Genomic DNA, 72,089 nt, shown 5'->3' with positions numbered 1-72,089 from the left:
AACTAGTTTCTGATAATTTTTTAATCAGTTTTTTAATCAGTATCTATCCAGTTTCTCTCAATCTTTGACCATTTTGTAAGTAGTTTTTAAGCAGCTTATGATCAGTTTCTAAGCAGTTTTCTGAGCAGTTTCTGAACAATTTTTAATCAATTTATAACCAATTTTTTTACCGCTTTCTAACCAGTTTTTGCTTAGTTCTAATTAATTTTCTAAGTTCTAATTAATTTTCAATAATTTATATTAAAATTACAATCTTTAACCTTTTTATTTTATTTTATTTTTATTTTTATTTTGCTTTTTAGTATATAATATTTAAACATAATAAAATTAATATTTTGCTGTCTACCGACATTATATGATCGCGTTTTTTGACGTGTAACAAAAATATTAAATAAGAAATTAATTAATTAATATTTCTTATCCCTTTGAATTAAATATTAAATATTAAATATTAAATTCAAAGAGTTAAGAAAATATTAGATACATAGACATTTTGGTTATTGGTGTGATATCTTTTACAGACAACATTTTGTTTGTAATATGCCTGTATTTTACCTGTTTTTGCAGGTGTTTTTTTCTTTTCTAAATAATACGAATGTATTTATCTGTTTGAATTTTATAATTAATATTCTTCGGCATGTGTAATAATGCTGAAGCATAAAATTCTATGCTTTCTTTGTCACCTTCTTTATGAAGTAGTGGAATTATAACAATTTTGTCATAAATGTCATTCAAATTGCAAGAAATTATAGTAGAAGATACATTTGTTGCTACCCATACAGCACACAAAGATTGCATACACATTGCAGCAATCTTTCACCGTAATATTGCAACGTTGCAAATTCACTGCAAAATGTTGCTGCACCATTGTTGTGGGATTGCAGCAACGTTAAAATGTCCGCTTTCAGGAATATTGCAATGTAAGATTGTAGCAATGTTACGGTACAACGTATTTGTAATATTAAAACGCGTTTTGCTACAAATGCAGACACCGTTTTAAATTTAATAAATAAACTTTGAAAATATAAAAAAATGTTTAAGAAAGATAGGAAAAAAATGCCTTTAAAAAAACATCTATTAGTGTCTTTTATTAGATGTTTCTTAAATATTTATCTCAATAATATACATACAATTATTTTACATACATTCGACACCAGAATATTTTAATACGTGCAAATGAATTATTTTCTATTTACCCATTCAATTGAGAAAAATCTGTTTAATATTCTGAAACCCAAAAACAAATTATTTGTTTAATAATCTAGATCCCTCATTAGGATTCAGAATATTAAATAAACTAAGCCAGTTTATCAGAAATTAAACTGACATAAGACAAGAAATATAATTACTACATTAGTCCTTTGTAGACCTTATATCCATTCTAGATGAATTCGAATACGAGTTAGTTAAATTTGGTGTCGCCGCGTAGCGGCAAGTAAAGAAACACATATTATACATTTTCGCTATGTTAAAACGTTGCTGCAACATTGCCAAAGTAATATTACAAAATAATGTCTCTGCATTATTTTTGCAACATTGCACGGCAGTGAGCAATGTTGTAACATTGCAGCAATGTTGATGCAAGTTTCTGTGCTGTATGGGTAATTTCCATTCTTGTAAATTATTTGATAACAATGGATATGTGTACATACATTTCACTTTTTTCCAAACGTATCCTTTAATTGTGTAAAAATCATTTTATAACGAATCACACAGAATGTCAATTATTTGTACTATAAAATCATTTTTTAATAATACAATATTATTAGGTTTCCTGGTACTTAATGTAAATCCTTTATAATATATTTTAAGTATAATAGGTTTATCATTACAATCATTTTTCTGTTTTAAAATTGAGGTTTGTGTGAAAGTTGGACATGGTTTTTGAATTTTATTACTTTCATAAAGACGTCGGCACACTTGTGGTAAAGGCTGATTACCTGTTCGGATCAGTTTTCTTATTTTACTTAACATATTTTCATAAGAAAAGGCTGATATATTATCTAGTGTGCAATTAAAATATTCAACATCATCAACAATATGAATTAAATTATGTACATTAATGCTGAGAGACGTATTATCATAAATAAGTGGCATTATGTCAAAAAAGCTATCTAAATATTTTCGAGCTTCATTAATAAATAAATGAAGAAAATGTGAGCTGCACAGTATTCTGAAAGCAGCATGTAATAAACAATAATGTTTATATATCTGATTATTGAAAATTTTCTTGAATAAGACGGGGCCAATATATAACAAAATAAATCTTAATTCGGATGCTTTTAATTGTGCAATTGGTTTACGAGGCTTGCGTTGGAATTCACATGGTGTCCATTGTTTTATACAATTCTTTCATCTATTACACGACGATAAGATGGTTTGAATTTTGTATCTGTGTGACCAAAGTACCAAGTATGCAAATATAATTTTTTCATGATTCCTAAGCAAGCTAAATGCAAGCGGAAAGAATTTTATCATGTCTATTGGTAGATCAATGTTTAGTAATGGTGACTGTCATGTATGATGACATGATTGACGTTGGTTACGAAATGATACATCTGTTCTTTTCTTACGATATTTATCGCGTGGATATATCACCTTTTTAGAATTCTTTTTTTTTCCAGAAACAGTAATATACCATATATTTCGCATCGTTCACAAGCACTGTATCCATTATGGCCTATAATAGTGTTCGCGAGCGGGTCCGACAGTGCGATGATAGGAACGGAAGGTCTTTAAGCGAAAAAAGTGCGCCTCGTTCACACAAAGGACTGACGTTTATTGGAGTCAAGAATAAAAAACAATAGTGTTTAGTGCAGTGATTTCGATTAGCGAAACAGCGGTGTAACAAAGTGAGCGCGGTTTTCGCGAGCGGTATCGCGAGCGGTGTAGCGAAACAAGAGCGAGATAAATGCGTTTTCCAAAGTTGTAAGCGGTCGTATAATGCGGTTAATCAGCGGTTTAATACAGAGATTGCGAAAGTCCAAGAGAATAAGCGGTCGTTATAAGCGGTTTTACTATGCGGAGCGGTTTTAACAAAGCGGTTTGACGAAAAGTGCGAGACTTCGACTTGCTCGCGTGCGGTGCCCGTTATAAGGCGAGCGGAATTTTGGGCCCGTTGCGACGTGGCCCAATAATTTTAATTGATGAGGTCTGACGTTGGCTTTTTCGCGGTTGCCATGCGCGCAGTCTTTTTGGAACAGCTGATTGGCAATCAGCTGATCGTGACGTATGGGCGCGCATGCCCGTACGTCACGCTGATTTTGGTCGACGGTTGAGATTATTATTGTCAATGTTTATGACACGCGTTTCTTATGTCCCAAAAAAATTGAAGATAACTCGAACGATCGAGTTTTTCTGGCGATTAGAGGTCTCGAGAAATTTCTCGACGCCCGTTGATTTTGAACTCTCGAGTCGTAAAACATTATTCGAAATATATATAATATATTTAAGAAATTTAATTCGGAATGAATTTTATGATTTTCGAACAAATAGATTTCACAAACTTTCATGCTGGTGTATCACAGATAAAACTGAATTTTTAATTTAAATTTTTTTTCACTAATTATTAATTCTTCTGATATTAATACATTAATTTCTTGTATGAATTCTTTAAAAAAATCGTGACTACTTGCAGGCTTGCTATTGCCACTATAAATTGCTACGCAGAATGGACTGTACATATTGGATTTACAAATTACTTTACACAGAATAGGCCAAAATTGTTCAGAACTAGAATTATACAATGTCATTCCATCAACATTAAATTGTACGAAAATATCTGATGAAGAATGAAAGTCAGAAAGAAAATATTCACGAAGCCATTTTTCTAATCCGAAATAAACAAATTCACCGACTGTATCATTTATTCCATTCATTGTTCGTATGTTGTAAGACGCTTCATTAGTAAATAAAAACGTCTTTGCACATTTGAACAAATTAGGATAACTATTACGACGTAAAATATTTAAAAGTTCTTCTAAATTATTTTGATTTATGTTACATTTTACAGCCTACTTACGTATGTTGTTAATATTTTTTACCTTATAGTCTTCATTATTTTTTACTTTTTCCACTTTATGATATTCATTTTCGTCTTTTTGTTGTACATGCAGATAATTTATGTCAATGTTCGAATCAGAAATATCTATTTTGTCAAGTTCTTCATTTAAATTAATACTGTTGTCTGGAACATAATTGCGTTTCATAAATTTCTTGAGGCTGAGAGATAATATTGCAATCCTCATTGTGTATTAATAATTGATGACTGTCCTGTTCTCTATTTCCTAATATCCTCCTTTTTCTATATTCTTTATACCGTATTGGTTTCCATTACATTTTGAATGTTTGCTTTGTAGTAGAAAAGGAAGAAATATCATAATGAATTATAATGTGCAGAAATATTTTAATTATAGTTTAGTATGGTAACTCATATATAAAAAATTATTAATTGTTAATGCGACTGTTTTGTTTATTAAACGTTTTTTAATTTTTAATTTTATTCAAAGTAATTTTCAATATAAATATTACAAACAAACACTTACTATACCGTAGAATTATTTAACCTTACTTAATCGTAGAATTTCTGTTTTATTTTATTTCATTTTTTTTATCTCTGATTGATCTTTTCATATAAATGTTACAAATTAAAAATTAAATGTTAAAATATGCTTATATATACTGTATAAGATATGCATATCTTTTTTGACAGTTGCTTTTATACGTTTGTACTTTCTTTTTCATTCTCATGTTGCTACTACACGCTCCATGTTTTTCAATTTTTTTAAATATTTATATAATAACGCTGTAAATATATTTACTGCAAGAAACTGATGTGCGTCTGACTGATTTTCGAGTAATTCGCATTCATTTTCTAGTTCTGACATCACTATTCTTTTTTACTAAGCGTTACTTAGTTACTTGGTTACTTATTTAATCAAGTAATACGTAACCTCACGCGTCAATGTAATTGACATTTTCATTTGTTTAAATGAAAAATTATACAATAATTGAGTTTATTAGTGATTCGAGTGATAAAAGTGATAAAAGTGATAAAAAAGAAAAATCTGTTGATTGTGTTCCAAGTAATTGGATATATTATGATACAGAAGAAAAGGCATTAAAAACTCCTTTCTTACCACCATACACGACCAAAAAATGTCAACAATTTCATGAAATTGTAAAAGCAAAAAAAGATCCAGACAGTAAATGGTTCACATGTACCATTACAATTAAAAGACAAGCAAGTAAGAATGTTTTTATTATTTTATTATTTTAATAATATTATATGCATATTATATGCAATAATATTATATACATACATACATACATACATACATACATACATACATACATGTGCGTGTGCGTGCATGCGTGCGTGCGTGCGTGCGTGCGTGCGTGCGTGCGTGCGTGCGTGCGTGCGTGTGTGTGTGTGTGTGTTTATGTATATACATATATATATATATATACATATATATGTATATGTATATATATGTATATATATGTGTATATATATATTATATATATATATATATATATAAAAATTTATAAATGAACAATGGTCCGTATGATAAAATCAAATCGAAAAATAGTAAAAGGCTTTATGGACCAAGCAATAGGTGTAAAGTATGTGAAAATATAAATTATTTAAAAATCATATAATGGAACAAGTGTAATCATTTATTTAACAAACGCTGCGTTTCGATCCACATCGGATCCTTTTCAATGTTTGATAACGAAGTAATAACGATCGACATGAAATACAAGTCAAAAAATAAAAACACAATAATAATATATACATAAGTTTCGGAAACGCAAAAACACGAGGATTGCGCTGTTTACAAAGTCACGAGAGTCGAAAGCAGATACGCAACATAACGGACAATTCAAAATTTTAATTAAATAAAAGCGCAACATAATAATCATGATAAAGTAACATAAAGAAAAGCCGAAAAGAAAAATCATTAATTATAAATTATTAAATCCGTAATGTAGCCAAAGAAATGCGCTGCTCACCTCAAAAGCAGAAAAACGGAGAAATATTCGGGAACGCATGTGTCCAATGTTCCTATCTCAAGTAAAAACATAATCCAATACTCCGTTAGTAAATGAAAGTTAATAATCCTGGTGGTCCAATCCTTGAAAATGATGGAGAATTGTAAAATAAAGCTTTAAGAGGTGATGGCCTGTAAAAGAAACCGAACAGAGCAACACATTCCAAGGATACACCACGGAAACAGAAATAAAAGAAATAAATGGTTAAAGAAGAATATCTCCTAAAATCGGAATCAAGTGTAAGAAGTGCAAGAAAAATACATACGAGTCAATGAAAATGAAAGCAGTCTAAAAATCATTATGCAATCTCACAAACAGTGCGGAAATGCTAAGCACATCCTTGCGATATGTCGAAATACGCAGGACTGAGGCGTGCGACCGTGTATTACCGAAAGCGTGAAGAGACAGAAGAGGGGGTAGAGTAGACGTCACAAACAGAAAGAGATAGAAACAAAAGAACCGGGATCTATGAGTTAACTAAGAGAATCTATGTATAATTGGCTGATATAATTTATCCAAAAAATCCGTATCACTCTGAATGTTAATACTGTGAATTTGTTTAGAAATGTGTAACATTTCGGTAATTAATCTCTTTCTATAACTGGGCTCCTCGTCTAAGATGGAAACATTGTTCCAGTCAAATTCATGGCCTTCTAATCTATGAAGGGACACCACAGAAAGCGGGACAGTAATTTTATTAATGTCCGCCCGATGTTCTTTAATCCTAGTGAGAATACACAATAGAATCATACAGAATCATAGTGAAAATACACAAAAAAGATTGTCCATTACGTATCATTATCTCGTCTATCAATAGTCCTCTTTATTCTCTTGCGGCATTCCTCCATGACATTTTATTTAAAAATTTACCTTATTCTAGTAGTCATATTGAAAACAGTTTTGCTTTAATCAAAAAACTCAACAATATGTTTTTGGATTATTATTATGATTTAATCTCGTTAGACGTGGTGAGCCTTTTCACTAACGTCCCATTAGATTTAGTTATTGGAGGGATAGCTAAACGTTGGCATTTAATCAAAAATAAGACCAGTATTCCTTATAATGAATTTTTGATTTCTTTAAAATTAATTATGGACTCCACTTACTTCCAATTTGATAATATTATTTATAGACAGATTTTTGGCACTCCGATGGGATCTCCGCTCTCCCCGATTTTAGCGAATATTATAATGTCCGATCTCGAGGATAGAGCAATTTCTTCTCTCCCTGTTTCCCTTCCCTTTTATGTCCGTTATGTAGATGATATTGTTCTTGCTGCTCCTAGGCAACACATCCCGCTCATTTTGAATGTCTTTAACTCGTTCCATAGTAGATTACGCTTCACTATTGAATATTCTAATAACAACAGTATAAACTTTTTTGATACTACCATCATAATTAATAATAATTACATTGAATTTAATTGGTATAGGAAGCCGACTTTTTCAGGTAGATTCTTATCGTTTTTCTCACACCATCCTCTGTCACATAAAAAGGGAGTCATCATCGGTCTTACTGATAGAGTGTTTAAACTTTCACACCCTCGGTTCCATAATGAGAATCTTTCTTTTATTGTTTCAACTCTATTAAAGAATGGTTATCCTATTAAATTCATTTTTCATACCATTTCTCAAAGATTAAAGTTTCTGGTTTCTAATACTAATAATAATTCTTGTGTTCTCCCCCCTCCCCCTTTCCTACTCCTTTCTTTACCATTCCTTTTTCTATGAGTCTCCCTAAAGAATTTGTTTATAACATTAAAAATTGCAATATATTGATAGAAGATTGGCTTTCACAGTTAGTAATAAATTGAACTCTCTTATTAGATTATATAAAGATCCGTTGCCTAAAACTCATCATTCAAATGTTATTTATAAAATCAGCTGTTTCAATTGCGAGGCCTCGTACGTGGGACAAACTAAAAGAAAACTGCTCACTAGGATTAAAGAACATCGGGCGGACATTAATAAAATTACTGTCCCGCTTTCTGTGGTGTCCCTTCATAGATTAGAAGGCCATGAATTTGACTGGAACAATGTTTCCATCTTAGACGAGGAGCCCAGTTATAGAAAGAGATTAATTACCGAAATGTTACACATTTCTAAACAAATTCACAGTATTAACATTCAGAGTGATACGGATTTTTTGGATAAATTATATCAGCCAATTATACATAGATTCTCTTAGTTAACTCATAGATCCCGGTTCTTTTGTTTCTATCTCTTTCTGTTTGTGACGTCTACTCTACCCCCTCTTCTGTCTCTTCACGCTTTCGGTAATACACGGTCGCACGCCTCAGTCCTGCGTATTTCGACATATCGCAAGGATGTGCTTAGCATTTCCGCACTGTTTGTGAGATTGCATAATGATTTTTAGACTGCTTTCATTTTCATTGACTCGTATGTATTTTTCTTGCACTTCTTACACTTGATTCCGATTTTAGGAGATATTCTTCTTTAACCATTTATTTCTTTTATTTCTGTTTCCGTGGTGTATCCTTGGAATGTGTTGCTCTGTTCGGTTTCTTTTACAGGCCATCACCTCTTAAAGCTTTATTTTACAATTCTCCATCATTTTCAAGGATTGGACCACCAGGATTATTAACTTTCATTTACTAACGGAGTATTGGATTATGTTTTTACTTGAGATAGGAACATTGGACACATGCGTTCCCGAATATTTCTCCGTTTTTCTGCTTTTGAGGTGAGCAGCGCATTTCTTTGGCTACATTACGGATTTAATAATTTATAATTAATGATTTTTCTTTTCGGCTTTTCTTTATGTTACTTTATCATGATTATTATGTTGCGCTTTTATTTAATTAAAATTTTGAATTGTCCGTTATGTTGCGTATCTGCTTTCGACTCTCGTGACTTTGTAAACAGCGCAATCCTCGTGTTTTTGCGTTTCCGAAACTTATGTATATATTATTATTGTGTTTTTATTTTTTGACTTGTATTTCATGTCGATCGTTATTACTTTGTTATCAGACATTGAAAAGGATCCGATGTGGATCGAAACGCAGCGTTTGTCACATTAAATAAATGATTACACTTGTGCCATCATATGATTTTTAAATAATTTATATTTTCGCATACTTTACACCTATTGCTTGGTCCATAAAGCCTTTTACTATTTTTCGATTTGATATATATATATATATATATATATATATATAATATATTATTATATATATTATATATTATATACATATATAATAATCAGAGTTGGGAAGTAACGCGTTACTTGTAACGTTGTTACCGTTACTTTTTTTCGGTAACGATCGTTACTTTTTTCTGTCTGTAACGATAACGGTAACGTCGTTACATTTTTACAGTAACGGTAACGAATTTAACCTTTACTTTTATCGTTACTTTAATTCTGTAATCGTGGCGTAATAGTATCCCCTTAGTAATTGAAAAATCTATTCCTATTACAAAACAGTTTGCAAATATTTTGGAAAATTATATACATGCATGATGTTTTTCTCTGTATTCATAAATCTAAAATTTCTAAATTACAATAAATGAAAAATTGAATATGAAGAACATCAATGATGAAATAATTTATAATTATCGAATATATAAAAGTAATAATTATATTTTAAAATCAATTGTAATAAATACTATAAAATAATAATTATATTTTAAAATAAATTAATTTAATTTTTGTATTATAAAAAGTAATGAAAAAGTAACAAATCGTTACTTTCTTAGTAACGGTAACAGTAACGAGTTACTTTTCAAAATTAGTAACGAGTAACGGTAATGAGTTACTTTTCACGAAAAGTAACGGTAACGGTAACGCGTTACTTTTTTGAAGTAACGTTCCCAACTCTGATAATAATATATCAATATAAATATTTTGTTATATATTTATCTTCAGGTAAAATCAATCAATATCTTAATCAACAATAATTTAGGCATATCGAGGAATGTCGTAATTATATTACGAAAATATTTCACAAAAGATGTAATAATGCAATTTATGGCTGTGAAAAAGGCCAAAGACAAACATATTTTTATTGAAACATATATCTGCAAAGAATTATTTGGTAAATAATCAACATTAATGATTTTATAGATTAATATTTAATTCCTAAATATATATATTGCATTTTCAATTTTATTCAATTCTATTTTTAGATATACTTATTAACCGCGCAGACATTAATATAACAGAAAACTCTTTTCACAAAGCTCTCGCAAATGTTATTAGCAATGCTAAAGATTGGAATTTAGGAAGAAAAGCAAAATTAAAAGTACCTGATATGGTACATGAAGAAAACGATAAAGAAAGTAATGAAGAAAATGATAATACGGATCACATAGAAGAAGTAATGGAAAGTGAAGAAACTTAATCAAAATTATCAAGAAATAAAAAAAAATACTCAAGAAATATATTTTTGTTGTTATGTAATGTTTAAAAAATAAAAATTAATAATCTAAAATCATTATCAAGTACATTTTTATTTAGAGTATTGGTATTGTTGTTAATATTGCATTGAATTTGTTATTTCCTTATTATATTTCTATAATGCAATATTCTAAGTTGTATAATTTTTTTTTTAAATTAATGTGTTATATCTATAATTAAAAAACATTATTAATTTTATATTTAATGTTTCTATTTTACATTTCCTCTATAGAACTTCAACTTTTATGTTCCAAGTTTTTCTGACAAAGAATGAGTTAAGAAACCATAGTCAGTATTTTCAGAATTTTCGCTGAACAGAAACTGCCCAGTATTTACTTACCATTTTTTTTACTAGTTTTTAATCAAGAATGAATTAAGAAACCATAGCCAGTATTTTCAGAGTTTTCGATGAACAAAAACTGCCCAATTTACTTTTTATTTTTTCTGACTAGTTTCTGACCAAGAATGAATCAAGAAACCATGGCCAGTATTTTCAAAGTTTTCGCTGAACAAAAACTGTTCAGCATTTACTTGCAATTTTTTCTTGCCCAGTTACAGACCAAGAATGAGTCAAGAAACCATAGCCAGTATTTTCAGAGTTTTCGATAAACAGAAACTGCCCAATATTTACTTATCATTTTTTCTGACTAGTTTCTGAACAAGAATGAGTCAAAAAATTATAGCCAGTATTTTCAGAGATTTCGCTGAACAGAAACTATCCAGTATTTACTTAATATTACATTGTTTCTTGCCTAGTTTTAGGACAGTAACTGGCTATGAAACAATAGATATTTCTGGCTAGTTTTTGAACAGATACTATCTAATTAATCTTAGCCAGTAAAAACTGGTCAATTTCTGGATAATGACAAGTTTTTCCCAGAAATTTTTCTACTCGGGTAGTATATCATAGTATGTATGTCGAATGTTCTGAAAATATATACATATATACTTTTGCGATATTCTTCGAACATTCTCAGTATCTACATGTGCTGTTAGGATATCTAGATTAAAAAATATATATAATTAAATTAAAATTTTTTTTTAATAAGAAAATCCTATATAATATTAGACAGATGATATAACTTTTTTACTTCCTAATAAATTTTTAATCACTTTATTCATCGAGTTTGCTGGAAATACATAAAATAGTGACCGTCAAAGATTAAAAAATTTTTAATTGATTAATTTTTACTCAAATTTTTTCAAAATTTTCTTCTAACTTTAAATTCTCGTCTATTTTTCTCAATAGATGAGAAATTGTATGTATGATTGTTCACAATAAATTCCTTTTATATGATTAATTGGATATGATTTCTAGATTTAACTTTCAGAGATATCTGGATACAAAAATGCGGATAAAAATGATGATAATAGTACACAACGTCTTAACAGTGAGATTCGCACATAACTACTAACTGCTCGATGAATAATAACAGTGGAACAAATGTTATTTCTCCTATTTCGGCATAGTGGAGGAGTTATTTTTTGTCCATTGATTATCAATATCAGAATATCAGTCGGTTGAAGCGTGCTATACAGATCCTCTGTTTTGCTGATAAAAGAATACATATATGTGTGTATATATATATATATATATATATATATATATATATATATACGAATTGTACGTGAAAAAATAAGAAACTTTTGTATTAAACGTTTTTTCTGAAAGTACCTCTGTCAATCTTAAAATTGAAGTTCATTATTTCATCACAGTTACTTTCAAGGTCAATTTTAAGATTGACAGAGACACTTTTAGAAAAAATGTTTGATACAAAAGTTTCTTATTTTTTCACGTAAAATTTGAATCTGTAATAAAAAGTGCCATGTTTCCCTAAAAAAATTCAACTTCCGATCCGGATGGCGTATTTCCCGTCGGAATCAAAAGTTGAAAATATCACCATTCGATAGAGTGTACCCGATTTACTTAAAAATTGTTCGCGATTTTTGATAAAAGCCAATTATTTTCATTTTAAAAGGGATGTATGGATGGTATCGTAATATCGAGATATTTGACTGACAAAAATAAAAAAATTACACCCTGTATATATATATATATATATATATATATATATATATATATATATACAGGGTGTCCCTGAGCATGTGCTCACGCACTTGTGAGGAGGTAGAGCGCAGTAAATTAAATAAAGAAATGGTGATATTTTCAACTTTTGATTCCGACCGGAAATACGCCATCTGGATCGGAAGTTGAATTTTTTAAGGGGAATATGATACTTTTTAGTACAGATTCGAATTGTACGTGAAAAAATAAGAAACTTTTGTATCAAACGTTTTTTCTGAAAGTGCCTCTGTCAATCTTAAAATTGACCTTGAAAGTAATTATGATGAACTTTCAATAATTAATATTTCTATTATTATTATAAAAATCGTAACATGGAATAGGATTTCTTTATTTAATTTACTGCGCTCTACCTCCTCACAAGTGCGTGAGCACATGCTCAGGGACACCCTGTATATTATGACGTTGCCGTCCCGACACGCGTCCATCCGCCCCGAATATTTTGACGGGGCGCGAGCCGAGCGGCCGCGCCAGAAAAAGATAGCCGTAGCGAGATCTCCGGAGAGACGAGCAATTATTGATATTTCGCGTTAATAATAATTATTTTTTTGTATTATTTTGTACATCGGGCAATCCGCCGGAGAACAACGGGAAGAAAAAGAAGAGGAATCTTTTTGCGACAACCGACACGGCGCTTCCAGCCTCGTGAATTGTGAGCCACGTACGTGATTCGAGAGCGGAGATAGCGCCAGAGGACAGCGCAGAGTCGCGGGTGGAATTCGCCCAAGCGAAAAGAGGATGAACATCTGAAAAAGAGAACAGCTGTCTTGGACCGGGATTGCAGGGCCCGATCGGCGCTACCCTCCGAGGACAGAGGACGAACGATCGGCGTAGGAAGCAGGGTCGCCGAAATTAAGATTTTTGAATTATCGGGGCCGTTACGGCCCCCGATACGGCGTTGTCGCGAGGCGCAGTAATATCTCGCGTGTCGCGGTGCTATTGGCCGCGAATCCGCGCACTCCTGCGCGCAGGATTGACGCCGTTATCGACCCTGGATCAGTGATGCCAGAAATGAGCTGCGCACGGTCTCGCACACAAAGAAAGAGCTGTGTACGTGAGGCGCTCGGCTATCTTCGGGCAGTGGAAGAGCGCCGACGTATAATCTACTGTCTCCTTCTTTCTCGAGCGCTGTAGCTATAGCTAATGCCTCGAGAATCGTATGTTAGCGGTTCGATCTATTTATTAGGTCTCGCGTAAAAACATGTAAAATTTATGCATAAAATTAAATAAATCTTTAATCCTTTAAAAAATTTAATTAATTAATTAAATAAATCTCCTAATTACAATTTATTTTGCATATAAAAGATATAACTAATTTGAAAAATAAAGGATAGAAAGAGAATAAATGATAAAAATCCACTCTTGGCCAACATGCACGTTTTTTCTTTCAAGAAATCACACAATAATAAATTTAATAATATTTTCTAATAAATAATATAATATTCTAATAACATTTATAATGTTTTATCAATTTGTAAATAAACAACGTACATGTTGTTGCTCAACGGAAACCGCGAGAAGGTGGTGGTCTCTTCCGTCAAGAGGAAATGTAAAAAAAATGTTTTCTTAAAATATATATTAAATATTACTATTAAATTAAATACTATATTAAATATATTAAATATTATATATTATAAATATTATATACTAAATATTATATATTAAATGTTATATATTAAATAAAAATTATATATAATGAACTAATATTATATACATATATACATATATATAAATAGAAAATTATTTAAATATAATATAAAAAAAAAGAATTTTTTGTACATTTCCAAAGAATATGATGGATAGAACAGAGGATAGTTATAGAAAGGATAGTTATAGAAAGATAAACATAAAATAAATATAAGAAGATAGATATAAAATATAAAAGAATATAAAGAATAGAACATAGAGAAAGAACAAAATCGAAAAAAGCGCACATGTTTTACTTAATATAATATCGAGAAAATTGTGTGCGTGCGTGCGTGCGTGCGTGCGTGCGTGCGTGCGCGCGCGCGCGCGCGTACATATACATATATATATATTTTTTTTTCCCGATAAAAATATTTCTGAAAATATGTAGTTGAACTATCACGGTATACTATTATACAGTTGATTACTGAATTTATAGCAGAGCACATATATTTCATAAAACTATAAATAAACAGAGTAGAGATTAATATATTATTATAATTTCATATATCACGGATTACATGATAAAAATATGTAATCACATGATAAAAATAATATGTCTTTCACACACATATTTTACATACAATGAGCATTTAAAACAATAAGGAAATACTTTCCGATTTTCGAAAAATATCTTTCTTCGTATTTAAAAGGAATGTCTTATTTAAAATAACAATTTTATAATTTCAAATTACAATTTTAATTACAATTGTATTAATACATATTTTTAAAGTTATATTTTGTATTTTTGTAATAAAACAATTTTAAAGTTAACTCTTTTGTTACTTTATATTTTTATTTTTTATTATTCTTGTTTGTTTTTATTATTTTTTATTCTTAATGAAATATTATTTTTTATTTTATTTTTAATAAGAAATGAGTACCGCCGATCTAATATACACCAGGGGAAAGTCGATCGAATTTTGCAAGTCATGTATATATATATATATTGCGACGCTTTTTATTTTTAATTTTTCAATCCTCCTCGGGTGTTGGAGGGGAGGATGTGAGAGGGGGAACGAAAACGCCGTCAAAAAAAAAACACAAGGCGGATAGAGATACTCGCGCTCGGAGGAACTAAGATGGAGGGCGTTCTCGCGCAAGCCGCGGCGAAGCGAAGGCCGTCTCGAAATCTCGAAGATGGGCGCCAGATACGGTCTTTCACGTATCAATTCGCAAAATCGTCAGAATAACGCGAAGAACATTAGCCTGTTTCGCCACGGGCCGACTAGCTCACCTAACGGTAGAGGGGCAGGGTCCGTTGAAAAGGATATTGAATTATTTTATGCGAGGCGGTCGGTGATTACGAAAATTGACGAACACAACGGGATTTAACGCTCACGACAAACGAACACTCAAATAAGTTACGCGAATTTAATAGAAGAGAGAATGTAACAAATTTATTTAAATAAAAGAAATATAATAGAAAAGAATATAAAGGGAAAGAAATAACAAGTTCTAGAAAGAAATAGTAATAATGACATAAATTAGCGAGACTGAATTAACGAAATATAACTGAGTTTAACATAAATGCGAAAATTTGAAATAACGTACAACAGATCGACAGCGGTGATAACAATAGCAATACGAAATCGAGATCATAAGACAGCGGAGATATTTATCGTCCTCCCGGCCCGTTTTTATGGCCGGACTTTGCGAAACCGAACGGCGTTTCGAGAGCGTAACGGAAATTTCGACAATCTCCTCGAGGACGCATTTAACAGATCTATTCCCTTTGTTACTCGCTCTTTTAATCGACAGCACTATGCTTGAAATGAGGCTTAATAATTGAGCGATAGTAATCAAGCGATTTGCGAAGACGAAAAATCTCGCTTGCTACGAGCAAGATCGATTCGCTCGGAATTCGATAGCCGTCGGACGCCGCTTCGCCTCGTTTCGGCGTAACGCTTTCTATCTACGCGAAACCCTCGAATTTCGACACTTTCTTAATCTATTATGCACCGCGACATACTCCAACGTACGACAAATACCGCGCAATAAACGCAATTCGTACAAGAGCGACAAGGACAGCACGACATTTGCCACGTCGTCACACGCACACGGTTACACGCTCACATACACGCTAATTGCAGACGAAAATTGCCCGGAGATCGATTGCGGGGAGGTCTTACGCGGTTTCGACAGCTCTTTTCGACAGCACAGATAGCGAACGCATTCCCCGCGATTTACCGCGCACGTGGTCGATATACGAGAGCCGGTCACTACGCGTTTTACGACACCCCGAATCCCGGAGAGAGACGAACGGTTCCTTATCAGCTACGACCGACGTTACGATCGTCCTTGATGCCTCGGTCGCTTGTCTCCGGTCGCCCGAAATACACGAAAATCGCGAGCTCGGTACAATGCCCGAGCGACAACGAGACACGAAAATGGCGACGGCGACAAAACGGTCGGTCCGCGGACGGAATCGCGTACGTGGCGTACAAAATAGCGATGGGCAACCTCACCGATACTCGCTCCCGTTGACAGGGGATGATCCTCGGTCTCGTCCTCTCGACAACCTCGGCTGCGACACACAAAACGACAACGACAATATACGTTTCGCAAAACGACTACAAGCTGAGAGCGCCCGCACTAGAGTGATTCCCTGGATCTCGCGATCCAGGGTCGATAGCGGCGTCAATTCTGCGCGCAGGGGTGCGCGGATTAGCGGCCAATAGCGCCGCGACACGCGAGGTATTACTGCGCCCCGCGACAACACCGTATCGGGGGTCGTAACGGCCCCGATAATTTAATGCTGACTTTCGGCGATCCTGTTATCCATGATCGTCCGTAGGTAGATTTTCCGTCCTCCCTCCTCTGAGAGTGGCGCCGATCCGGCCCGGTTATTTCGGCCCACAAGACAGCTGATTTCCTTCCTTTATTTGAAGGGGGCGATCTCCACCCGAGACTCTGTTCCTCCGGCGTTGTCGTATCGGCTGTCGTAATGATTCCTCTTGGGCCTCTTCTGGTTTCCCTCCGGCGGGTTGCCCGACGTACAAAAATGATACAAAAAAATAATTAATACTAGCGCGAAAAAGGATAATGGCTCGTCTCTCCGGAGATTTCGACACGGCTCTCGCAATCTTTTTCTGGCGCGGCCGCTCGGCTCGCGCCCCGTGAAGATTTCCGGGGCGGATGGACGCGCGTCGGGACGGCAACGTCACAATATATATATATATATATACATATATATTGTATGTATATATGCCTGCGTATGAATATTTTAATTTCATTTTTATTCAGTTGAATAAAAAAGTCTTGAATTTGATTTAATGCATCTTGTCCAATGATGATTAAACGTCGATTTTCCAAAATAATAATGCAGACCGGTTTCTTTCCCAAATACGATTTCTTGAAATACATAAGAAGTACTGATGAAGATAAAATCTGCTTGTCTCCTTCTTCTTTTTCTTTTCTTTTAATTCTTTATAAGAGCACATAGAAACATGATAATCTTCTATAGCATCTGTAGCATCAACTTCGATCATTTATGTCTTCTTAATAAAATCGTCGCTAATAATTTTATTTTCAGTGTGCAGGTAATTAGTTTCCTTTCCAGTCCACAGCTCTCGAGTTAGTCACAAAAATTGTGTTTTGAGATGGCTTATTCCGGTTTTATTATGGAGCCTTCTCTCTTAGACAAGTTGTTTTATTAAACTTGTAAGATTTATTTTCCCATCCTTTTTTTTAATTCTGGAAGTGAGATGCCTCTTCCGAAAGCGCTAAGACTGATATTAAAAATCTATTCCACCTTCGTCGCTGTTGTGGATCTCATTTCCGGAATAGCTAGGAGAATGGATAATCGGATAACAGAATTATTTTTTACAGCATTGGATCCTCGTGGAACTTATTCAAAAAGTTATTTATTAAATCGAATCTCACGTCGTAGACGTGGCAGGATGGACACAGAAAATGATTGTTGCTTCCGCCAGCTAGGTTACAGAGTGTGTATAAATCCAGAGTTAAAATCAGAAGAATACGAAGATCAGAAGATGAGAAATTTTACAATTTTTGCAAATCCGTTCATCCATGTTATTCTTCTTTCTTCGTACAGATGAGAAACTTTTACAATTTTTGCAAACCGTCCAATCCATATTATTCTTCTTTCTTCGTAATGCACGAAATTAATATATCGATGACTGCTCTATTTTTTTCATTATTCCCCAAATATTAGATGATAATTTTTTATGGACAAATTGCTGATAGTGCAAAATTAGCAAATCGGAGAGTTACTTTTGCAAAAATGCAGGCTAATATTATAATTCAAAATTTATACATACAAATATATATATATATATATATATATATATATATACAGTGTGTCCGATTCGTGAGGGACCAAACGAAAAGTGATGATAGATTGGGTCAAACTAAGAAGAAAAGTCCTCTACCATTTTGCAAAATTCGCAATAATTATTAAGTAATAAACAAAAATGTCACATGAAGGTTTAATTTTTTAAATGGAACCCTATTTTTTATTATGTATTTTTATAGCTTATCTCGAGAGCTTTCCAAAACACTATAATAAAGTATTTCTTCATTGAGTACTTTTCGAGTTATGAGGCTTGAAATAATTTCTTAATTTTATATAAACCATAAAATATCTAGTAAAATATTCATTTTTCGATTATCTTACCTTAATACTTTTATATGCAAAATAATGAGAGGAATCAATTGGTGTAAAAAAAAACAGTTGTTTTTAAGAAAAAATATGTAATTGTTAATTGCAAATTTTCAAACTTTTTTTAAATTTTGTTTCTATAATATTAAATATTCAAATCTTAAAATATTATTAGAATTTCCGCGAGAGATGGAGGAGGAGCGCGAGAGAGTGGAGATTAATGAAGAAGAGACAGAGGAGACCGGGGAAGCAGAAGAAGTGCAGGAAGAGGAAGAAGTGATAGTGGTAGAAGAAGAAGAAGAAGAAGAAGAGACAGAGAGAGAGGAAGAAGAGGGGTATGAAGAAGAAGAGGAAAATGTATACGCTCCCTCCAGAGAAGGTAACTTTATTAATTTATTTCTCGGTATATTTTTATGCTCGAATTTAATCTAACAAATTCTTAATTTTTCTTTAGAAACTCGTCGCAGGGGGATTAGCTATTCCCCGGAATATTAGTAACGGAATAAAAAACAACGAATATTGCTAAAAAGGTGAGTTATTTCGTTGTATTAACATTCATAGTACGGATTATATTCGAGTATAAAAATATTAAAATAGTAAAAATAATAAAAATAGTATTTTATAATTTATACGGTTTTTTATTTTTAACAGTGCAATACGGAGGTGGTGTTGACGGCGAACAAAATTCAGCGCTCTCCCGCAGCAATGAGGAAGAAGAAGAAGAAGCGGTGGAGGAGGAGACTGAGGGCGAGGTAGCCGAGTTACCCCGCTCGGAAAATATTTCATCCGAGACTGAGGAGGGTGAAGAGGACGCGGAGGAGGAGGAGCATGAGTACCAGCAGCAACAACAACATCAACAACAGCAACAACAGCAGCAACAACAGCAGCAACAACTTCACCATCAGGTCGGAAATAATAATTTTAATTTTGTATATTTAATATCGGAAAATGCGCGCCAATTTAGAAGATTCCGGATAATCGGCAGAGAAGCGAGTTTTACGATACGACCGTTGACTGAAGGCGTCGATATATATCACTCGTTAGAAAACGCGTTTCGCGAAATTCACGCGTATGCGTTAAATTCATGCGAATCGGGCGATTACGTAGGATTATCGTTTGATTCGCCGAATTTATCGCGTGGTCCTGCGGGGATATCTTTTCGTCCGGCTCGCGATTTGAGTTATGAGGATATTTGGAGACTCGTGAGTTCGTTAGCACAGAGCGCCGGTGGTCTCGATATCGCCGACCAATTTAACATTCGGGTTTATAATGTCTCGATGACTTCAGGTCGCGGTCGCGTCGCGTTAACACGTGGGGATGTCGCGAAACGTTCGATAGTCGAAATTAATAATTCGGATAACCTGTGCTTCCCTCGAGCCCTCGTAGTAGCTCAAACTTATAGCGAGCGCGGTAATATCCGTACAGGCGAGCTGCATGAGAAATGGAACGCGATAAGATATCCGCATTCTTCGTTACAACGCAAATGTGCATTGCAATTAACAAAAAATGCCGGTGTCGTAATACCGGAAGAGGGTTGTGGAATTCGCGAAATCGAACATTTCCAACGTTATTTCGTCGCAGACAATATCGCGATTGTTGTGTATAATTTTAATACTTTCGGTCGTGGCGAAAAACCGTTGTATGACGGAACTGAAATACTCACTTCTCTCGGACGCGAGTCCTCACGGCGATTAAATATCGCATATTGCGAGGATTCGCAACATTATAATCCTATTTTAAATTTAAAAGCCGCCGGTGGTACTCGCGATTATTGTGTAGCGTGTAATGTAGGCTTTCGAAATGATAGGCCTAATAGTCACCGGTGTTTAAATAAATGCCCGCGATGTTTATCCGTACCGCCGTGCGATTCCACTTACACCGAAATAAAATGCGACGCGTGCAATCGGTTATTTTACGGTGTAGGGTGTTTTGAGCGTCATCGTAGCGACAAATCGTACGACGGTAGAACATGCGTTAATGTTTGTAGCATCGTGCGATTTTGCGACAGTTGCGGTCGTATCGTTAAATCGAATTTAAAACACGAATGCGGCGTTTCTTATTGCAAATTATGCCGTTCACAACAACCGCGCAATCATATGTGTTATATGCAACCTCTTCGACAACGTGTCGATATTTCCTCTGCCGGGCCATCTTCATCAGCGATGGTACCGGATGAGGTAGATATATCTAGCACGAGAGAAGAAGAGTAGTTAGCACTAGGAGAGTTCTAACGCAGGGATCTCAGGGGGGTGAGGGGCGAGGGGATCTCAGCGGCGCGGGGGAATGACGTCACGCAGGATGGAAGGGGGATGACGTCACGCGGGTTCTAACTCAGGTCCTATCAGGGATGACGTCACGCGGGTTCTAACTCAGGTCCTATCAGGGATGACGTCACGCGGGATTTCGGTGGCGCGGGGGATGACGACACGCGGGATTTCGGCGGCGCGGGGGCTGCGGGGCGGGGGACGCTTGGGGACGTGTTGGATGTTTTATGACAAGTATAAACAATAAAAAAATATAAACAGCGATATTCCTTTGAAGGATTGGATCTTGGAACCTTCTTTTTCTTTTTTCTTTCTTCTTTATTTATTTATTTTTTATTTCTGATGTTCGGCTGCTTTGTACCCTTGCCGCGCGTGTAAGAGAGAACGATAAGAGTGCGAAAAGAACGCGTACGAGAGAGAACGATAGCGAGACTTATAATTAGTGCGAGAGAGAGCGCAAGATAAAGGCGTATAAATAATTGCAATTTTTTGTTACAATTAAAAATATATATAATTTATTTAAATGTGTGAGTTTAATAAAAGTATACAATATAAAAGAAAAATAATAATATATAAAATAGACCGCCGGGCTATGTTGGGGAAGCCGTTTCTGAAAACAGAAGAAAACATATGCATTTCATTAGTTTAAATTATTTAATAATTTATTTTAAAATACTTTTGATTATAAATTGTAAGTTACTTACAATGTTATCCATGATCCATTTATTTAATTTGTGCAAATAGGGCACATGTTGCAGGCCAATATTTGATTCAAAGATTTGTTACATTCTTTGCAAGACATATTAGATAAATGTTCATAATATGTGCATCTATGTTCCCGAACAAAACCAGCTTCTAAGAATAGGAATGATAATCTATAGAAGCACTCGGTACAATATTTTGATCCATTTTCCATGTAGTAATAGGAAATGCAACATATCTTCGTGTGATCCAATGCCATTATTTCAATCAAGTTTAAATTTCGATGTTTAGTGTGTATTAGTTCATCACTACTATCACTCTCATAATCACTGTCTGCTATAGGTTCTATTTCTATTTCCTCGTCTGATGATTCATGGAGATTATCATCTTCCATCTCTCTCCTCTCTCTCTCTCCTCTCTCTCTATCTCCATCCTCTCCGCCACAACTGGATCCATCCAATAATCGTAATCATCATCCGTATCGTCGTCGATGATAATTACGTTTTCTTCAGCCATTGCACAAGACAACCGAAACACAGAAGAGCAACGAAAGAAATGATGCTCTAGTGCAGCAGACTACCGAAACACAGAAGAGCAACGAAAGAAATGATACTCTAGTGCAGCAGAGAGTCCTCTTCATTTGAGATATTTCGGGGTCCGACCTTTTCGAGCAATCTGTGAATCATAGCGAGATAACAACACATTTTTGAGATATTTCAGGGTCCGACCTTTTCGAGCAATCTGTGAATCATAGCGAGATAACACATTTTCAACCCTAGGTTCAGTTACAAAAAAATTTTTTCTTTTGTGCTCCCAACAATCTCTGAATATCCCTCTCTCTTTATCCCTTTTATCTCTCTCTCTGTCATCTCTGTATTATCGCAAGTATACAATATTACCAGTTAATAAACAATATAAATAGAAGTATTCTTTGAAGGATTGGGTGGATGGAAATGCGTGCGAAGAAATTACGTCATGATTTAGAGACTTAAAACTCTTTATTTATGTTTTATATATTTTTCTTACGTACTATGGACTAAAAACTAAAGCTGCCAGTTCGCAATCGACGAGTTGATGCTTGTTGAAAGAGTCACTCGCGCGTATTACATTTGATATTTCTTTCGGATTTATTACAGTGGACGCGATATTGGAGAATTGCGTAAATTTGACATCAACTGTTTGGATAATTTTATCCAATCGATCAAAAGTTACATCTATGCAGTGATCGAGATCGAACATGCGATGTAACGTCGATTCGACCATCATCAAGTATACGTTTGAAGATTCGAGACTTATGAGTTTGACGTCGTTAATCGTACGAACTCTCACTGTTAGCGGTCCAACGCTTATGAAATTGTAGTCATCTTTAGAGTCGTTCCGAAGGAAATTTTGAATATTGCGACGTTGCTCGTAGAGTCCCTTCCACGTTTCGAGAGATAATATCAGTTCCTTTCCTCGATGATCTCCTATGACAATCTCCACGTAACTCGGTGGACTCACGTTGATACCAATTTCGAGGAATTTGAATTCCGTAGCTGTCAATGCATATCGTCTACCTAGTATACGAACCGCACGACGCTCCAACGAAATGCTACAGAAAAATTAAAATTAAATAATAGTAATAATACAATTTGTAAAAATCGAAAAATAGAAAAATATAAAAAAGTTAAACGAAACTTACTCGTCACATTTGTTCTCAAACGATGAAGTTTTATTACGACTCGGCACGTAATTATTCACGCGTCTTCCGATGCCGCTGCTGCTGTTTCTTTCGACGTAGTACATTTCTCTGGGAGTTATGAAAAGTGAACCACGAGAGCGGTGTTAACGCGACACTGATCGTATAAGAAATAATCGAGTATACATGACGCTCATCTTCCAAAAGTATAATGTGGTGGGGGGATCAATGCTTCTAACGCTCTGAAATTTAGGAGAAGGGGAGACGGCGCTCAGATAAAAATTCTTAGAAACGCAAGGAAAAAATTAGGGAGGGGAAAGAATTAGGGAGGGGAAATAAGAGATAAAACATATTAATGTTTACATTTTTTTATTTTTCTTGCAATTCTTTCTGGCGTTGCGACCACCAGTTAAATATTTTGAATACATTTTGTAATGCACAATTCTTAACATGTTTTCCACATCGCATACTATTGGTAATATCTAATTTATTTAGAGCATCGATATCTTCATAGTCAGCATCCAAAGTTTCAATAATATAGCCGTTTCCCACATCGCCTAGTATATCGGTCAGCCATTTTCGCTTTTCAAGTCCTTTAACGTACACGACAGATGATTCTTTTTCATGTATCGTACCAACAACTGCTGTTGTAATTACACGCTGAGCCAAGCCATATGGAACGTTTCCGTCTTCCCATTGTAATCCGTGGTGATTTCTAATCACCCATAAAACTTGACGTTGCTCAGATTTTGTTAGCACGCTCCACGGTACAGGACTTGCGAAAAAATAATGCGAGAGAACATATCCCTTCCTCAGGGCTGCCGCTTCTTTCACGAAGAATAGTTTGTCGATGATAAATCCTTGCAGATCCACAAACGTTGGTATAGACATGACGAGATCTCTCTCTCTCTCTCCCCGATGCATCAGTCGAGAGGAATGGCAAACTCTAAAATCATCTCGCAGCACTATGATTTATATCCTCCTCCCCTCTCTCTTGTGTCGATGTTATCGCTTAGGTGATTTTGCGTACAACGTTGGTCAACGGATTGTACTGGATCACACGATCGTGTATGATGAGACAGTACGCAGTGGTATTCGTCGGCATGTTCTCCTTACATTCGAATTCCAATCTCACATCCACGGTTGCGCTCTTGACTGATTCGTTTTGTCGAGAACAATCGATAATCACGAACGGACCCTGACGTTGAAACTCATAGTCGGAGAGACTCGGCTCGAGATACTCATATCCGTAATAGTTCTTGCAGAAGCGCGCGTACGTGTCGTACAGAATGGCACATCTGCCTTTATTGAAATCCAGATTCATATCGTCGTACGGATAACATTCCGAATTCAGATAGAGTTTCACATTGATTAATTTGCAGTGGTCGAATTGAGTCGCATTCTTAGTCAAGGAATTCTTCCGGTCTATTTGCATAGCGAAGATAACATATCGTGGTTTCTCCAGTTGAGTCGCGGTCTTAATGGCCCACGAATGCTTGGTTGTAAGCTGCAATAGCGGATACTCGTACAGATCCCACGAGCGAAAACCCATGCTGAGATATCGTCCGCTTTCCAGAGCACGCAGCATCGACAGTTTTTCGATCTCGCTCAACAGCACGTGAGGCATTCGCCATTGTATCTTGAATATGTCTATTACAGGCTCCAGCGTTTTAGAATTCATAAACAGACAATTATTATCGTTGCGCGATCGTATTAAGATCAATTCGTGACGAGCGTTAATCACCACTCGTTTATAATCCTCGCAAAATCCCAATAACATGTGGAGCGGTATGCAAAAATTGAAATGTCCATTCTCATAGGTCAACCGATCCCAGCCGGCGTTTTTCATAATCACGTTTCTAGCGGATGATGCCGTTACAAAGTTTTTGAGCGTAGTAGTTATTCCTACGTTTCTATTGCGATCAATCTCAACACCATCGAGTTTGTATCGAATCTCATCGAACATGAATGCGACGCAATTATTTGCCAGTACCGCATCACTTTCTCCTTCAACTGTTGCTCTGTTTTTCGTTAATTGTCCCTCGATGTATAGGAAACTCTCGTACGGCAGGGTATACAGATCCTGTTGTTGTATGGGTATTCTTATCTCGTCACTGTGTCCGAACGTTGTATTGGCGAACGGGTTGTACGTGTGAGTCTCGATCTTGATGATACGATTGTCAAAGATCGGTTCATCACCGATGTTGAGAATGTCGGTCATCGTTCAGCTGTTTCGCACCGCATATCCCAAAGATTGTAAAAACGCAACGTTCGATGCGCTGAGTTTCTTTTTTTTGGATGATTTGATATTAGCGAACGTCGATGTTGTTGTAGTTGTTGTTGTTGGTGGTGTTGCTGGTCTCGTAAAGATTGCGTTATCTCTCACGTCTTTCGATCCGTTCAATACGAGCATCTCATACGTCGCATACGTACGTGCAATCTTACGGTGATCTCTTCTCCTCGAAAATCGAGCAATCGTCCGTTCTGGTCGACAACGCGTAACGTTAAATCCGTAATGTTCCGCGCGATGATCGGCAGGTAAATGATCTGTGCAGGCGTTTCCGATATCTTATATCCCGGTGATACCCTCGAAAATTCATGTATCGTATGAACGAGTATGCCGTTGTTGTACGTACCCGCGGTTACGTTACACTCTATACGGATAATATTCACGTGGAGAATGTTAATCGGCATGTTTGATTCGTACCATTTTCGCGGCTCGAGAATACGATTCGAGAATCCTAGCAGCGATCCAATGTTGTCAGATTTGGTAAAGTTTATTCTGTAGGCACATTTGATCTCGCTCCTCATTGTATTGTAATCAGCGCGGAGCACTATCGGATATTCGCCATCTTCATAGTCACCGCCGTCAATGTGTTTCTCATCGCGATGTTTCCGTGAAATTGCATGTTTCAAAAATTCATGTATATTTTGCAACTCATACGATCCCTCGGGAATCGTAATTTCCTCGTCGTCTTCGCCAAAGTAAAATTTATTATTCGAGGAATTCACATTCGGTATCGTGTGATAAGTCTCAAAATCCGTTAGACCGAGATCGTATTCGCCGTCGCTCAAATCTACGATGGGAAAGAAGTTTGTTTAACGAATACTGAGTTAAATAGCGCAATATATGTCTTTAAATTCACATGCATCGACCGTTCGAAGAAACTGCAAGCACAATTGTTCGCAGATACTCTGATCGTAAGCTTGAACAGGTGTGTAATTGTACTGTATCTTCGTTACGTTTCGTCCGAGATATCGCACCAATTCATTCGGTGGTCGAAGATTGCTGAAATTGTCGAAATATATAGCGCGATTCCCCCTCTTTGCATACGCTGCCCAATGAGTACCTGGTCCTTCGACGCTATACAAATTTACGATGCCGCTCTCGTTTTGATATATACCACCGATCGGTAACGAGTTGCGCATGAAAACACCTCTAAAATATGGAATGTGCATACGTTTTGCCAGTTGTAGCAATTGTATGTTGGTAGTTGCGCCCTGCGGCATTTTTAGCGTCTCTTTGACGTTTTTTTTTCTTTCTCGTTGAGGCTCCTCGTCCGTATTTGTAAGGAGCGAGATATAATCCGTGACCTTCCATGGCGCGATTGTGACGTAGCATCTCTTGCAACTGACGTTGCGCGGCTTTTCCGTCGTTCACCACTTTCGCTACACCAGCCGCTCCACCGATCAGGGATCCGAGCGCACCCAACATTGGTAGAATCGGCAATAGACCGCCGCATTTCGCTACCGGAAGTATCCGTTTCTTCACCGTTTCTTTCTTCGTCTTCGTCTTCAGACCCATACCGAGCTTCGTCTTGGCTTTCATCGCTGCCCAGACAGTTGTGGCGGCGGCTCTCTCACCGAGAGTCGAATCTTTCGCAACGATGCGATTCCGCGCTTTCTCAGCGAGTATCCTATTCGCCGCGTGTCTCTCGGTGAGATCGTTGCTCCGAGAGTATGCTATATCGTGTTCGCGACACGCCGCGTCCAATGGATTTATACCTCGATCGCCTCTGACTAATCGCTTTTGCAACCGCGTGCCTGGTCCGCAAAACTGATAGCCGGGAATATGGAATTCGATCGGAAGTGCGTTTATCGCGTGATTTAATAGGCCTCTACCTATTTTCGTTGACATTCGCCGCAATTCTTTATCAGCGGCGCCGGACCGTCGATGTGCGTTTCCTGCCACGGCTGATTGTAATGTTCGTAACAGCGACGATACGTCTGAACCTCCGGATCCGCTTTTATGTGTTCCGGAAGTTTGTCCCACACGTAGTGGACGTAATCACCGCACGTTCTCAATAGAACTGCTTTCGGCACAAATTGTAGCTGTTCGATGCTTAAATCGCGAATATCGGAAGGATTTGTTAGCAGGGTGAACATTTTTTCTCTACTGAGCGACTCGTGATTTCGCGCACCTATAAATAGGCAGGCGTTCGATCCAATCAGCAGTGTTGAAAAAATGAGATTCGTACGACAACCTTTGACGATATGCGTGACAAATTGCGACGACAGATTACGATCAATGGAGGACAACGCGGAGATACGCAGGCACGGTACGATGCTACCAACTACTATACGCGCGATCGTTTGCGGCCCTTCGAATTGTGGTAAAACCAACGTTCTGATAAATCTACTGGAAAGCCCGCACGGTGTACGTTTCGAGAACGTGTACATGTACTCGAAGTCGCTGCAACAGCCGAAATATCGATATCTGGAGAATTTGTTGACGCCGATAGATGAAATCGGCTATTTTACGTTCTCCAATAACAATGATGTCATTCCACCGAGCGAGGCACGTCCAAATTCGATTTTCGTCTTCGATGACGTGGCGTGCGACAAGCAAAATACGATAAGAGAGTACTTCTCAATGGGTCGTCACTCGAATGTCGACTGCTTCTATCTCTGTCAGACGTACGCGAGAATACCAAAACATCTTATACGCCACAACGCGAACCTGCTGATCTTGTTTAAACAGGACGGTACCAACTTGAAACACGTGTACAACGATCACGTGAATACCGACATGTCGTACGGGGATTTCAATGAATTATGTCGTACTTGTTGGCAACAAAAGTATGGATTCCTAGTGATAGATAAGGACAGCTCATTTACGAACGGGCGATACAGAAGAGGATTTAACGTGTTCGCGATACCGCAAAACGATTAGTCGCTGCCGACACACTCTGTCGACATGGCTGAAAGCGATAATATTCGCGAGCGTGAAAAGATTGCGAGGGAGATTGAGAAAACGAGCGAATCGATCCGCAAGAAACATCGCGCTTTGAAGACCGGTAAGATCGACGACGATATCGCGGTCAAGACCCATTTTAGGCCTATTATCGAGCCACTACAAAAAATCGTCGACAACTCTAGCTTAATCGCGGTGAAAAACGAGCCGGAGAGTAACGCTGACGCTATAATTAAAACGTTACCCATCAAGCGGTACAAGGAGGAAGAGGAAGAGGAAGAGGAGGAGGAGGAGGAGGATACGACACCGAAAAAGAGACAACGATTGAAGGCGAATCGTTTATCGACACCGCATACATCGGATGAACCGCTGACAACCTCCACACCGTCCGCGACAACGAGAATCGTACAACCCACGATACCCGAATCACTCGCAATCGAAAATGTTTTCGAAACCACGGGCAACCCGCTCGAATCACCATCTGTTCGAAACATGTTACAAACGTTGGAAGGTCAAAAAATGTTACGAGAGCACTTCGGGCCACTGGCACAAAAGTACATGGGCGCTCTCCTTAGTGGTGACAAAAAAAACCAGATCGATCACGTGTACGGTGTCTATTTCGACGAGAATGAAATGTGGCTCGGTAACAAACGATTCGACATCGGCGCAGATGACTCTATAATCATAGACAAAGTGAGGTACATTGGTACACCTGGATTATACGAGTTGATCTACAAGAGAATTCCCGATGATGACATATACACTGAGGACGATATGCAAAAATATAAGAGCATATTAATGGCGACGAGTGCGCATAAACGCCAATATGATGCGCAAGGTCAATTAAAGAGCAACAGGGGATACAAGTATAAACACATAATTGCACCGTTGATGTCGATCGAATCGAAAAAGAAAAAATGCGGTACGGGAGTATTCATGCCTCGCGCGATGACGCTAACCGACAATAAGATCGATTACGTGCACTGGGACGATCCCAACGAGCTAGTGGATCGTCTACGATTGCTCGACGCTTCGCGCCGAGCTGGCCACAACGCTCATGACAACGAGATCCTGTCGATCATCGATGAACTTCGCGAAGTTGGTCTTGTTATAAATTAAACGGTGTCTCGACAAAACTGATCACTCGCATCGAGAAAAAAAAAATGCCCATCAACAAATTTGGATTATTCGAACGGAGAAATGAAGCAATTAGAACAAGCGATCATTGGGATAAATCGGACAAGTTACTTGCGTCAAAACACTCTGTGTCGCGTCGCTACGTACTATGACGCGAGGTCGCGCAAGATTCGCCGTGTAGCTCATCCTGAGGCTGATACCGATGCAGTCAACAAACTGTACGTGGAACAATGCGTTAAAACGTTGAAGAATCAGCAGAAAGAATCAGACGAGAAGCTGACTGCGTTCGAGAGGGACGTGCGAGCTTTGCAGACTGCGATAAACGAGCTTCGGCGTGCGATTAACACTAATTCAGAAACGGCTATCAACCTGTAATGAGCAGCTGTAGTGAACGGTTTAGGAGCGGCTATTGTACAATTATTAAACATCTGCAAAGGTTTATCAAACGGGTTGGGAACGGCTATCGAACAGCTATAAACGGCTATCGATCGGCTATCGAACGGTTATCGAACAGCTATGAACAGCTACGAACGGCTATCGAACGGCTATCGAACGGCTATCGAACACCTATGAACGGATATCGAACGGCTATCGAACAGCTATGAACGGCTATCGAACGGGCCAGAAACGTCTAGCAACGAATGATAAAACGCACGGTGATACTCGAGGCACACATCGTTTGATCGACGAATCGAAACAACGATGGATCGGCGATCGGGAATAACCGAGGAAGCGAAGAAACAGCATAGTTTAGAGAAACGGCAGTTGGTGAACGAATTGCACGCTCTGGCGAGAAAAAATTTTCCCCGAAGACACGTCATAGTGCGGGGATACGATGACCTGTGGCAAGCTGACATTGTCGAGATGCGTCCGTACTCTCGTTTCAACAGAGGTTACCACTACATACTCACAGTCATAGATGCGTTGAGCAAGCACGCGTGGGCCATACCACTCAAGAGTAAAGGTGGAAGCGAGACAGCTGACGCTATTGCCGAGATAATTCGAGATAGCAAAAGATGTCCGAAAAACTTACAGACTGATATGGGGAAGGAATTTTATAACGCTGACGTGCAACGGCTCATGCGGAAACATGACATCAATCACTATTCTACATATTCGGTATTGAAGGCATCGATCGTTGAGCGATTCAATCGCACGCTAAAAAACGACATGTGGAAGATGTTTACCCTGAACGGATCTTACAAGTGGATCAGCGCGTTGCCGCGACTCGTATCGGATTACAACGCGCGCAAGCATCGAACGATCGGTATGCGACCCGTCGACGTTACTCCCGCGATCGCTGAAAGACTCTTGGCTACTGTGTACAACCATGTAAATATCGCGGGTCCGGCGAAATTCAAAGTAGGTGACTCGGTACGCGTTAGCAAGTACAAGACAGTTTTCGAGAAAGGTTACACGCCAAATTGGACAACCGAAGTGTTTAAAATTGCAAAAGTATAACATACTAATCCCGTAAGCTATCTACTAGGGGATTATCGCAAAAAATCTATCGCTGGAGCGTTCTACGAGTACGAGTTGCATCGCGCGAATTATCCGGACGTGTATCTCGTGGAGAAAATACTGCGTAGGAGGGGTAACGAGGTTTACATAAAATGGTTGGGATTTGACAATTCGCACAATTCTTGGGTACATAAGGACAATATGATTTAATTCATACAAATTGTATTTATTTTTAAATTTAAGAAAAAATATGTACAACATATAAAAAATATACATGAAATATATAAAAATACAAAAATCTTTATTAATACATCCTTTCCAATAATCGTATATAATACAATATATGAAATACATATACATATGAGATACATATACAAAAATAATATTTCTTTATAGTATAATATCTTACATTATATCACATACTATATTACATTACATTATATATATTATATTATATTATAAGGGTATCCTATAATGTCCCCACATGGTAACGTGTCGGTCGAATCAGGTACGATATACCGCTTGTCATCGTACGGACTCAGAGCAATTTTCGTCTCGCGGACGGTATACACTTCGTGCAATTTCGATCTTATGCAAGATTGCTGTCGTGTCATTTCTATTTCGTCATTCAGACACCGCGTGTAATCGTCGAATGTTATCGTTCTCGCAACAACGTTACTTTTGACACCTTTAATCTTCTTCGTATCCTTTTTCCCGCCCACTCTCACCGCATACATTTTTGCTCTAAGCCCGACGAATTCAGTCATTATCGCGCCGTTATTTTCATCTTTCATTAAACCCGGTACTCTTTTATTCACGTGCGGTATACCGTACGCGTTATCAATTGGATAATCGCTCGTATCGAAACTAGCGATATAACGTTTCATATTTTCATAGACATCTTCGCACTCAATGTGGTATATAAGACTGTCTGTGTCGATGTACATTACCCGGCATTTATCACGATATAGCGGTGACATGTACTCATGATGAAATTCGTACAAGCACGTTTTAGAAATGTCGAGTATGCACATGCCGACATAGATTGGTTTATAAAATTTCACTTCAAGTTTGCGTAATTCAACCAAATTTTCCGAAAAGACGCTTCTACTATGAAAATTTGGTTTCGCTATCATTGCTTCTGCTCCGTATCGTCCGTCCCACTTTGTTAATAATTTTACATCGACACGATTACGCACATTTTCCATCGTCTTGCCAAATACCGCGTTATTCATCAGTTTATATAAATTTTTTTCAAAATCATTTTTCGCGAGTGTTCTAAACTGTGTATTTAATTCGATATAACTGCGAAGCCACGGAGATTGTGTAAATTGTAATACGCGATGTATTTTTGTAACGCGAAGGTCGTGTCGCGTACATCGCTGTAGGTTACGGTAGTGTATCACGTAACGCTTCTTATCGTATAGCGTTGCGAGGAGTTTGTCTTGCCGCTTGCCGGGCGGCTTGTCGCGTGTCGGGCAAAACGGTAGGTCAGTGTGCGTATCGTGAAGATGTTGCGGGTACTCGAGATCGACTTCGAGGATATAACCCGTAGGCGAATCTAACGCGATCGATGCTACGTCAAAATTCGACACGTCGTCGACCCATCAAAAATCGGCATAGGGCAACGGTTGACACATTGCCCATCCGTACAAATTATTTACATCGAAATACATCAAGTACGACGATGGTTTCGATGGATCGTACCATTGTTGCATGTACTTGTTATTAGCGCGCGCGTATCTGTTGGAACACTGACTCAGACCACCGCGTATACCGCGTTCGATAAACATGACCATGTCGGTAAGCAATTCGAACGTAATCTTTGTATGCTTTAACATAGCATCCCACGTGTATCCGGGAAGAGTATAACAATACGCGGGGTCGAGTCCGTAACTTTTGATGCAACTATCGCGAAAGTTTTCAAAAATATCGGCTAATAACAAGACGTCGATTTTCAGGTACAAATCGCTATACTCGCCTAGCGTTCGAATGGAGAATCGCGTCCAGATGTTCTCGGCGTGCGCGTAATCACTCTCGGATATAGTTTCACCGGTCAAAGAACTGTAAAACGATTCGCGCGGTGGTAAACACGTATCTTGCAACCTATCTACAGAGTCGACGTATTCGTACGGAAAGATGCCTTTCCGTGTTAATAAACTGAAATTTTCTGCAGATAAATTTTGAAATTCTGATTTTAAAATTTTGAATTTGTCTTTGTCTAGATAAGATGCCAATTTGTCGAGACTTGCCGTAAGAAATTTCTACGAATCGATAAAACTTAATTTTATATAATTTTTCCAATTGTCTTGTGCAACTTTAACAGTTTTTGTAAACGATATATACTTTTCCTTGGTTATCGGAAGTAATTCGATTTCCCCTTCGAACGCTGTGGCTATATCCTCGATAATGAAATGCGCGTCGTAACCTGATAAATTGTGAAAGACTATCGGAATATATAATGATTCTTTGTAATTTAGATTGCAATTTGAGTGCGCGGGACCCCTATATCGCCCGGTCAAATGACAATGATCGCGTACGCGTGTATCGTCTTCTTGCGTAAACGGTTTTTCGCATATATGGCAATGCGTTGCGCTGTGAAATTTTTCCCACTCGTCCGATGTTAAATTTACCATGGAGACATTTGTAGTCATTAAAATAGTCTTTACACGTAACGCTAAATTTTTAAGTTCTTCGGCGAACCACGCTATACAATCAATACTGCGGCGAGAATGGTACGCGGATAACGAGTCGTCGAACGAACAATGCATATAATACGCTATACTAAATACCTTATGATGCTGATAATTTTTTTCTTCGTCAGTCTTTGTCAACGCACATTCCAAATCGGCATAGATCACAAATGGAAGCCGCTCTTTCCTCGTGTAGTTGTTGAACTCGAGCCACTTGTCCTTATCGCTCGGCAATCGGATAGCGCAGTCGTTTATTTTTCCGCAGTCTACCGTATGTGACTGCAACTTGTCCTCCGATCCGAAATAGTGCAAGCATCTGTAAAAGAATATTTAAATTAAAGATTTATTCAATGCATATTTTATAATTACATAAATTATTCAAATTATACATACCGATCACAGATATATCTTTGACCGTTGTGTTTGCTCAGTTGCGAGCTCACGAGTCGGGATAAGTTCTTGATCCATGCGAAATGTCCGACGCTGTTGCCGTCTTCCACATACAACAGGTTGACGTGTTTATCCCGTTTCTGCTCCGAAAGACGTATCGGGACAATGCTGTTTTCTTTCTCGATGCTGTACACGTTCATGGAGATATTGTTTATATGTTCAAACTTTTTTAGTTGGTTCAACGTCATCGGAAACTCAATATTTTGTACATTTAACACCGTCGTATAGTGGGGATATGAAGATTCCCGATTCGTGTCTCTTTCAGCGGGGTATAGAGCGGCCACCACTGCCCACGCGAAACACGCATTGTCTCTAGATTGTACATTAATTGCAGCTCTCTTCATCATAATTTCTCGCGGCAATTTAATATAACATCCCGCGCGCATAGGATTATACTTATTTATATTTACAGTTAAATTCTGTATTCGCGACAATGCCCAGCCACTATCGCGTTCCTGAAATTTTTCTAGCAATGCTAGGGTGGGCTCGATAACGCTGCGCTCGTACCACTCGTGTAAATCAGACGTGCGAAAGAGTTCACAGTTTCTCGTATTGATACTTTTATTCGCACGCTTATCACCCGACACAAATTCACCGTTGAATATAGTGTTCAATTTTACACTGTTGTATCTTCTTATAACGTCTTGCACTTGCTCGAGCACGATGTCTTTGGCGTCTTCGAGAAATTGACGAGGTTCGATATGGTTTGCGTTAATCACAGCACCGGTTAGAACACGGTTATCGAACGCGGTATCAATCTCGCGCCACACAAGTTCATTTTGATGCGCGCTACATCCGGCACCCGCGTTATTGTCGCCACTGTAATTACCATCACTGGGCATGAACTGTCTCTGCAATCGAGTCTTTGCACCTTCGAGTCGCGCGATTCGAGCAATCAGCGATTGTCGATTCCCGATAATCGCGGTCGTTTGATCCGACTTTGTTCTTCCAGCGACTCGATGTACTCGTTGCATCGTTGTAGCCATGCAAAATATTCGCCCAAGGTGGCAATTTGGTTGGATTGCTCCACCAGGTCACGTTCAGTCTGTTCGATGTTTTCCATTTTATATATAATCACACAATATATATATATATATATATATATATATATATATATATATTATCACACTTTCTGACAGAACACTATAATTTTTGACTATACTTTTGCTATACCGTCGTGTCGATGCGCTTTCAAATCACGTACTATGATCTGATGCGCTTTGATCCTTCTTATATTCAACCAACTTTCAGAGATTGTTGGAGGCACAAAAGAAAAAATTTTTGTAACTGAACCTAGGGTTGAAAATGTGTTGTTATCTCGCTATGATTCACAGATTGCTCGAAAACGTCGGACCCCGAAATATCTCAAAATATAAGTTTATGACATAAAGTTATAAAGAATATATAAGGGTATAAAAAACCTTTTATAACCTTATATATATTTTTATAACTTTATGTCATCCTTCTTATATTCAGCCAACAAACTTTCAGAGATTGTTGGGGGGGGGGGGCACAAAGAAAAAATTTTTTTGTAACTGAACCTAGGGTTGAAAATGTGTTGTTATTTCGCTATGATTCACAGATTGCTCGAAAAGGTCGGACCCCGAAATATCTCAAAAATATGTTGTTATCTACGTATTTCCATCCGCCCAATCCTTCAAAGAATACTTCTATTTATATTGTGTATGTTAAAAAAATATAATGAAGAGGACTCTGCTGCACCAGAGTATCATTTCTTTCGTTGCTCTTCTGTGTTTCGGTAGTCTTGTGCAATGGCTGAAGAAAACGTAATTATCATCGACGATGATACGATGGCTGAAGAAAACGTAATTATCATCGACGACGATACGGATGATGATTACGATTATTGGATGGATCCAGTTGTGGCGGAGAGGATGGAGATAGAGAGAGAGGAGAGAGATGGAAGATGATGGATCTGATATAGAACCCTTGGCGAAGGACAGTGATTACGATAGTGACAATAGTGTCGATATTCTTGATGAACGGTTACAAAAGAAACAGCGAGATTTAAGCATACCTGAAATAATAACATACAACGAAGCAACAAAGATATGTTGCATTTCCTATTACTACATGGAAAATGGATCAAAATATTGTACCGAATGCTTTCTAGAAGATCCGCATCAGTTTGAAGAAACTAGTTCTGTTCGAGAACATAGAACCATAGCTTATGTTCATTTGGAAAATATGTCATGCAACGGATGCAGAAAATGTTTGAATCAAATATTGCCCTGCGACATGTGCCCTATTTGCACAAATTAAAATAGATGAGTCATGGATAACATTGTAAGTATCATTTAATTTATTATATATCAAAAGTATTTTAAAATAAATTATTAAATAATTTAAACTAATGAAATGCATATGTTTTCTTCTGTTTTCAGAAACGGCTTCCCCAATATAGCCCAGCGGTCTATTTTATATATTGTGGCATCCTGCCATACGCCACAATAATATACAGGCGCACCACACTGGGGCGCCTACCACACGACAGCCCGCGCGTACGATACGCGCACCGTAGCGCGAACATCTAGGGGATTCCCCCCGAGCTAAATCGCAGGCCGGCCTACAGATGGCCATGAGGGCAAACCGTTTCGCGTAAGTGAAGCCCGGCAGCCTCTGTATATAAGGCCGAGCGCATCGACGGAACGGCGAGTCTCAGCTCACTAGCTCTTGGAGTGCGATTAGCTGCAGAAACTCTTTTGATATCGTAGTTTTCGACTACGTGTAATCTTTTGGGCAACGAGGCTTACGCCTCCACGTCATTCATCGCCGGCGGAGTCGGATACCACGACCAGCGTCAACGCCCCGATCACCCGGGCCAGTACGACAGCCGTGGAGCGGAGGCGCAGAACCAGAGAGACGAGTCTCCTTCGAACTTCTGCCGTGGATCTTACAACCGATCACCTTGGAGCCTCCACGTCTCACCAGGCCTCCTCGTCAGCTCCTAGAAATCTGGGACATACGCATCCGGCGGTATACCTCGCCGACTAGACCTTGGACGGTCCCCGAACAGCTGTCACCACTGCCTCCTTCACCTCAGACAAGGACGACGCAAGGGACGCAAACCATTCCCTTAAGCCGCATCCACAGGGGAACACAGGCAGGCAGCTTAACCGCCGAGCAAGGCACCCAATCAGATTCGGACTGGGAAGCGAGCACCTATACGGCGGCTACACAGACCGAGCTGACCGGAACCCTAACGGACGAGAACAACAACTCCTGGGGGCCGTTAAAACTTACCAAAACGACCCCGCGAATCTCCTACCGAGAACGGTCCTTATTAGGACCTTTGTAAATAGACCTGAATAAACTGTATATAGATCATACACACTCTCTCTTCACTCCAGCGGATCCTTCACCCAGCGAGCGTGCGAAACCATACGCGGCTCTAGGGAATCTCTGGTTTCCCTCGGCAGCGAAATTACGAACACACGGCGATAGAGCGATTACCGCCATATGACGCCATAATTGGTGACCCCGACGAAGAAACGCTACTGAAGGAAGATGCCAAAGAAGGATGCAACGATCATGCTAGACGAGGAAGAAGCTAGTATCAGCCGAATAGCCGTGCGAATCCCTGCCTTCTGGCCCGAAGATCCAGAACTCTGGTTCGCGCAGATTGAGGGACAATTCTCTCTCGGAGGAATCAGTGATGACGACACCAAGTACAGTTACGTACTTTCCAAACTAGAACCTAAACAAGCGAGGGAAATTAAAGACGTCATCACACGCCCCCCTTCCACGAACAAGTACGCCGCTATAAAGAGCGTGCTCATTCAGCGTCTAACAGACACTCAGGAGCAGCGAATAAGACAACTGCTCGAGAGAGAAGAGCTAGGAGACCGCAAGCCTTCGCAGTTTCTACGCCACCTATCTACCCTGGCGGGAACAACAGTATCAAACGAATTGCTAAAGACACTATGGTTGGGACGACTACCATCAACCATGCAAGCAATCTTAGCCACCAGGAAGGACGATGAGCTGCAGGACATAGCAGAGCAAGCCGATAGGATCCACGAAGTAAACAGCCGAGCTTTAGTATTGGCTACAGAAACAGGAAGTCCACAGAGTCCTTGGGCAATACAAATGGAGGCGCTCACCAAACAAGTGGCCACCTTAACAGAACAAATGACGTCTATGGCCAAGGAATTCCGACGAGGACGAGGCCGAGCACAAAGCCGATCTAGGAACAGAGCGAGAAGCAAGACACCTAGGAAAGACGGCATCTGCTATTATCACAGACGATTCGGCGCAGAAGCCAAAAAGTGCACCAAACCTTGCACGTTCCAGGAAAACGAGAAGGGCGATCATTGATGGCGACCAATGACAGCAGCCCTGGACCGTGTCGCCTCTATATGACAGACCGTTGTACGCAAACCAAATACCTAATAGATACCGGATCAGACGTCAGCGTCTATCCATATATGACACGGACCAGACAACGCCCCAAGGATTACGAGCTCTACGCTGCAAATGGTTCAAGGATAACCACGTACGGATTCATAACGATGCAACCAGACCTAGGCTTAAGACGAGCCTTTCTGTGGCGATTTATCATCGCCAACGTTGGACAGCCTATCATTGGGTCTGATTTCCTGGCACATTATGATCTTCTGCCCGACATGAGGAGAGCCAAACTAAGGGATGGAAAGACAGGACTCACAGCAGCAGGTTCCAGATGCTATTCCCAGGTCACATCAATAAAAACGGTGTTAGGGGAGACAAACTTCCACCAAATATTAGCGGAATACCCCGACATCACCAGACCGGGTAAGGCCAATAGCAGCATCAACCACGCCACACAACACCACATACACGTGACACCAGGTCAATCGGAAGCCAGTAAGCCGCGTAGGCTAGCCCCGGACAAATTACGAGCAGCCAAAGCAGAGTTCAATCTCCTGCTACAGGAAGAAATCATACGACCATCGAAAAGTCCGTGGTTCTCTCCATTACACATGGTACCTAAGAAGGACAACACATGGCGACCCTGCGGAGATTATAGAAGGCTCAACGCAAGAACGATACCTGATAGGTATCCAATCCCACACATAGAAGACTTCGCACAGGCACTATACCAGAGGAAGATATTCAGTACAATTGACCTGGTGCGAGCTTACAACCAGATTCCGGTGCGGGAAGAAGATATACCAAAAAACGGCAATAACAACACCATTTGGACTTTTTGAGTACCTATACATGCCGTTCGGTCTTCGCAACGCAGCACAAACGTTCCAACGATTCGTGAACGAAGTCTTACTTGGCCTAGACTTCTGCTACGCGTATATCGACGATATACTCGTAGCATCAACATCCGAGGAGGAACATAAAAATCACCTGCACCAATTGTTCGCGCAACTCAGCAAATACGGCATCAAAGTAAATGCAGCCAAATGCATCCTAGGAGCAACTAATGTACAATTCCTGGGATACCTAGTTTCAGAAAAGGGTACTCAACCCCTACCAGAGAAAATTGAGGCTATCAAAAACTTTCCGAGGCCTACCAACACGAAGCAGTTACGTCAATTCCTGGAAACCATCAACTTCTACAGGAGATTTATCCCAGGAGCAGCAAAATATCAAGCTAAACTCAACGACGCATTGAGAGGCCCACATGCAAAAGGGAAGAAACCCATCGAATGGACCCAGGAGATGGACCAGGCATTCGAGCAATGTAAAGAAAGCCTATCGAAAGCAACACTATTATCACACCCTGATCCTACAGCCGAACTTGCAGTCACCACTGATGCATCATCAACGGCTATAGGAGCAGTGATACAGCAACAGACATAGGAAGGATGGCAACCACTGGCTTTTCTGAGTAAAAAACTCAGTAGCGCCCAAATAAAATACAGCCCATACGATCGCGAGTTACTAGCCATCTACACTGCCATTAAATACTATAGACACTTGCTGGAAGGAAGAACCTTTACTGTATACACAGACCATAAGCCAATCATACACGCCTTCAAACAAGATCCACTTCATAGCTCACCGCGCCAAGCACGACACCTCGAGTACATAGCGCAATTCACAACGGACATACGACACGTCGAGGGCAAAAATAATACCGTGGCTGACGCATTATCAAGGGTGGAAACAATACAACAGGCACTACAATTAGAAACATTGGCACAAGAACAGAAGAAAGACAAGGAATTATTAGATATCCTGAACGACGCAGACAAGATAAAACTAACACAAATACCGATACCCGGATCAACAGATACGGTGGCATGCGACACAAGTACTCCAATCATAAGGCCGTATGTTCCCAAGAGTCTAAGGAGACAAGCATTTCTATCTCTGCACGGATTGGCACACCCGGGGATCAGAGCATCCACCAAGCTGGTAAAACAACGTTACATCTGGCCAGGAATCCAGCAAGATTGTATACAATGGGCTCGAACATGTATTCAGTGTCAAAAAGCTAAAATAACTAGACACAACCACACACCAATCGGAAAAATCGACCACCCGACGCAGCGATTTCAGCATGTACATGCAGATATCGTTGGCCCATTACCAGTATCGGAAGGATTCCGCTATTGCCTCACAATGGTAGATCGATTTACACGATGGGCCGAAGCAATACCTGTGCAAGATATTACAGCAGAAACCATTGCCAGACACATATTCACAGACTGGATAGCACGATTCGGCACTCCAGCACGAATTACGACGGACCAGGGCCGCCAATTCGAAGCAGAGTTATTCCGACGCCTGACGCAGCTCACAGGAATGCAGCATATAAGGACAACAGCCTATCATCCGCAAGCCAACGGAATGGTGGAACGCTTTCACCGCCAGCTAAAGGCATCTATCAAATGCCACGAGACGGAAGCATGGACCAAGGTCCTGCCAGTAATACTGTTAGGCATCAGGGCTGCTTGGAAGGAGGACATAGGAGCAACTTCAGCCGAAATGGTTTACGGCGAACCTATCCGCTTGCCAGGCCAGTTCCTCCAAAAACAGAAACAAAAAGAGAACACGGATGAATACGACATCATCACCAAACTACGAAGGTCCATGGACCAACTGCGACCACAAGGCAAACGTCATGGACAACGAGCTACATTCGTATTTAAGGACATGACCACTACACCACAAGTCTTCGTCCGCCATGATACACCAACAGGAACGTTGCAACCACCCTACGACGGACCATACGAAGTCATAAGCAGGGGAGAAAAAACGTTCGAACTACGAATAAGAGGAAGGCCAATACGCATATCCGTAGACAGACTCAAACCGGCATACATCCTCGAAGACGATACCAGCAATAATAATCACCCAGACGACAATCACAAGAAGGAAACCGAGAAAGTAACTAAGTCAGGGCGACCAACCCGACCACCAGTCCGCTTTGCAGCAGCCTAGACGGACCTTCATACAACCAGGGGGGTCCTGTGGCATCCTGCCATACGCCACAATAATATACAGGCGCACCACACTGGGGCGACTACCACACGACAGCCCGCGCGTACGATACGCGCACCGTAGCGCGAACATCTAGGGGATTCCCCCCGAGCTAAATCGCAGGCCGGCCTACAGATGGCCATGAGGGCAAACCGTTTCGCGTAAGTGAAGCCCGGCAGCCTCTGTATATAAGGCCGAGCGCATCGACGGAACGGCGAGTCTCAGCTCACTAGCTCTTGGAGTGCGATTAGCTGCAGAAACTCTTTTGATATCGTAGTTTTCGACTACGTGTAATCTTTTGGGCAACGAGGCTTACGCCTCCACGTCATTCATCGCCGGCGGAGTCGGATACCACGGCCAGCGTCAACGCCCCGATCACCCGAGCCAGTACGACAGCCGTGGAGCGGAGGCGCAGAACCAGAGAGACGAGTCTCCTTCGAACTTCTGCCGTGGATCTTACAACCGATCACCTTGGAGCCTCCACGTCTCACCAGGCCTCCTCGTCAGCTCCTAGAAATCTGGGACATACGCATCCGGCGGTATACCTCGCCGACTGGACCTTGGACGGTCCCCGAACAGCTGTCACCACTGCCTCCTTCACCTCAGACAAGGACGACGCAAGGGACGCAAACCATTCCCTTAAGCCGCATCCACAGGGGAACACAGGCAGGCAGCTTAACCGCCGAGCAGGGCACCCAATCAGATTCGGACTGGGAAGCGAGCACCTATACGGCGGCTACACAGACCGAGCTGACCGGAACCCTAACGGACGAGAACAACAACTCCTGGGGGCCGTTAAAACTTACCAAAACGACCCCGCGAATCTCCTACCGAGAACGGTCCTTATTAGGACCATTGTAAATAGACCTGAATAAACTGTATATAGATCATACACACTCTCTCTTCACTCCAGCGGATCCTTCACCCAGCGAGCGTGCAAAACCATACGCGGCTCTAGGGAATCTCTGGTTTCCCTCGGCAGCGAAATTACGAACACACAGCGATAGAGCGATTACCGCCATACGACGCCATATATATTATTATTTTTCTTTTATATTGTATACTTTTATTAAACTCACATTTAAATAAATTATATATATTTTTAATTGTAACAAAAAATTGCAATTATTTATACGCCTTTCTCTTGCGCTCTCTCTCGCACTAATTATAAGTCTCGCTATCGTTCTCTCTCGTACGCGTTCTTTTCGCACTCTTATCGTTCTCTCACACGCGCGGCAAGGGTACAAAGCAGCCGAACATCAGCAATAAAAAATAAATAAATAAAGAAGAAAGAAAAAAGAAAAAGAAGGTTCCAAGATCCAATCCTTCAAAGGAATATCGCTGTTTATATTGTTTTATTGTTTATACTTGTCATAAAACATCCAACACGTCCCCAAGCGTCCCCCGCCCCGCAGCCCCCGCGCCGCCGAAATCCCGCGTGACGTCATCCCCCGCGCCACCGAAATCCCGCGTGACGTCATCCCTGATAGGACCTGAGTTAGAACCCGCGTGACGTCATCCCCCCTCCATCCTGCGTGACGTCATTCCCCCGCGCCGCTGAGATCTCCTCGCCCCTCACCCCCCTGAGATCCCTGCGTTAGAACTCTCCTAGTGCTAACTACTAAGAAGAAGCACGGAACATACGTAATAACGCGGAAAAGAACGAACGTGCATATGAACGTGGAAAGGGACGTGTGGCTTTCGTATTTTACGATTTCGAAACGCGGCAGGACGAGTTGGTCGAAGGAACGGGAAATATAAAAAAACATATTCCGACGCTATGCATCGCGCAACAGATTTGTGAAGCATGCGTGGGGGAAAATAACATGTCCGTGTGGTATCGTTGGTGCGGAGTGCGAGAGTTCGTATTTCAACGCGATCCGGTTAAACAGTTTGTAGATTTCGTTACGCGTCCGGTAAAATATTTTAAACACAAATTTGTATAGCGCATAATGCGAAAGCGTTCGACGCGCAATTTATTTTGAAATATATCGTGGAAAATTATAGGGATATTGAACCGAAAATAATTTTAAACGGCACAAAAATTATTCTTTTAACCGCGGGACATACAAAATTCATCGATAGCGTTAATTATATGCCGATGCGCTTATCCGAATTACCTAAGGCTTTCGGGCTAAAGGGTACTGAGGATAAGGGCATTTTTCCGCATTTATTTAGTACTATCGAAAATCATTCGTACGTCGGACCATTACCCGATGTACAATATTATTCTCCGGATAACATGAAATCGCAAGAGCGCGAACGCTTTCTCACATGGCGTACCGAAATGAGGGAAACAAATACCGTGTTCGACTTCCAACGCGAGATAGTGCGCTATTATCGTAACGATGTTGATATTCTTCGACGAGCGTGCGTAGCGTTTAGAAAAATTTTCCTAGATCGCGGAAATGTATGCCCGTTCGAGGAATGTACAACTATTGCTTCGACCTGCATGACGGTTTTCCGGAAAAACTTTTTGCAAGCCGATACGATAGGCATTATTCCTACGAGGGGATACAGATGCGCGAGCAATCATTCGCGTAAAGCCTTACAATGGCTGATATGGATGGAGCGCGAACTCGACTGTATAAATCACGCGGGGCGTGCGCGGGAATATCGCACGATCGAGGGTACGCTCGTCGATGGTTATTTCGAAACGTCTGTTGCGGGAAGGACGCAGCGTCACGTGTTGCAATTTCACGGTTGCTTTTGGCACGGATGCCCAATGTAAATCGCGATAAAGCGCTTTCGTCGGGGGAGGATCGCGGAGATACATTAAATTCGCGATATGAACGAACTCTCGCAGTTTCATGGCGCCTTCGTCAGCGGGGATACATAGTGTCGGAAAAGTGGGAGTGCGCCTTCGACCAAGAAATGCGCGACAATCGCGTAATGTATGATTTTCTCGCGAACCATCCGATGGTAGAAACACCACCGCTCGATCCTCGCGACGCGTTTTTCGGTGGGCGTACGGGAAATATCGCAACTCAATACGAAGTCACAGGTACGGAGAAAATACGCTACGTCGATGTATGCTCTTTATACCCGTTTGTATTGAAGACGGGCGCTTTTCCGATCGGTCATCCGGAAATTTACGTCGGCGATGAATGTAGCGCGTTAGTCGGAAGGTCACCGAATTATAATTTCGACTCGCTCGAAGGCCTCATACGCTGTAGAGTACTCCCTCCTCGTGATTTATTTCACCCCGTACTTCCGCATCGCGTACGAGGAAAATTACTCTTCGCGTTATGTCGTAGTTGCTGCGAAACATTTTCTCAGACACCGTGCACTCATAATGATAGCGAGCGTGAATTCGAGAGTACCTGGGTAACCTGCGAATTACGCAAGGCCGTCGAGAAAGGTTATCTCGTAACGTCGGTAAGCGAAATTTGGCAATATAGAGTTAGCCAATACGATCGTGCGTCGCGGCAAGGTGGATTGTTCGCCGAATATATTAATACGTTTTTACAGCTTAAACAGGAAGCCAGTGGTTGGCCGAGCGAATGCGGGGAAAACGACGATGAGGCAAAAGAGCGATATTTGAGGGAATATGAAAAAACTGAGGGTATCGTTCTTGATAAGCGAAACATCGCGCGGAATCCCGGTTTACGCTCGGTTGCGAAACTGTGCTTAAATTCATTCTGGGGAAAACTCGGCCAACGATCCAATTTGCCGACTACCGAAATCGTAAAAACACAACAACGTTTCGCGACATTACTAACGAGCGCCGAATACGAGATAACCGACATATTACCCGTGAATGACGAGGTAATGTATGTTTCGTGGCGACTGCGACAAGAGGCTCTCGTTCCCTCGCCGATAACAAACGTCGTGATAGCAGCGTATACGACTGCACTAGCGCGTTTAAAATTGTACGAGTACCTAGAACGTTTAGATCGTCGTGTATTATATTACGATACGGATTCGTGTATTTTTATAAGCACCGGTGATTCGAACGAATACATGCCGCCTACGGGAAATTTTCTAGGCGACATGACGGATGAACTCGAAAGCTACGGCCGCGGTAGCTATATCGAGGCGTTCGTGTCCGGGCCCGAAATTTTACGCCTACATCGTGCGAACACCGGAGGGTAATACTCACGAAACTTGTAAAGTTAAGGGTATTACTCTCAATTACGAGAACTCGCGACGAATTAATTTTAATGCTATAAAAAAGCTACTATTAGCGAGAGAAAAAGACACAGGAAAACGAAGAAGAAGAAAATAACGGAACTTCGATAAATCTACGCTTTAATGCGATTCGACGTACGGCGTTTCATGAAATTGTTACGCGAAGTGAAACAAAAATATGTGCGCCAGTATTAGTAAAACGTAGATTTATCAATAGCAGATATTCGCTACCATACGGATATGTGGCGGTATAACAATATTCTTATTTCTTGAGTGACTTTTTCTTTTTTAAATAAAAGTCGCGCCTTTTCCGATTTTATTTTAAAAAATAGAATTATAAATATTGTAAGTAGCATAAGAAAAAATGTAAAATTTATAACAATATAAATATAATTCTTCTTTGTATATATTTCTGTATATTAATAATAAGCAAAAATTTTATTAAAAAATGGCTGGTTTTGAAAAATATTAATAAATGTGAAAATTTTTTATCTTAATTCATGTTTAATACTTTTAGCTTTTCCCTTCTTCCTTTATAACACCCCACCTCGCGTTCAATCATCTGCATGTTCATCATCTTTTTACCTCTGTAGTGCAATGTAGTCTAATTATAATTATTGTCTCGCGCCGAGACTTTGTCTTTTCCGATAAAGCGCGTCATGAACCGTTCGAGCGGAGGGGCTTTGTTTCGATATTCCATAGCGGGCCCCGAGACGGAGTGGGGAGGTAAGGATTGTTTCCTCGAGACATATACCGCCGGATACCCTCCGAAAGTCGGTAGGTGGGGGAATTCGTTCTGCCAAGACGTAGCGAGAGCGACTAAGGGCTAGGTAACGGGAATTTGACTCGGAACCCTATACAGGTGGACCAGAGCTGGAATGGGAGGAGGATTGCTTCTTCGAGTCTAGTACCGCGTAGGTAGGGAAATAAAAATTTGATAAATCGGCGACACAGCCGGCGTCGACCAATCGCAGCTCTGGGCCACTATGGTGCAAGCCAATCAAACTCTGGGCCACTATGGTGCAAGCCAATCAAAATCGAGACTTCGGGAGGCGGGGTATTGTTTCCACCAATCAGAACGCCTCCCTCCACTTCAGCCGGTCACGCCCACGGCGCCAGGGGCCGAGTGGTGGGGGTTTGTTTTGACGCACCATAGTGGCCCATATCTACTGCAGTATATCCCAAAGATTGTTTTACTGCAAAATTTTGGTGATTACGTGGAACGATTGTGGGACAAGCTTCCAGAATATATAAAGGCTGATTCGGAGGTTCGACAATATCGTTCGTGCATGCGACATTACAATCAGCCGTGGCAGCGAACACACATCGACGGTCTGCCACCGTTAATAAAAGATTGCTATGAATGTCAGCGAGAAACGTAAGAGGTAGCGGTCTCTTAAATCGTGCGATAAACGCGCTTCCCATTGAATTACATTCTCGGTTATCAGTTTTGCGGCCCGGGAACTCGATTAGAGAAACGATTGGCTAGAGGCGATTTAGGCATCAATCCATTGGACGCCGCTTGTCGCGAGCACGACATTGCTTATTCGCGAAGCAACGACCTCGGTCAACGACACGTCGCGGATCGCATACTAACTGCAAGAGCGCGAGAACGCATTACCGCGAGGGATTCGACTCTTGGCGAAAGAGCAGCCGCTACGACTGTTTGGGCGGCAATGAAGGCAAAGACAAAACTCGACATGGGGGTGAAAAAGCCGTCGATGACAAAGAGGAGGAAAAAACGAATACTTCCAGTAGCGAAATGCGGTGGTATTTTACCACTTTTACCGTTGTTGGGAGTTGTCGGTTCTTCGGCCGGCTGTGCGGCAGGAATCGCAAAGGCGGTAAACGATAGCAAGGCGGCGCAACGTCAGCTGGAAGAGTTGCAGCGTCACAATCGCGCTATGGAAGGTCGCGGACTTTATCTCGCTCCGTACAAGCGTGGACAGGGATTCTCAACAAAGTCTAAGAGAAAAAAAGAACGTCGAAAAAACATTAAAAATGCCTACGGGTGCGACAACTAACGTGCAATTGGAATAAATGGCGAAACGTATGCACATATCTTTCTTTAGAGGTGTTTTCATGCGCAATAATTTACGATAAACGGTGTGCGACGAAACGAGAGCGGTATCGTCAATTTGGATGACGTTGATGGTCCCGGTACTCATTGGGTAGCGTACGCAAAGAGGGGAGATCGTGTCGTATATTTCGACAGTTTTGGAAATCTTCGACCACCCAAGGAACTTGTGCGATATTTCGGACGAGTGAAAATTGAATACAATTACGCATCTTATCAAAGTTACAATCAGAGCATCTGTGGACAGTTGTGTTTAAAATTTCTTCAAACAGTCGACGATCAATTTAAAGCCTAACAATCCATCGTCACGACTCAATATTCGTTCGACATGTCACTGACACTTACGTTGACTGGCAAAAGCAGCGTTCTCGCTGTAAGCTATTTTCCCGCTATAGATTTGACCGATGCCGATTACGAACTCGGATTAACGGATTTTGAAACTTATCATACGATTCCGAACGTAAATTTTTCGAATAATAAATTTTACTTTGGCAATGACGACAAAGAAATTACAATTCCTGAAGGATCGTACGAATTGCACGCTATAAATGACTATCTCAAACGCGCAATTTTGCAAGATGAACACCTTTCCAGAGATGTTGAAAACGATTATGATGAGGAATATTCAATAGCGCTCCGCGCCAATCATAGCACGCTAAAGAGCGAAATCAAATGCGCCTACAGAATAAACTTTACCAAACCCGACAATGTAGGATCCTTGCTTGGATTCTCGTCGAATCGTATATTGCAGCCTCGCAAGTGGTACGAATCGGACGAACCGGTTAATATTATAAACGTAAATATTATTCGTATAGAATGTAACGTGACTACTGGTGCGTACAGCAATGGCATGCGCGTACACACGATACATGAATTTTTACCGAGCGTACCGCCAGGATATAAGATATCGGAAACGCCGGTGCAGATCATTTATCTGCCGATCATCGTACGGAGCATTACGGATTTAACGATACGCATTGTGGATCAAAGAGGTCGATTGCTCGATTTTCGAGGAGAGGAAATTACCGTAAGATTGCATATACGACGGCGACAAACATAGTATGCTCGAACGAAACGCAGCACGCGAGAGACAATACTTTTACGAGGGACAATACTATTACGGTATTGGGTGACAATAAGATAGCCGTTAAGAAGAGGCTGAGCACGTTGAATCGTGAATTTTTAAAATCATTGGGATTCATCGTATGAAAAGAATGATTGATATTTTGAATATCGGAGGTGAGCCAGTCTTTGACGATCGCATCGTCAAGATTGAGACTCATACGTACAATCCATACGCAAATACGACGCTTGGATACAGCGACGAGATACGAATACCTATAGAACATCAGGATTTGTACACGTTACCGTGCGAAAGCTTTCTTTACATCGAGGGAAGGTTTAATGTGCGTAAAGCGAATGACGAACTGAAGGTTGTATTGGGAAACAATTGCGCCGCATTCATGTTTGATGAGCTTCGATACGAACTCGACGGAGTAGAGATTGATCGCATCAGAAATGTTGGAATAACTTCGACGCTCAAAAATTATGTCTCTCTAACGCACCAGAAAAGTATAAACTTGAAGAACGCTGCGTGGGATTTGACGTACAACGGTGACAAAAATTATTTCAACTATTGCGTACCGCTCAACTTGTTGCTGGGATTTTGCGAAGATTATAAACGCGTTGTAATTAACGCTCGTCACGAATTGATTTTGATACGTTCGCGCAACGATAATAATTGTCTATTCAGACATCCATCGTCGGAAGCTGAGATTGAATTACTCAAGATACAGTGGCGTATGCCTCATGTAATATTGAATGAGATTAATAAATTGTCGATGTTGCGAATGTTGGAAAGCGGACGATACTTGAACATGAGTTTCCGATCTTGGGATCTATACGAATTTCCTCTGCTACATAGCACGACTAAGCATTCGTGGACCGTGAAAGCCGCCTCCCAGCTAGAGAAACCACGATACGTGATCTTTGCACTGCAAACTGGTAAAAAGAATTCAGTGTCACAAGATGTTACATTGTTCGACGACTGCAAATTGACCAACGTTAAACTCTATTTAAACTCGGAATTTTATCCCTACGATGGTTTAAATTTAGATTTTGAAAAAAATAGATTCGCCGTCCTATTCGACATGTACTCTCGTTTTCGCAAATCTTACGGATGCGATGATGACGCAACGCTATTAACCATTCCAAAGTTTCTACATTGCGGTCCTCTCGCGGTCATTGATTGCTCGCGATAAAACGAGTCTGTCAAAACTGCTACCGTGGACGTGAGAATAGAGTTTGAATGCAGGGAAAATATACCGGCGAATACTACCGCCTATTGTCTCATCTTGCACGATCGGGTTGTCGAATATAATCCATTGACCAATGTAGTCCGCAAAATTACATAAGTCAACAAATATCCCCTCCATTGCATATGAAAAAATATAAAAGATTGAGATGTTTGACGATCGACATCAGTCTGCGATCAGATCTTGTCATCATGGCTGTGCCAACGTTTGTGGATCTACAAGGATTTATCGTTGGGAAAAATTTTGTCATGAAGGAAGCTGCGGTTCTGAGAAAAAGATCCGTATTTTCTCATTACATTTTTACATGTCCCGAACCATGGCACATGCTCACAAAATCTGAGAGATGCCAGGTTTTATGGCTGATGAAAAATCACCATGGATTATCGTGGAATGATGGACACGTTTCATATTGGAAATCGAAACGTTTAATTACGACGGCGGTGATGGGTGCAACGGAGGAGGATGATGCGTCACCTCTCGTGTACGTTAAAGGACACGAAAAACGGTAATGGTTAGCCGATATACTAGACAATGATGCGAGAAACGATGTGATTATCGAAACTTTGGATGCAGACTATGAGGATGTAGCTTCTTTAAATAAGTTAGATGTTAAGAATACTATGCGTTGTGAAAATCATGTGAAAAATTGCGCTTTATAAAATGTATTTAAGATTTATAATTGGTGGTTGAAACACCATGATCATGATTCTTCGAATCCATATTTATAATAAATTGATGATGCAATATACTTTTATCGTCTTTCTTATTCTCTCCATTCTTTCCTCATCTCTATCTATGTACGTGCGCAGTATCGTGTTTCCGTACATAACACATCTGCCACAGATATTGTATTTCAATACATGGTGATACATTTTAATACATTTAAATATTTAATAATTGAATATAGTTTTGCGTTTGATAGCTGTTGATTTCCATTCAACAGTTGTTCATTTCTGTTCGACGAACAGTTGTTCATTTCTGTTCGACGAGCGTTCGTTTCCGTTCGACGGTCGTTCATTTCCGTTCGACAATCGTTCGATAGCCGTTCGACAGTCGTTCATTTCCGTTCGACGGGCGTTCGATGACCGTTCATTTCCGTTTAACGGGCGTTCGTTTCCGTTCGACAGCCGTTCAATTGCCGTTCGATGACTGTTCAACAGGCGTTCGTTTCCGTTCGACGAGCGTTTAATAGCCGTTTGTTTCCGTTCGACGATCGTTCGTTTCCGTTCGACGGGCGTTCAATTACCGTTCGATAGCCGTTCGACAGTCGTTCGTTTCCGTTCGATGACCGTTCGACGGTCGTTCATTTCCGTTCGATGGGCGTTCAATTACCGTTCGATGACCGTTTGACGGGCGTTCATTTCCGTTCGACGGTCGTTCATTTTCCGTTCGATGGGCGTTCAACAGCCGTTCGACGGTCGTTCGTTTCCGTTCGACGGTCGTTCGTTTCCGTTCGACGGTCGTTCATTTCCGTTCGATGAGCGTTTGATGACCGTTCAATAACCGTTCGATCAGGGTTGACGCATTATATTATAATGTTATATTATATCATGCTAATTTGCATGGGAACATGCATACTTTTGTCTTACGACGCGTTTTTGATATGGTGATAATGCTACATCTCTACTATAAAATCTCGTGTCGAGACCTCGTTGCCTCGTCACAAAGAGTTTAGCAGTGCGAGAAGAGATTAAAAGTGTGTTAAGAAGTTTAAAAGTAATGGATCGCATAAACATCTATCCAGATTGGAAAAAAAAATGTTCGACTTATTATGCATCGTATTTATGAAGCTGACGTTCCTATGGAATGTAAGTATCGTTTTTGTGAATATTTTGTAAAAAATTGTGTATTTATATTAATTATATTTTTTAAATAAATTTTTGTGTAGTTCCAGGACCAGGTGGAAATTCCCGGGTTCGTGAACATTGAGCGTCGACGCTGGGTGCGGGCGGTGCGTCGGGCTGAGAGGGAGAATTTATCTGATATGTGGGGCGACACCCCGGAGAGTCGCCAGGTTGAAGACATTTTGGACCTGCAGCGGCTCTTCGGGGAAGAGCCCTACGATAACATAGAAGAACAGTGGGTACAAGAAAATTGGAACATTGAAGAAGAGGAAGAGGAAAGAGAAGAGGAGGAAGAGGAGGAAGAGGAGGATGGGGAAAGAGAAGAGGAGGAGAATGAGGAGCAGGATGAAGAAAGAGAAGAGGAATGGATTGACAGATGTAAGTGTTTTTTTTTTTCTTTTTATAAATCTTATCGTAATATATTTCTATTAACGCAGCATCTTTTTTCTGTTCCAGGAGCGGCCTCCCCCTTAGCCCGGCGCATCACCCCCCCCATATATATATTTTTTATTTTTTCATATTTTATTATTATTATATATTTTATTATATATATTATATTAAGTACATACACACACACACACACATTTTAAAAAATTATATATTTTATATTTTAAAAATTGCAGTTATTTACGCGCCTTTCCCTTGCGCTCCTATCCCTTGCGTTATCTCTCTTGCGCTAGTTGTAAGTCTCGCGATATCTTCGTTGCGTTCGTCATTGCTCTTTCGCGCTATCTCTTGCTCTCGCGCTTAGATAGAATAAGTAATCTCTCTCGTACGCGCTATGACACAAAAATGTACACACTAATAAATTTTATATTTAGTATTGAAAAAAAAAGAATGTATTTATTTACACCTTTCCCTTGCGCTCCCATCCCTCGCGCTATCTCTCTCTCGCGCTAGTTGTAAGTCTCACGATATTATCATTGTCTCTCTCGTACGCGTTGTTCTCGCGATATTATCGTTCTCTCTCGCGATATTATCATTGTTTCTCTCAATCGCGTTGTTCTTGCAATATCGTTCTCTCTCGCACGCGTTGTCTTGCGCTATTATCGTTCTAAGTCTCGCGATATTATCGTTGTCTCTCTCGCACGCGTTATCTTAGCTATTATCGTTCTCTCTCGCACGCGTTGTCTCGCGATATTATCGTTGTCTCTTTCGCACGCGTTGTTCGCGATATTATCGTTCTCTCTCTTTCATATGCTCGTCGCTATCACTCACTCACTTACCTTTGCGTCGTCCTTCTCCCACCTATGCGCCATCTTACAATGCGTCGTCCTTGTCCCACGTTGACGTCATCCTTGTCGTACGTTGACGCTATCCTTGTCGCACGTTGATGCCATCCTTGTCGCACTGTCCTCTTCACACACTTAGCGCTATCCTTTTCCCACACGTAGCGCTATCCTTCTCACACCACCGTGTTCTTTTCGCGGATACCCCTTCTCCTCGTGGACCCCCTCGTCCATCGCTCGCGCCGCGGATCTCCCCTACCCGCGCGGACCCCCTCGTCCATTGCTCGCGCTGCGGATCCCCCTTCCCCGCGCGTGACGTCACTCACCGAGCGCTGCAGTTCCTCCTTCCCCGCGCGTGACGTCACTCTCCCCGCGCCGTGGTTCCCCTCGCGCCTCACCCCCCCTGAGAGGACCTGAGTTAGAAACCTCCTTGTATACCTACTAAAGTATTAAGGTAAGATAATCGAAAAATGAATATTTTACTAGATATTTTATGGTTTATGTAAAATTAAGAAATTATTTCAAGCCTCATAACTCGAAAAGTACTCAATGAAGAAATACTTTATTATAGTGTTTTGGAAAGCTCTCGAGATAAGCTATAAGAATACATAATAAAAAATAGGGGGTTCCATTTAAGAATTAAACCTTCATGTGACATTTTTGCTTATTACTTAGTAATTATTGCGAATTTTGCAAAATGGTAGAGGACTTTTCTTCTTAGTTTGACCCAATCTATCATCACTTTTCGTTTGGTCCCTCGCGAATCGGACACCCTGTATATACAGGGTGTCCTAGACCACCCGTACACCCTTTTTCTTTCAAAAACTAAGCATTTTAGAGAAAAACATTTTCGACAAAAATGGTATGGTTTTGAGGGGAACATAAGATGGTGTCATTGGTTTCACCTTGAATGGCATCGTTAAGGTGAGGTCAAGGACACCTTCAATTTCTTAAATGTAACCACCTATTTTTTATTGCATATTCTTATAGCTTATGTCGAGAGCTTTCCAAAACACTATAATAAAGTATTTTTTCATCAAGTACTTTTCGAGTTATAAGGCTTGAAATAATTTCTTAATTTTACATAAACCATAAAATATCTAGTAAAATATTTATTTTTCGATTATCTTACCTTAATACTTTTATGTACAAAATAATGAGAGGAATCGATTGGTGTAAAGAAAACACATAATTGTTTCGAAAAAAAAAAATGTAATTGTTAAATGCAAATTATATATTTTTTCTTTGAGACAACTATGTGTTTTCTTTACACTAATTGATTCCTCTTATTATTTTGTACATAAAAGTATTAAGGTAAGATAATCGAAAAATGAATATTTTACAAGATATTTTACGGTTTATGTAAAATTAAGAAATGATTTCAAGCCTTATAACTCAAAAAGTACTTGAGGGAGAAATATTTTATTACAGTGTTTTGGAAAGCCCTCGATATAAGGTACAAGAATATACAATAAAAAGTAGGGAGTTCCATTTAAGAAATTGACAGTGACCTTTACGTGACCTTCAAATGACTCTCCAAGGTCAAATCATTGCCACAATCTAATGGCTCCCTTCAAGCCATACAACTTTCGTTTGAAACATTTTTTTGTTGGATTATTGTAAGTGCCTTAAAAATCGTGGCCACCGTTACGAGGACCACCCTGTATATACAGGGTGGCCCATTTTAATCCATCCAGTCGAATATCTCGAAAACCAAGCCCGGGAGAGAAAAATGTTTCAGACAAAAGTTGTTTGGTTTCGAGGGGGCCATAAGATGGTACCATTGGTTTGATCTTGAAGAGTTATTTGAAGGTCACATGAAGGTCACCTTCAATTTCTTAAATGGAACCTACTATTTGTCATTGCATATTCTTGTAGCTTATCTCGAGAGCTTTCCAAAACACTATAATTAAGTACCTTTTCGTTAAGTACTTTTTGAGTTATGAGGCTTGAAATAATTTCTTAATTTTACATAAACCGTAAAATATCTTGTAAAATATTCATTTTTCGATTATCTTACCTTAATACTTTTACGTACAGAATAATGAGAGGAATCAACTGGTGTAAAGAAAACACATAGTTGTTTTGAAGAAAAAATATATAATTTGCAATTAACAATTCCATATTTTTTCTTAAAAACAACTATGTGTTTTCTTTACACCAATTGATTCCTCTCATTATTTTGTACGTAAAAGTATTAAGATAAGATAATCGAAAAATGAATATTTTACAAGATATTTTACGGTTTATGTAAAATTAAGAAATTATTTCAAGCCTCATAACTCAAAAAGTACTTAACGAAAAGGTACTTAATTATAGTGTTTTGGAAAGCTCTCGAGATAAGCTACAAGAATGTGCAATGACAAATAGTAGGTTCCATTTAAGAAATTGAAGGTGACCTTCATGTGACCTTCAAATAACTCTTCAAGGTCAAACCAATGGTACCATCTTATGTCCCCCTCGAAACCATACAACTTTTGTCTGAAACATTTTTCTCTAAAATGCTTTGTTTTCGAAATAATTGCGTGCGTTAATTAAAATGGCTCACCCTGTATATATATTGTGACGTTGCCGTCCCGACGCGCGTCCATCCGCCCCGGAAATCTTGACGGGGCGCGAGCCGACCGGCCACGCCAGAAAAAGATTATGAGAGCCGTATCGAAATCTCCGGAGAGACGAGCCATTGTTATATTTCGCGTCATTATTAATTTATCTTTTTTGTAATATTTTGTACGTCGGGCAACCTGCCGGAGAACATCGTGAAGGAGAAGAAGACGAAAAATCATTTTGCGACAACCGACACGCTCCCAGCCTTCGAGTCGAGAGCGGAGATAGCGCCCGAGGATCAGGACAGCACAGAGTCGCGGGTGGAATTCGCCCCGACAGCAAGAGGAGGAAAACCTTAGTAGTTAGTACTAGGATAGTTCTAACTCTGGTCCTCTCAGGAGGGGTGAGGGGCGAGGGAATCTCAGCGGCGCGGGGGAATGACGTCACGCAGGATGGAGGGGGATGACGTCACGCGGGTTCTAACTCAGGTCCTATCAGGGATGACGTCACGCGGGATTTCGGTGGCGCGGGGGATGACGTCACGCGGGATTTCGGAGGCGCGGGGGCTGCGGGGCGGGGGACGCACGTATAAACAAAAATGGCGGTATTCCTTTGAAGAAGATTTTAGGTCTCTCTCTATCCCTCCCTCTCTCTCGCTCTCTCTCGCTCTCTCTCTCTTTCTCTCTTTATCCCTTTTATCTCTCTCTGTCATCTCTGTATTATCGCAAGTGTACAATATATTACCAGTTAATAAACAATATAAATAGAAGTATTCTTTGAAGGATTGGGCGGATGGAAATACGTAGATAACAACACATTTTTGAAATATTTCGTGGTCCGACCTTTTCGAGCAATCTATGAATCATAGCGAGATAACAACACATTTTCAACCCTAGGTTCAGTTACAAAAAATTTTTTCTTTTGTGCTCCCAACAATCTCTGAATATCCCTCTCTCTTTCTCTCTTTATCCCTTTTATCTCTCTTTCATCTCTGTATTATCGCAAGTATACAATATATTACCAGTTAATAAACAATATAAATAGAAGTATTCTTTGAAGGATTGGGTGGATGGAAATGCGTGCGAAGAAATTACGTCATGATTTAGACTTAAAACTCTTTATTTATGTTTTATATATATTTTTCTTACGTACTATGGACTAAAAACTAAAGCTGCCAGTTCGCAATCGACGATTTTGTTACAATTAAAAAAATATATATAATTTATTTAAATGTGTGTATGTGTGAGTTTAATAAAAAGTATACAATATAAAAGAAAAGTAATAATATATGAAATAGGCCGTCGGGCTATGTTGGGGAAGCCGTTTCTGAAAACAGAAGAAAACATATGCATTTCATTAGTTTAAATTATTTAATAATTTATTTTAAGATACTTTTGATATATAATAAATTAAAAGATACTTACAATGTTATCCATGACTCATCTATTTTAATTTGTACAAATAGGGCACATGTTGCAGGCTGTTTGCGAGCGGATCCGACAGTGCGATGATAGGAACGGAAGGTCTTTAAGCGAAAAAAGTGCGCCTCGTTCACACAAAAGACTGACGTTTATTGGAGTCAAAATTAAAAGACAAGTGTTTAGTGCAGTAATTTCGATTAGCGAAACAGCGGTGTAACAAAGTGAGCGCGGTTTTCGCGAGCGGTATCGCGAGCGGTGTAGCGAAACAAGAGCGAGATAAATGCGTTTTCCGAAGTCGTAAGCGGTCGTATAATGCGGTTAGTCAGCGGTTTAATACAGAGATTACGAAAGTCCAAGAGAATAAGCGGTCGTTGTAAGCGGTTTTACTATGCGGAGCGGTTTTACTAAAGCGGTTTGACGAAAAGTGCGAGACTTCGACTTGCTCGCGTGCGGTGCCCGTTATAAGGCGAGCGGAATTTTGGGCCCGTTGCGACGTGGCCCAATAATTTTTGTACGTTAGCGGTGACCTCATGGCGCCGCGTACAATTGGCCGCCGATGAGGCCTGACGTTGACAATTCTTTAACTGTCATGCGCGCAACCTTTTTCCATCAGCTGATTGGCAATCAGCTGATCGTGACGTATGGGCGCGCATGCCCATACGCTACGCTGATTTTGTCGACGGTTGACAATGTTATTGAGAATGTTTACTACCAACGTTTCTCGATCGAAGAAAAAACGCGAGATAACAGGAACGGTCGCGTTTTTCTGACGGATCGAAAGCTCGAGAAGATTCTTGACGCCCGTTATATTCGAATTCTCGAATTATGCTAAAGCTGATTTTTGCATGCGAATTTCCGAACCGGAATACTTGTTATGGTTTTCGAACACAGGCCAATATTTGATTCAAACATTTTCTGCACCCTGTGCATGACATATTTTCCACATGGACATAAGCTATGGTTCTATGTTCTCGAACAGAACTAGTTTCTTCAAACTGATACGGTACTCTTAGAAAGCATTCGATACAATATTTTGATCCATTTTCCATATAGTAATAGGAAATGCAACATATCTTTGTTGCTTCGTTGAATGTTATTATTTCAGGTATGCTTAAATCTCGCTGTTTCTTTTGTAACAGTTCATCAAGAATATCGTCACTATTGTCACTATCGTAATCACTGTCCTTCGCCAAGGGTTCTATATCAGATCCATCTTCCATCTCTCTCCTCTCTCTCCTCTCTCTCTATCTCCATCCTCTCCGCCACAACTGGATCCATCCAATAATCGTAATCATCATCCGTATCGTCGTCGATGATAATTACGTTTTCTTCAGCCACCGTATCATCGTCGATGATAATTACGTTTTCTTCAGCCATTGCACAAGACTACCGAAACACAGAAGAGCAACGAAAGAAATGATACTCTAGTGCAGCAGACCACCGAAACACAGAAGAGCAACGAAAGAAATGATACTCTAGTGCAGCAGAGTCCTCTTCATTATATTTTTTTAACATACACAATATAAATAGAAGTATTCTTTGAAGGATTGGGCGGATGGAAATACGTAGATAACAACACATTTTTGAGATATTTCGGGGTCCGACCTTTTCGAGCAATCTGTGAATCATAGCGAGATAACAACACATTTTCAACTCTAGGTTCAGTTACAAAAAAATTTTTTCTTTGTGCCCCCCCCCCCCCCAACAATCTCTGAAAGTTTGTTGGCTGAATATAAGAAGGATGACATAAAGTTATAAAAATATATATAAGGTTATAAAAGGTTTTTTATACCCTTATATATTTTTTTATAACTTTATGTCATAAACTTATATTTTGAGATATTTCGGGGTCCGACGTTTTCGAGCAATCTGTGAATCATAGCGAGATAACAACACATTTTTGAGATATTTCGGGGTCCGACGTTTTCAAGCAATCTGTGAATCATAGCGAGATAACAATACATTTTCAACCCTAGGTTCAGTTACAAAAAATTTTTTCTTTTGTGCCTCCAACAATCTCTGAAAGTTTGTTGGTTGAATATAAGAAGGATCGAAGCGCATCAGATCATAGCACGTGATTTGAAAGCGCATCGACACGTCGGTATAGCAAAAGTATAGTCAAAAAGTATAGTGTTCTGTCAGAAAGTATAGTGTTCTATCAGAAAGTGTGATAATATATATATATATATATATATATATATATATATATATTGTGTGATTATATATAAAATGGAAAACATCGAACAGACTGAACGCGACCTGGTGGAGCAATCCAATCAAATTGCCACCTTGGGCGAATATTTTGCATGGCTACAACGATGCAACGAGTACATCGAGTCGCTGGAAGAGCAAAGTCGGATCAAACGACCACGATTATCGATCGGGAATCGACAATCGCTGATTGCTCGGATCGCGCGACTCTAAGGTGCAAAGACTCGATTGCAGAGACAGTTTATGCCCAGTGGTGGTAATTACAGTGGTGACAATAACGCGGGTGCCGGATGTAGCGCGCATCAAAATGAACTTGTGTGGCGCGAGATTGATACCGCATTCGATAACCGTATTCTGACCGGTGCTGTGATTAACGCAAACCATATCGAACCTCGTCAATTTCTCGAGGATGCCAAAGACATCGTGCTCGAGCAAATGCAAGACGTTATAAGAAGACACAACAGTGTAAAAGTGAACACTATATTCAACGGTGAATTTGTGTCGGGTGATAAGCGTAATAAAAGTATCAATACGAGAAACTGTGAACTCTTTCGCATGTCTGATTTACGCGAGTGGTACGAGCGCCGCGTTATCGAACCCACCCTAGCATCGCTGGAAGAATTTCAGGAACGCGATAGTGGCTGGGCATTGTCGCGAATATTGAATTTGACTGTACATATAAATAAGTATAATCCTATGCGCGCGGGATGTCATATAAAATTGCCGCGGGAGATTGTGATGAAGAGAGCAGTAATAAACATAAAATCAAAAGACAATGCGTGTTTCGCGTGGGCAGTGGTCGCCGCTCTATATCCCGCAGAAAGAAATGCGGAACGGGAATCATTGTACCCGCATTACGCGACAGTGCTGAATCTCCGGGACATTGAGTTTCCAGTGACTGTCAATCAGATTAAAAAATTTGAACTTGTTAACGATATTTCGATCAACGTGTACAGCATCGAAAGCGAGAACATTGTCCCGATACGTCTTTCGGAGCAGAAGCGAGATAAGCACGTCAACCTGTTGTATGTGGAAGACGGCAACAGCATCGGGCATTTCGCTTGGATCAAAAATTTATCCCGGCTCGTGAGCTCGCAACTGAGCAAACACAACGGTCAAAGATATATCTGTGATCGGTATGTATAATTTGAATAATTTATGTAATTATAAAATATAATGCATTGCATAAATCTTTAATTTAAATATTCTTTTACAGATGCTTGCACTATTTCGGATCGGAGGACAAGTTGCAGTTACATACGGTAGACTGCGGAAAGATGAACGACTGCGCTATCCGATTGCCGAGCGATAAGGACAAGTGGTTATCGTTCAACAATTACAACAGGAAAGAGCAGCTTCCATTCATCGTGTACGCCGACTTGGAATGCGTTTTGACCAAGATGGAGGAGGAGGAAGAAAAGAACGCGTACCAGCACCATCGGGTATTTAGTATAGCGTATTATGCATTGTTCGTACGACGACTCGTTATCCGCGTACCATTCTCGCCGCAGTATTGATTGTATCGCGTGGTTCGCCGAAGAACTTAAAAATTTAGCGTTACGTGTAAAGACTATTTTAATGACTACAAATGTCCCCATGGTAAATTTAACATCGGACTAATGGGAAAAATTTCACAGCGTAACGCATTGTCATATATGCGAAAAACCGTTTACGCAAGAAGACGATACACGCGTACGCGATCATTGTCATTTGACCGGGCGATATAGGGGTCCCGCGCACTCAAATTGCAATCTAAATTACAAAGAATCATTATATATTCCGATAGTCTTTCATAATTTATCAGGTTACGACACGCATTTCATTGTCGAGGATATAGCCACAGCGTTCGAAGGGGAAATCGAATTACTTCCGATAACTAAGGAAAAATATATATCGTTTACAAAAACTGTTAAAGTTGCACAAGACAATTGGAAAAATTATATAAAATTAAGTTTTATCGATTCGTACAAATTTCTTACGGCAAGTCTCGACAAATTGGCATCTTATCTAGACAAAGACAAACTCAAAATTTTAAAATCGGAATTTCAAAATTTATCTGCAGAAAATTTCAGTTTATTAACACGGAAAGGCGTCTTTCCGTACGAATACGTCGACTCTGTAGATAGGTTGCAAGATACGTGTTTACCACCGCGCGAATCGTTTTACAGTTCTTTGACCGGTGAAACTATATCCGAGAGCGATTACGCGCACGCCGAGAACATCTGGACGCGATTCTCCATTCGAACGCTAGGCGAGTATAGCGATTTGTACCTGAAAATCGACGTCTTGTTATTAGCAGATATTTTTGAAAACTTTCGCGATTGTTGCATCAAAAGTTACGGACTCGACCCCGCGTATTATTATACTCTTCCCGGATACACGTGGGATGCCATGTTAAAGCATACAAAGATTACGTTTGAATTGCTTACCGACATCGACATGGTCATGTTTATCGAACGCGGTATACGCGGTGGTCTGAGTCAGTGTTCCAACAGATACGCGCGCGCTAATAACAAGTACATGCAACAATCGTACGATCCATCGAAACCATCGTCGTACTTGATGTATTTCGATGTAAATAATTTGTACGGATGGGCAATGTGTCAACCGTTGCCCTATGCCGATTTTCGATGGGTCGACGACATGTCGAATTTTGACATAACATCGATCGCGTTAGATTCGCCTACGGGTTATATCCTCGAAGTCGATCTCGAGTACCCGCAACATCTTCACGATACGCACACTGACCTTCCGTTTTGTCCGACACGCGACAAGCCGCCCGGCAAGCGGCAAGACAAACTCCTCGCAACATTATACGATAAGAAGCGTTACGTGATACACTACCGTAATCTACAGCAATGTACGCGACACGGCCTTCGCGTTACAAAAATACATCGCGTATTACAATTTACACAATCTCCGTGGCTTCGCAGTTATATCGAATTAAATACACAGTTTAGAACACTCGCGAAAAATGATTTTGAAAAAAATTTATATAAACTGATGAATAACGCGGTATTTGGCAAGACGATGGAAAATGTGCGTAATCGTGTCGACGTAAAATTATTAACAAAGTGGGACGGACGATACGGCGCAGAAGCAATGATAGCGAAACCAAATTTCCATAGTCGAAGTATTTTTTCGGAGAATCTGGTTGCCATAGAGTTACGAAAACTAGAAGTAAAATTTTATAAACCAATCTATATGTTAGCATGTGCATACTAGACATTTCTAAAACGTGCTTGTACGAATTTCACCACGAGTATATGTTTCCTCTGTATCGCGACAAATGCCGGGTACACCGACACAGATAGTCTAATATATCACATCGAATGCGTCGATGTGTATGAAAACATGAAGCGCGATATCAACCGATTTGATACGAGCGATTATCCAATTGATAACGCGTACGGTATACCGCTCGTGAATAAAAATGTACCGGGTTTAATGAAGGATGAAAATAACGGTGCGATAATGACCGAATTCGTCGGGCTTAGAGCAAAGATGTACGCGGTGAGAGTGGACGGGAAAAAGGATACGAAGAAGGTTAAAGGCGTCAAAAGTAATGTCGTAGCGCGTAATATAACCTTTGACGATTACACGCGGTGTTTGCACGATGAGATCGAAATGACGCGACAGCAGTCATGTATAAGATCGAAATTGCACAAAGTGTATACCGTCCGCGAGACGAAAATTGCTCTGAGTCCGTACGATGACAAGCGGTATATCGTACCTGATTCGACTGACACGTTACCATGGGGACATTATAGGATACCTTTGTAAATAAATGTATATTTTGTTTATTATTAATTGTATATATTTTGTACATAACCGTGTATATATTTTTATATTTTTATATTTCATATAGTTTTATGTAATACATATCTTACACATTTATATTTCATATGTTTTTTATGTATATTTTCATTTTTCAAATATTAAATGTAAAATGTAAAATGTGTGTGTGTGATACAATATACTACTAAAGGAAATATTAATAAAGATTTTTTGGTATTTTTTATATTTCATATATTTTTATGTAATGCATATCTCATACATCTTATATTAAAAATACATGTACTATCGCAAGGAATATTGATAAGTATTTTTATGTATATTTTCATTTTTCAAATATATGTTATACACATATATTTTTCCAGAAAATTAAAAATAAACACTGTATGAATTAAATCACATTGTCTTTATGTATCCAAGAATTGTGCGAATTGTCAAATCCCAACCATTTCACGTAAACCTCGTAACCCCTCCTACGCAGTACTTTCTCCACGAGATACACGTCCGGATAATTTGCGCGATGCAACTCGTACTCGTAGAACGCTTCAGCGATAGATTTTTTGCGATAATCCTCAAGTAGATAGCTTACGGGATTAGTATGCTGTACTTTTGCAATTTTAAACACTTCGGTTGTCCAATTTGGCGTGTAACCTTTCTCGAAAACTGTCTTGTACTTGCTAACGCGTACCGAGTCACCTACTTTGAATTTCGCCGGACCCGCGTTATTTACATGGTTGTACACAGCCAAGAGTCTTTCAGCGATCGCGGGAGTAACATCGACGGGTCGCATACCGATCGTTCGATGCTTGCGCGCGTTGTAATTCGATACGAGTCGCGGCAACGCGCTGATCCACTTGTAAGATCCGTTCAGCGTAAACATCTTCCACATGTCGTTTTTCAGCGTGCGATTGAATCGCTCAACGATCGATGCCTTCAATACCGAATATGTAGAATAGTGATTGATGTCATGTTTCCGCATGAGCCGTTGCACGTCAGCGTTATAAAATTCCTTCCCCATATTAGTATGTAAGTTTTTCGGACATCTTTTGCTATCTCGAATTATCTCGGCGATAGCGTCAGCTGTCTCGCTTCCACCTTTACTCTTGAGTGGTATGGCCCACGCGTGCTTGCTCAACGCATCAATGACTGTGAGTATGTAGTGGTAACCTCTGTTGAAACGAGAGTACGGACGCATCTCGACAATGTCAGCTTGCCACAGGTCATCGTATCCCCGCACTATGACGTGTCTTCGGGGAAAATTTTTTCTCGCCGGCGCGTGCAATTCGTTCACCAACTGCCGTTTCTCTAAACTATGTTGTTTCTTCGCTTCCTCGGTTATTCCCGATCGCCGACCCATCGGTGTTTCGATTCGTCGATCAAACGATGTGTGCCTCGAGTATCACCGTGCGTTTTATCATTCGTTGCTAGACATTCCTGGCCCGTTCGATAGCCGTTCATAGCTGTTCGATAGCCGTTCGATAGCCGTTCGATAGCCGTTTATAGCTGTTCGATAGCCATTCCCAACTCGTTCGATAAACCTTTGCAGATGTTTAATAATTGTACAATAGCCGCTCCTAAACCGTTCACTACAGCCGCTCATTACAGGTTGATAGCCGTTTCTGAATTAGTGTTAATCGCACTCATTCTTCGCAATCATCGCAATTCATCGCAATCATTTTTTTCTCGATGTGAGTGACGTCGATCGACTGATCAGTTTTGTCGAGACACCGTTTAATTTATAATAAGACCAACTTCGCGAAGTTCATCGATGATCGACAGGATCTCGTTGTCGTGAGCGTTGTGGCCAGCTCGGCGCGAAGCATCGAGCAATCGTAGACGATCCACTAGCTCGTTGGGATCATCCCAGTGCACGTAATCGATCTTATTGTCAGTTAGCATCATCGCGCGAGGCATGAATACTCCCGTACCGCATTTTTTCTTTTTCGATTCGATCGACATCAACGGTGCAATTATGTGTTTATACTTGTATCCCCTGTTGCTCTTTAATTGACCTTGCGCATCATATTGACGTTTATGCGCACTCATCGCCATTAATATGCTCTTATATTTTTGCATATCGTCCTCAGTGTATATGTCATCATCGGGAATTCTCTTGAAGATCAACTCGTATAATCCAGGTGTACCAATGTACCTCACTTTGTCTATGATTATAGAGTCATCTGCGCCGATGTCGAATCGTTTGTTACCGAGCCACATTTCATTCTTGTCGAAATAGATACCGTACACGTAATCGATCTGGTTTTTTTTGTCGCCACTAAGGTGAGCGCCCATGTACTTTTGTGCCAGTGGCCCGAAGTGCTCTCGTAACATTTTTTGACCTTCCAACGTTTGTAACATGTTTCGAACAGATGGTGATTCGAGCGGGTTGCCCATGGTTTCGAAAACATTTTCGATTGCGAGTGATTCGGGTATCGTGGGTTGTACGATTCTCGTTGTCGCGGACGGTGTGGAGGTTATCAGCGGTTCATCCGATGTATGCGGTGTCGATAAACGATTCGCCTTCAATCGTTGTCTCTTTTTCGGTGTCGTATCCTCCTCCTCCTCCTCCTCTTCCTCTTCCTCCTTGTACCGCTTGATGGGTAACGTTTTAATTATAGCGTCAGCGTTACTCTCCGGCTCGTTTTTCACCGCGATTAAGCTAGAGTTGTCGACGATTTTTTGTAATGGCTCGATAATAGGCCTAAAATGGGTCTTGACCGCGATATCGTCGTCGATCTTACCGGTCTTCAAAGCGCGATGTTTCTTGCGGATCGATTCGCTCGTTTTCTCAATCTCCCTCGCAATCTTTTCACGCTCGCGAATATTATCGCTTTCAGCCATGTCGACAGAGTGTGTCGGCAGCGACTAATCGTTTTGCGGTATCGGGAACACGTTAAATCCTTTTCTGTATCGCCCGTTCGTAAATGAGCTGTCCTTATCTATCACTAAGAATCCATACTTTTGTTGCCAACAAGTACGACATAATTCACTGAAATCCCCGTACGACATGTCAGTATTCACGTGATCGTTGTACACGTGTTTCAAGTTGGTACCGTCCTGTTTAAACAAGATCAGCAGGTTCGCGTTGTCGCGTAAAAGATGTTTTGGTATTCTCGCGTACGTCTGACAGAGATAGAAGCAGTCGACGTTCGAGTGACGACCCATTGAGAAGTACTCTCTTATCGTATTTTGCTTGTCGCACGCCACGTCATCGAAGACGAAAATCGAGTTTGGACGTGCCTCGCTCGGTGGAATGACGTCACTGTTATTGGAGAACGTAAAATAGCCGATTTCGTCAATCGGCGTCAACAAATTCTCCAGATATCGATATTTCGGCTGTTGCAGCGACTTCGAGTACACGTACACGTTCTCGAAACGTACACCGTGCGGGCTTTCCAATAGACTTATCAGAACGTTGGTTTTACCACAATTCGAGGGGCCGCAAACGATCGCGCGTATAGTAGTCGGTAGCATCGTACCGTGCCTGCGCATCTCCGCGTTGTCCTCCATTGATCGTAATCTGTCGTCGCAATTTGTCACGCATATCGTCAAAGGTTGTCGTACGAATCTCATTTTTTCAACACTGCTGATTGGATCGAACGCCTGCCTATTTATAGGTGCGCGAAATCACGAGTCGCTCAGTAGAGAAAAAATGTTCACCCTGCTAACAAATCCTTCCGATATTCGCAATTTGAGCGTCGAACAGCTACAATTTGTGCCGAAAGCAGTTCTATTGAGAACGTGCGGTAATTACGTCCACTACGTGTGGGACAAACTTCCGGAACACATAAAAGCGGATCCGGAGGTTCAGACGTATCGTTGCTGTTACGAACATTACAATCAGCCGTGGCAGGAAACGTACATCGACGGTCCGGCGCCGTTGATAAAGAATTGCGGCGAATGTCAACGAAAATAGGTAGAGGCCTATTAAATCACGCGATAAACGCACTTCCGATCGAATTCCATATTCCCGGCTATCAGTTTTGCGGACCAGGCACGCGGTTGCAAAAGCGATTAGTCAGAGGCGATCGAGGTATAAATCCATTGGACGCGGCGTGTCGCGAACACGATATACCATACTCTCGGAGCAACGATCTCACCGAGAGACACGCGGCGGATAGGATACTCGCTGAGAAAGCGCGGAATCGCATCGTTGCGAAAGATTCGACTCTCGGTGAGAGAGCCGCCGCCACAACTGTCTGGGCAACGATGAAAGCCAAGACGAAGCTCGGTATGGGTCTGAAGACGAAGACGAAGAAAAAAACGGTGAAGAAACGGATACTTCCGGTAGCGAAATGCGGCGGTGTATTGCCGATTCTACCAATGTTGGGTGCGCTCGGATCCCTGATCGGTGGAGCGGCTGGTGTAGCGAAAGTGGTGAACGACGGAAAAGCCGCGCAACGTCAGTTGCAAGAGATGCTACGTCACAATCGCGCCATGGAAGGTCACGGATTATATCTCGCTCCTTACAAATACGGACGAGGAGCTTCAACGAGAAAAAAAAAAAAACGTCAAAGAGACGCTAAAAATGCCGCAGGGCGCAACTACCAACATACAATTGCTACAACTGGCAAAACGTATGCACATTCCATATCTTAGAGGTGTTTTCATGCGCAACTCGTTACCGATCGGTGATATAGATATATCAAAACGAGAGCGGCATCGTAAATTTGGATAGCGTCGAAGGACCAGGTACTCATTGGGCAGCGTATGCAAAGAGGGGGAATCGCGCTATATATTTCGACAATTTCAGCAATCTTCGACCACCGAATGAATTGGTGCGATATCTCGGACGAAACGTAATGAAGATACAGTACAATTACACACCTGTTCAAGCTTACGATCAGAGTATCTGCGAACAATTGTGCTTGCAGTTTCTTCGAACGGTCGATGCATGTGAATTTAAAGACAGATATTGCGCTATTTAACTCAGTATTCGTTAAACAGTTTCGTCGACATGTCTATGACGTTCACATTGACTGGGAGGAGTAGCGTTCTCACGGCAAACTTCTTTCCCACCGTAGATTTGAGCGACGGCGAATACGAGCTCGGTCTAACGGATTTTGAGACTTATCACACGATACCGAATGTGAATTCCTCGAATAATAAATTTTACTTTGGCAAAACGTATGAGTTGCAAAATATACATGAATTTTTGAAACATGCAAAATATACATGAATTTTTGAAACATGCAATTTCACGGAAACATCGCGATAAGAAACACATTGACGGCGGTGACTATGAAGATGGTGAATATCCGATAGTGCTCCGCGCTAATTACAATACAATGAGGAGCGAGATCAAATGTGGCCACAGAATAAACTTTACCAAACCCGACAACATTGGATCGCTGCTAGGATTCTCGAATCGTATTCTCGAGCCGCGAAAATGGTACGAATCATACATGCCGATTAACATTCTCAACGCCCATCGCATACTTGTAAGCCACGTACGCGATTCCGTCCGCGGACTGGCCGCTCTGTCGCCGTCGCCATTTTCGTCTCGTTGTCGCTCGGTCTTTGTACCGAGCTTTCAATTTTCGTGTATTTCGGGCGACCGGAGACAAGCGACCGTGGCATCAAGGACGATCGTAACGTCGGCCGTAGTCGATAAGGAACTGTTCGTCTTTCTCCGGGATTCGGGATGTTGTAAAACGCGTAGCGACCGGCTCTCGTATATCGACCACGTGCGCGGTAAATCGCGGGGGATTGCGTTCGCTTTCCGTGCGGTCGAAAAGAATTGTTGAAGCCGCGTAAGACATCCCCGCAATCGATCTTCGTGCGACTTTCGTTATTAATTAGCGTGTATGTGAGTGTGTGACCGTGTGCATATCGTGACGTTGCGAATGTCGTGCTGTCTTTGTCGCGCTCGTTACGTGTATGATTTGCGCTTATTTCGAGATATTTGTCGTGCGTGTGAATGTGTCGCGGTGTGCGATAAATTACGATAAATTAAGAATTGCCGGAATTCGGGGGCTTCGCGTAAGTAAACAGCGTCACGCCGAAAGGCAAGTAAGCGACGTCCGATGGCTGTCGATTATCGATTGCATCGAACGCGCCCGTCGCAAGCGAAATCGTCCGTCTTCACAAATTGTTTAATTGCTCTCGCTCAATTATTAAGCCTCTTTTCGAACAGGTGGCCGTCGATTAACAGAGCGAGGGAAAGAATAAAAGGAAAAAAATCTGTAAAATGAATCGGCAATGAGAGTGTTAAAATTTCCGCTTCGTTTTCGAAACGCCATTCGGCTTCGCAAAGTCTCGCCATAAAAACGGGTTAGAAGAACTACCAAAATCAGCGCTTTCTTATAGTCTCGATTTCGTATTGTTATTATTATCACCGCTATTGAAGACTACTCGGTCCTATATTCCGTTATTTCAAAATTTCAAAGTTATGCTAACATCTGATATATTTCGTCATTTCAAATTTGCTAAGTTATGTTGTCATTATTTCTTTCTTGAATTCGTTATTTCTGTTACTTTATATTTTTTTTATATTTCTTTTTTTGAATAAATTTGTTATATTTTCTTTTATATTAAGCTCGCGTAATTTATTTGAGTGTTCGCGTTTCATGATTGTTAAAGTCCGTTGTGCCTGTCAATTTTCGTAATTCCCGAAAGCCTCGCATAAAATAATTTAATATCCTTTTCAACAGACCCTGCCCCTTTACCGTTAGGTGAGCTAGTCGGCCCGTGGCGAATCAGGCAAGCTTTTTCTTGCGTTATTCTGGCGTTTAGTGAACTGATACGTGAAAGACCGTATCTGGCGCCCAACTTCGAGATCTCGAGACGGCCTTCGCTTCGCCGCGGCTCGCGCGAGAACACCCTCCAGCTTAGTTCCTCCAAGCAGTGTTGCCAGGAGTGGGGATTTTTTAACTCAGTGAGGAAATTACTGGGGATTTCATAAAAGTGGGGAAAAATTGGTGAAAACGTAACAATAAGGTTTCGACAATCGCGTTGCTCGATTGTTACTGTTATGGGCTGCGGTCAAGGAGACGCTGAGGATGCTTTGAAGCGTTTGATTGACCAATCAGGACAAAAGGAGTAATAATTCTTTAACCTGATTGGTCAATCAAACGCTTGAAAGCATTCTCAGCGTCTCCTTGACCGCAGCCATGGTTACATGGTTATGGACGGCCGAATCTCTTTCGCAATCATATTTTATTTCTGCACTCGTTGTTTTTAGTTTTTGTTGTTCATGACAGTTTTTTGAAGATAAATAGTTATAAAGTTATAAGAATTATTGTTATGAAATTAAGATATATTGGTTTATATTGATTAATATTGACTTCTTCTAGAGAACATTTCATAATGTTAGAATCTGAATCTGAGTCTTACAATACTGACGAAGAAAAGTTATGCACTTCTTCTAAACTAACATCAATTCCAAACAAAAAGAAGAAAAAAAGTTTATTCACAAGTATATCAGCTGAGAGAAACATAAAGAATTTAAATCGTGGATCGCCCCAAGTAGGAAAGGCAATTTATATTTCAATTGCAAAGTATGTAATGAAGATTATTTGGGTGGAATTTCAGCTATAAAAAGACATAATTTATCAAAAAAACATACTAATAGACTTAATGCTATTAAAAATAAAACGCTTATGTCCAATATATCTTCGATATCCAAGAATATGAATATTTCCAAGAACATCAAGACTGCAGAAATAAAGGTAGCAATGTTTATTGCTGAACACAATATTTCATTTCAAACAGCAGATCACTTAGTCAGTTTAATTAAGGATATATCCAAAAATATCGAAGTTTCTCAGAATATGTCATGTAATAGAATGAAATGCAATGCAATAGTAAAAAATGTTTTGGGCCTTGGAATACTTGAAAATCTTCTTGCTCGTATGAAAAATAATAAATTTTCTATTATTGTGGATGAATCTACAGATTGTTCAAGCGTAAAACACTTAGCTGTACTTGTAAGAATGGTAATTAATTTTACTATTAAAGATGAATTTTTATGTTTATTACCAATAAGTAACGCAACAGCTCAAAATTTATATAATGTAACTAATTTTTTTGTTGAAAATTCTATTGATTACAAAAAACAATTGATAGGTTTAGGGGCAGATGGAGCCAATGTAATGATGGGTGCTAACAATTCTTTTCAATCATTACTTAGAAATGACATTCCAAACATATTTGTCTTAAAATGTACCTGTCATTCGTTGGCTTTATGTGCTTCTTATGCATCTGAGAAGTTACCAAATTATATAGAGGAATTAGTTCGCGATATTTATACTTATTTACATCGAAGCTATAAAAGGCAAAGTACATTTAAAGAATTTCAAAAATTTTTGGAATTGAAACCTCATAAAATATTACAAATGTCTCAAACTAGATGACTATCTTTACATACATGTGTCACACGTTTATTGGAACAATATGAAGCTTTAGTTCTTTATTTTCAGGGCGAATATTTAATTGATAAACGAGCTGAATCAATTTTTACTAAATTAAAAGATCCTGTTGTAAAATTATATTTGCATTTCTTAGATTATGTTTTACCTATGTTGACAAAATTAAATATTGAATTTCAGTCTGAAATACCTAAAATACACACTCTATATCCCAAAATTGCAACAGTTTACAAGACATTGTTAGAATGTTATATTGATAAGCAAT

At 40.1% G+C, this 72,089-nt stretch overlaps 3 protein-coding genes and 1 long non-coding RNA gene across 4 annotated transcripts; all 4 read left to right on the top strand.

Annotated features, from left to right (window-relative positions):
- Positions 1 to 19,060: 19,060 nt before the first annotated feature.
- Positions 19,061 to 19,753, top strand: LOC145973536 (uncharacterized). The gene is made up of 3 exons (XR_014439501.1): positions 19,061 to 19,242; positions 19,318 to 19,393; positions 19,515 to 19,753. It is a non-coding gene; the product is annotated as an uncharacterized LOC145973536 (long non-coding RNA).
- Positions 19,754 to 27,972: 8,219 nt separating this feature from the next.
- Positions 27,973 to 29,820, top strand: LOC145973784 (uncharacterized). The gene is made up of 2 exons (XM_083103359.1): positions 27,973 to 28,164; positions 28,954 to 29,820. The coding sequence occupies exons 1-2, from the start codon at positions 27,973 to 27,975 to the stop codon at positions 29,818 to 29,820; spliced, it is 1,059 nt and encodes a 352-aa protein (XP_082959485.1).
- An 8,150-nt stretch (positions 29,821 to 37,970) lies between these two features.
- Positions 37,971 to 38,780, top strand: LOC145973783 (uncharacterized). Its single transcript, XM_083103357.1, has one exon. The coding sequence runs from the start codon at positions 37,971 to 37,973 to the stop codon at positions 38,778 to 38,780; it is 810 nt and encodes a 269-aa protein (XP_082959483.1).
- A 5,979-nt stretch (positions 38,781 to 44,759) lies between these two features.
- Positions 44,760 to 45,980, top strand: LOC145973782 (uncharacterized). The gene has a single exon (XM_083103356.1). The coding sequence runs from the start codon at positions 44,760 to 44,762 to the stop codon at positions 45,978 to 45,980; it is 1,221 nt and encodes a 406-aa protein (XP_082959482.1).
- Positions 45,981 to 72,089: the final 26,109 nt, after the last annotated feature.

This window comes from Camponotus vicinus, unplaced genomic scaffold (assembly GCF_025532165.1).
Source record: "Camponotus vicinus isolate PSW18456_S1 unplaced genomic scaffold, iyCamVici1.0 SCAF_6, whole genome shotgun sequence".
Lineage (NCBI taxonomy): Eukaryota > Metazoa > Arthropoda > Insecta > Hymenoptera > Formicidae > Camponotus > Camponotus vicinus.
The sequence above is the reverse complement of the archived record's forward strand: the minus strand, read 5'-3'. Positions and strand labels throughout refer to the sequence as shown.

Excerpts from the sequence above, each read along its gene's own strand:
- LOC145973783 (XM_083103357.1), top strand. The coding sequence starts at position 37,971 with ATGCCAAAGAAGGATGCAACGATCATGCTAGACGAGGAAGAAGCTAGT.
- LOC145973782 (XM_083103356.1), top strand. The coding sequence starts at position 44,760 with ATGCGCGACAATCGCGTAATGTATGATTTTCTCGCGAACCATCCGATG.
- LOC145973784 (XM_083103359.1), top strand. The coding sequence starts at position 27,973 with ATGAGATTCGTACGACAACCTTTGACGATATGCGTGACAAATTGCGAC. Across the intron at positions 28,165-28,953 it reads TACTGGAAAGCCCGCACGGT|CGGTACAAGGAGGAAGAGGA; the intron begins GTACGTTTCGAG and ends TTACCCATCAAG.